The sequence below is a fragment of the Dinoponera quadriceps genome, unplaced genomic scaffold (assembly GCF_001313825.1).
Source record: "Dinoponera quadriceps isolate SergipeBrazil2010 unplaced genomic scaffold, ASM131382v1 scaffold37, whole genome shotgun sequence".
NCBI lineage: Eukaryota > Metazoa > Arthropoda > Insecta > Hymenoptera > Formicidae > Dinoponera > Dinoponera quadriceps.
Genome location: NW_014554446.1, coordinates 1,758,124 through 1,822,169, shown reverse-complemented (window position 1 = coordinate 1,822,169; position 64,046 = coordinate 1,758,124). Strand labels below are relative to the sequence as shown.

General features: G+C 44.6%; 3 protein-coding genes across 5 annotated transcripts in view; 1 reads left to right on the top strand and 2 right to left on the bottom strand.

Annotated features, from left to right (window-relative positions):
• Nucleotides 1–4,365: 4,365 nt before the first annotated feature.
• Nucleotides 4,366–30,025, bottom strand: LOC106749565 (alpha,alpha-trehalose-phosphate synthase [UDP-forming]). Of its 2 annotated transcripts, XM_014629178.1 has the most exons (11): nt 29,769–30,025; nt 24,225–24,959; nt 18,404–18,560; nt 13,142–13,306; nt 12,524–12,752; nt 12,099–12,415; nt 11,413–11,786; nt 10,623–10,814; nt 9,269–9,596; nt 8,253–8,546; nt 4,366–8,151 (listed from the first exon to the last, which is right to left on the bottom strand). In XM_014629178.1, exons 2-11 carry the CDS (start codon nt 24,338–24,340, stop codon nt 7,903–7,905), a joined length of 2,421 nt encoding a protein of 806 aa, XP_014484664.1. In that variant the 5' UTR covers nt 24,341–24,959; nt 29,769–30,025; the 3' UTR covers nt 4,366–7,902. The 2 variants fall into 2 exon arrangements, with proteins under 2 accessions (XP_014484664.1, XP_014484673.1); XM_014629187.1 differs by lacking the exon at nt 29,769–30,025 and having other exon boundaries at nt 24,225–25,042.
• A 2,192-nt stretch (nt 30,026–32,217) lies between these two features.
• Nucleotides 32,218–39,282, top strand: LOC106749730 (phospholipase DDHD1-like). Its single transcript, XM_014629461.1, has 10 exons — nt 32,218–32,981; nt 33,684–34,001; nt 34,991–35,158; nt 35,242–35,370; nt 35,527–35,668; nt 35,724–35,830; nt 35,930–36,240; nt 36,448–36,736; nt 37,280–37,435; nt 37,573–39,282. The coding sequence occupies exons 1-10, from the start codon at nt 32,915–32,917 to the stop codon at nt 37,719–37,721; spliced, it is 1,836 nt and encodes a 611-aa protein (XP_014484947.1). The 5' UTR covers nt 32,218–32,914; the 3' UTR covers nt 37,722–39,282.
• Nucleotides 39,283–44,935: 5,653 nt separating this feature from the next.
• LOC106749721 (neurotactin) overlaps nt 44,936–64,046 on the bottom strand; it is a 30,937-nt gene continuing 11,826 nt past the window's right edge. For both annotated transcript variants that reach the window (XM_014629438.1, XM_014629448.1), the window contains exons 3-7: nt 50,290–50,490; nt 47,937–48,150; nt 46,925–47,417; nt 45,848–46,516; nt 44,936–45,742 (exon numbers count right to left, since the gene is read on the bottom strand). In XM_014629438.1, the coding sequence (XP_014484924.1) occupies nt 45,352–45,742; nt 45,848–46,516; nt 46,925–47,417; nt 47,937–48,150; nt 50,290–50,490 (1,968 nt within the window). In that variant the 3' untranslated portion in view covers nt 44,936–45,351. The remainder of the gene's footprint in view (nt 45,743–45,847; nt 46,517–46,924; nt 47,418–47,936; nt 48,151–50,289; nt 50,491–64,046) is intronic.

Below are 64,046 nucleotides of genomic sequence, written 5' to 3'. Positions count from 1 at the left end.
GGGGGGAGGAGGGGGGAGCAGCAGGCAGCAGGGGGCGTCAAGGGGAAGAGAGATGACTGCCCCGGGCGAGTTTCCACTGGGTTACTGACTTACTTAGTCCGCTCGCTCTCCTGCCGAGCGCGGCGGCAAAAAAATAGGAAAAATGAGAAAGGGCGGATTTCGCGGTTTAACGATCGATCGATCGTTTCGAACGAGAGGAGGAGGAACTGGTTTCGGGGGGGAGGGATTCTTTGAAGCGCCTCGGACACGTTCTTCGATTGATAACCGCTGGTTCCGACAAATTTCCGCGTCGTCAATTCTGTCCCTCTCGAATTCTCATCTCTTCTGTTTATGCGTTGAAACGGGAGATGACGGTAAAAAAATTATTTAGCTACAGTTGAAGAAATGTAGGTTGTATTTTAAATCTTGTGAATTAATAGTATGAGAAAGGTGCGAAAATAAGACAACTATATTTTTTACTACAATTTTTTTATTTTTATTTTTCGCATCTGTTGGAAAAACTGAAATTCACTTTAAACGTTGTATTATTAGGCTCAGATTATATGTGATGTATTTAGTCTCAGATTAAAAAAATATCTTCTTACGGGAAATGAAATAAAACACATGTCTCATTCACATATTCCCATGTTAAAGTAACACGAAATTTTTCGTTATTTACATAAAATTTTTTACCGTACACACTATTAAGATCATTGGAAAATTAATACTAGTAAAATAGCTATGTCTAAGTAATTATTGAGAATTAGTATTCATTGTTTAGATTATTAGCTCTTCAAGCAAGCTCGATGTAAGTGTTTACTCAGAGGGGCTTCCGTTTTTTGAAGATCGAGTTTCTCGGATCGTCCCATGCTCCAGATCCATTCAGATCCGTTAGAGACGAATGTTTGCTCAATTATCGCGCATAATACTTTCTCTTCAATGCCGAACTCGGCCTAAACTGCGACATGCTATATCAGTTTAAAGAGAAGCTCGAAAAGAAATTCCATGGCATTTAATGTACTTCATAGTTTTATATACTTAGATTTATACCGGAATTATCATGTATTTCAACATATCCTCAACCCTCATTATTATATTTACGAATTTCAAAATTTTCACTGCAAAGTTAAAGTTGACGTAACATTACGATTTTTTTTTTTTTATTTATAGCTGACTGATGTAGTACTATATATTTTTATATTTTAAGTTCAAATTAATCAAGATGAATTTTAATAAAGTTGAAATTAGTTTTAACATGAAAATCAAACAAATTTGTTTACATATGGAAATACTGCAGAATTAGATATATTATTTATTGCAAAAATTCCTTTACAAAACAATTGTTTTCAAAATTATCATACAAAAAAAATATTAAATCATATTTTTATGTAAAAAAGTGTATAATATTCATTTTTTTTATGTTCAATAGTGTTTAATTATTTTTATTTTTATGTAAAAAATGTTCAATTAATTTTTTTTCAAAATATAAGTGACAAATTAAAAAAATCCTTGACTCGATATCCAATAGCACTTTTTTTCGTATAAAAATGGGAAAAACATTTTCTCGCACGTTTAAGATTTGGAAGAACAGAATTGTCAAATTATGAACATAGGAAGTGTTCAGAGTAAAGAAAAGGATTTTTTAAATTTGTTACTTATATTTTGGAAAAAAATCAATTGAACATTTTTTACATAAAAATAAAGTTAATTAAACACTATTGAATATACTATAGCGATACACACTATAGCGATTTAACGGCACTTTTTCCCCCGTGTACTCACTTTACACGCATGCAAAGTCCAAATCCGAAATAATCCGAGGGACGCCCGCACGAGCGCGGTTTCCATGTAAGACAGTTCGCGGGGAGCGCTGAGCTCTTCAATCTCGATCAATGAGTTTTCCGAAACCGTCACGACGAGATCGAAAAGGTACGCTCGCTTGTCCGTCCATCGCGCCGAGCGCGCTCTCCGTCCTCTTCTTCAGCGTGTACACGCTCTATCGGCCGTCCAGCCGCGCGCGGATCGGCGAAAACAGAAATGCGAATGGAAAAGAGAGGAATCAGTACTTTTTGGTGGGGCCATCGGTGCGTGGCAGCTGTGATCCTTTTTTCGAATCTCTTTCCTTTCGCGTGTTCCCTCTTTTCTTCGGCAGGGCCGACAGGGCCGGCTTTCCCGTAATCCCTTCGAGGAAGAACGACGGCGGCGACGAGGGTGGGAAAGGGAACGAAATAGAGAACTGAACGGAGAAGAGAAACAGAAAGAAAGAGAGAGAGAGAGAGAGGGGGGGAGGGAGAAGGGGAGGAGGGGAATAAGAGAGAAGGGTCTCGCGCGCAGGGGCGGAAGAAACGAGGACGACGAGGAGAGAAACGGACGACCCCGCGCTGTTTGCCTTTTATTAAACTCTTGTTAAACGCCGCCTTTCTCCGCACACACAATTGAATCGGCAAAACAGCGAAGATAATGCCCCTACCGGCTCGTATACGCCCGGAGGACTGGTACCGAGAGAAAGAGAACGGGAACGAGGTATAAAGAGAGAAAGAGGGAGAGAACGGAGGAAGAAGAGAAGACTTACCGCAAACACCCCAGTTCCTTGTTGCGGCCTGAAATGGACACCGTGTAATCCAGCTCTTTATACAGCGGCAGCAGGATCGCCAGGCAGGATCCTTCGGCGGAGGAAGAGGATATCGCTCGGTAGAGGATACGGCGTGAAAGGTTGAACCGATCGGCCCCGATCGACTCCCTCGAAAAGGGGCCTGTATATACCGCGCACAACGGGCCTCTAATGAAAATATTTGGATGTTTCCAGCAAAATCGACAGCGCCGAAGTCTCGACCAAGTCGTCTCTCTGGGGCGATCGTCGTGTCTCTGGGGGCCTCAAAGGGCTGGAATCGAGGGTCCTTCTTCGATTACGCGCGCCATGGGACCCTCGAGTCGCCTTCCATGTTCCTTCACTTCGCGGGAACACGTGTTAATTCGTGCGCCCGCGTGTGTGTATGTATTTGAAGAGAACCCAGGGGTCAAAAGAGGAAAAAGAAAGAAAAGAGAGGAGAGAGAGATCTCGTTTATCGGAGCTCTCGCGAGACCGCCGACGAGAGCTCGCCGAAGAGAGCCGAAATATTGAAAAAAAAAAAGAGAGAAAAAGAAGGAAAAACGGCGAATTCAAATTACATTTTGTATTCATGGGCTTTTTTTGAGATAAATTACCGCGATATTACGCGCCAGAGGAAAATCAGAAATACAAATAGAGACATTAACACCTCGTTTGCGAGCCACGGTCGTCGATTGACGGGAGAATACAATAAAAAAAAAAACAATAAAAATCAGCCGAGCGCGCGCGTATTTTCCCGGGCTCCCCTACACGTCGATTATTATTATCCGTTGCGCGCTCGTAACGCCCCGTTGCGTCATCGGCGCTCGGGCGCACGCACACATATCAATGACACGCTTATAAAAAAACACTTTTAATCGCCGGCTCTCCGAGATACGCCTCGGCATCAGAGGTTACACTGTGAAAAATAACGGCGATATGCAAACGTGATATCGCGCGCTGCTCAGTCTCCTATCGTTATTTGTTGCCGAGCGAGATGCGAGACTTCTTCGAGGAGAGACAGAAAGAGAGAGAGAGAAAGATGACTTTTTTTCTTTCTCCCTCTCTCTACACGGTAAAAAATATTTTATACCTGTATTAAAATCGGTCTTCCAAATTTATGTTTAAAATTTTTAACACACCTGTTTAATTTATTAATTTATTAATTTATAAATTTATCTCAAAAATTAATTAATTAACCCTATTAATTTAAGGCAATCTGTTCATGTTAACTCAATATTTTGCATTGAGTCGATATTCGAAACATCTGTAAGTATTAAAATAATACATTTTATACTTTAGAGAGTCGATCAATATATTATGGATATATCGATTTTGTGTTAATTTTTTGTATAATATTTGTGTCACTTTTCAACATATTCAGCTTGTGTTAAATTAACGCAAAAACTTGTGCAGACCGTGGGACATGTGAAAAATTTTGTCTTAAATTTAACGCACAATTTTTTACCGCGTAAATGTGAAAAATTTTGTCTTAAATTTAACGCACAATTTTTTGCGCACTCTCTCATGAGAGACGTTCGAGGGTTCTTCTTGGGGTATTCGAACGATCTGACGGAACGACGTCACGACGATCGTCGGTAAACGTTATAATATGTTCTCGACGTTTGTTTACTCGACGATTGCAGAAATAAAACGGAGTTGCATTACTGTATAAATTAATTCTACGTATAAAATCTAATGTTTGACCGCTCTCTCTCTCTCTCTCTTTCTCTCTTTCTCTCTCTTACTCATCCTTCCTCTCTCGCGTAGCGCTCCAAAGGGAGAGAAAAACGCACAGGTAATTTAGAAACGATGTTTATTTCCGCGCTGCGTTTCGTAGTCGGTTTACAGTAACGGGGGCAAACCAGTTTTAGTCGTTTACTCCCGCTATCTCGCGCGTTGCATTTTTTACACACACCTACACGGTAATAATAGTAGTAGTGGTAGTAATAGTAGTAGCAACGTATAACGAGGTAAAAACTAAGTACTCATACAAAACGTAGAATAGCTTCTGTCTGTTTTTTACAATTTTTCCTTTTCTTCCTCTGTCTTTTTTTTGGGGGGGGGGCACTTCTTTTGCGCGGAAGGGGGAAGGGAGATTAGGCTTTAAGGGCACATTGTAGGACTGTGTCTGTGCACGCGCGACGCGCGTACACGTATTTTGCGTATATTTACACATATATATCTCATGTATGTACATGCGCGTACTTTTTTTTCTTCCTTCCTCGTGTACTTTCAACAGATATGACGTTGCGGCGGTGTGTGTCCGATAGCGATAGACTCGGCTTGGTCATAATTTACACTTATTTCGCTCTTGCCGGTTGCTTTTCCCTCTCTCTCTTTCTTTCTTCTTTTTTGCTTTTCATTTCTCTCTCTCTCTCTCTCTCTCTCTCTCTCTCGTACGAGATGCTGTCGGAGGAACGAAGAGAGAATTCTTGGTGAAACTCGATGAATAAAACTCGCCGCGTCATACGTTTGAGAGCCGTTTCCGGAAGCCGAGCGGCGGAGCCAAGACAACGATCGATCGATAAACGTTCTATATACAACGGATTTCCCACTAAACTACAATATACTACAATCTCACTCGTGCGTTTTCAGCTTTTTTCGCTCAAAAAGCGAAATTGCTTTCCTCCGTTTAATAGGATTCACTTGAGCCATCGCAAAAAAAAAAAAAGTGCCGGAAAAATAAAAAAAATCTCCCGAGGCCGGATTTCCCCTCTCGAATTTCTGCGGATTTTTATGATTTAATCGCGAAAATGCGCCGTTCCGCGCGTTAATTGATTACGCCGGTCAACGAAACGGTCGCGTGTCTGACTAGATACCGGAGATTGGAGATCGCGGATTCAAGATCGGTGCTCTTACAACGTTAAATCATTGCGCAACGATGTGTCCAACGATAACGGAATTTTCGTTACAGAAATTATGGAATAAGGGGGGGGGGGGGCAACGAGACTGGGAGACGAATCGACCGATTTCGATCTCGCTTCGTCCCCGCTCAGCCGACTTCCAATCTTCAATCCGCAATCCTCCACCTCCTCCACCTAGTCTGATACGGGCTTAACACGCGAGCTCTTTTCTCCGAGAACTCGTGACGAGAGAGAGGGATACGCGCCGCCAGTTCGCACCAGTTTATACTCGGTATTATCCGGCGGGGCGAAGAAATGTGGCCGGCGAAACGGCGAGCGTACGTTCTCCAATCGTTACGCGGAATAAGCGGATCCGGAATACGTGGCTCCGGTTTTATCTAGCGTCGTTTAATCATCACGCGCGGATGAGAGAGAAAGAGGACGACGACTGACGCAACTCGGTCCCTCCTCTCCTGCGTCGCAGCCTGTCCGTCGTCTCTCGATAATGCGCTGTGCAATGTCTTATTCTACCTTTAGAAAAAGTATAAAATCTAGCTTGAGTCTAGCTCGCATCTACCTTACTTGGACTTCGCTCCGGCCGCACTCGCTCGCACTGAACGATCGTTCCGTTCGATCGCGTTGTTCCGCACACGCTGGACTTCGCATATACGTGCGTGCAACACGTGTACAGCCCAGTCACGGTGAACGCGCGCGCACGTGTATGTGTGTCCACATTCTTAAGTTTCTCTCTCTTATCAGAATATACGCTGAGCGAACGGACGAGGAACGAACGGCGATTGCGAACTTTCGTTGTTGCAATTCGGCAAACGTGTGCAATCGGCGTCACTTATACGATACCACTTTCCACTAGACGGAAAATCACACGATTTTCAGTCTTGTGAATAAACCGTAAGGTTGAAAGTTGCATAAGTAACTCTCCCGTCGGATATTTTTTTACTCAATATACGTTTCCCGATTACTCGGGGCTTGCGGGGCTGCGATTAGCGGCTGATATGACCGGGGAAAAAAAAGCACAGAGGCTCTTCTTCAACATTAAACGTTACGCTTCTGTTCCTACCGCGTACACGCACGGGACATGTTAATCTTCAACGACCAGGATATCCAATCTCTCGATGACCATAATTTCACCGATTACTTTCTCCCACACGGAAGTCGGTTCCGACTGATAAATCCTAAAATTACATCGTCAACGCGCCCGCTTTTCGATGTTCGACGCGACTCGAATGCGAGGAGCGTCCTTTCGGAAGAACAGTACGGCCTGACGAATCGACGCTGAGATCCTTAGCACCTCACACCCATCCAGAGTCTAACAATTAATGTACGTGATACATATGTGATGTAATTGGTCGTCGTCGTTGGGGAAGAGAAGGGGAGAAAAGGAAAGGAGGAACGAACCAGAGGAGAGACTTACTGTTCTACGTGTCTTATCCTCGAGTTAATTCGAGCGTCGTCTTAGAGTGTCTTCCTTTTACTTTCATACATTTTCACTTTGGCAGAAATATATCGTCAACGAAGTTAAACGCGACTAACGAATGTGACTGAAAGCTCTCTCTCTCTCTCTCTCTCTCTCTCTCTCTCTCTCTCTCTCTCTCTCTCTCTCTCTCTCTCTCGTTGAGCGACGCGAACTTAAAAACCTAAACGCTACGAACCGTACACAGTCGTCGAATGCGATATTGCGCGATCCGCACGAGATCTAACAAGATCGATTTTTCAAGGATTGATCCGGCGAGAGGATACTACGCACACCGGAAGAAAATCAGACATTACATTATATATATAAATATATATATATATATATATATTGGAATTATATATATATATATATACACACACACACACACACACATATACACTTTCGCGGTAGAGGAAGAAAAAAGAATAGCTCTTATCGTGTGAAAAACATTGTTCATGTACTTTGTACGGCTCCCAATATTTGTTTTCTTTCCGGTCTGAAGTCGCCTATCTCGCCGATATCTCGAGGCCGATACATCGACAGCAATTAAAAGCTGAAGGAATCGGAGAGATTCTCTCGGTTCTTCGTGCTTGATCGACCACGAGACGGTGGTCGTTTCGCGACAACTACGCTATCTAACGCGCGGTCGATATCGTACGATGGAGATTAGGATAGAAACTATTCTGCCGTTCTTCCCTCGACTTTCCTCGCAGTCTCTTCGGCGTCGTCTATACTCGACGTACGTGCACACAGTTCGGTGACGAGCGGGGGGAGCGGCTTCGTTACAGCCTCGCGTGCTCCTCCTCAACGTCTTTCCCACCGACTCTCTCTCTTTCTCTCTTTCTTACCTGCCTATTCCTGCGGATCGCTCGCGTGTGATCCCGTTTTAATCCTGCTCTCCTCCGTCGCGACTTTTCGTTTTACACGCTACGAGTATACATCATAAACCCTATGACAGATATATATCGCGCCGGGTATACGGTTGATATGCTAACGGATGACGGTTTGAGCATCACCTAGGACTCGAGGGTAGTCCTTGGCGGGGTGTACGACATCTCCATCGTGATGCCGCCGCTGCTGCGCCGAAATCTCGACGGGATGCCCGGTATGTCGATGCTGTTGCGGGGCTTGCGTCTGCTCAGGTGCCTCTCGACCCACTTCAGCATCGTGAGGACCGAATCCGTGCTGGGGAGACGCCTCTCCGCGGAGGTGCGGATTATGTGGGACGACGCAACGCGGAATGTCGCGGCCATACCTTTCAGCGCCTGCGCAAAAACCATGGTGGAAACGTCTCCGTGATTAGAATCGCGACGCAAAACGTCCTCGTCGCTCGACCGGAGAAGGAGGGAAACAACACGTTCCTCACCTTCATCGCGTCCTCATCCGTAACGTCGTCACCGGCGTATATGATTCTGATGCGTTCGCTCCAATCGAGCCCGAACGCCGTGCGCAGAATGTAGATGGAGGCGCGACCTTTGTTCCACTCCACCGGCGGTTTCGCCTCGATCGCGCAATGCGCGGTGCAGGCCTTGAAACCGGCGTTTTCGATCAGTTTCTTCGCCTGGTCCACCATCTTGGGACGACCCTCCATCGGGGTCTCGCGATAATGGAAGGTCAGCAGCGCTCCTTTATTTTCGACCCACGCACCGTCCCTGCATAGCTTCGGCGAGCAACGAACAGACGTTACCAGTTAGTCACGGACAAAATCCGAGACGTCGACTCTCAGTAAACATCAATTAACGGTAACGTTATAACGTAGTGTTACAATTTCCTTCCTCTTCGACAATGCAATTGTTTACATTGTTGAGTGAGAAATTATTATAACCAAATTATCGTAACACTGACGTGACGTTATTGTTAGCTGGTGTTTACCGGCCTGTAAACTCGGCGTAGGCCAAGATGGACGACGAAACGTACAATGGCGTAACCGCAGACGTAATCAATATAACGCCGAGCGTGACTCCGTTGAAAATTTCCAGATCCCTACGGAAATCTAAGGGAACTCATGCGAATCCATATAAGATATCGAGAGTCCACATAGGAATCCACATGGTGTGCGAAAATCCACGCAGGTATCCGCACGAATCGTTACCTAAGATCTAGACTTTTGGCGCAAATCCTCATGAGCAACTATAGAATTCCACGATGGATTTCCCATATGGATTCCCAACTGGCTTTTCTCAACTTGGGGGATACTTGAAGATCACGTAGACAGAGAATCGGAAGGCAATTGCCGTGGCTGTCTCCGACGTCTTCTCTGCGAGAAGTACTCGGACGCGGATAGAGAGAGAAAGAGCCCTCGACCTCTCCCACCTGATCTTCACTGTCGAAGCATCGCTGACACCGGACATGCTCGGTCTTTACTACAATCTATGGACGTACCTGTTCCTGAAGTATCTGCATCAGACTGGCCACCTTGCCCTCCAGCTCGGCGGGCATCGGGTGGACGAACTTGCTGCCGTCCGGGTGTAGGATCTCCAGGCCGTGGTTCCCGGCGTACGTGATACCCTCTATCCCGACCATCGACTTCACGTTGTTCACGTTCCGGCCGGATATAATGGCGATATACACGTCCGACATGTTGGACAGCCTCTGCAGCACGTTCTTCGTCTCGAGCGGCAGGATCGCCAGGTCGGGGTGCGTGGCGATCGGCGCCAGCGTGCCGTCGTAATCCAACAGAAGCGCCAATTTGTGATTATCACCGATGTACCTAGGGGACATGTGTTCATCACTGGATCGTTATCCGGCTTTCGTCATGAGTCAGGTAACATTCGCACGCGCGGGCCCGCCGTCTCTCCGGAAAAGCGTCGATCTTTCGCTCTCTCTCTCTTTCTCTCTCCCTCGCTTGTACGCCCCGTTATCGGCCCACTTGCGGCTCTTTCGAATGCTTAGAGCAGTGTGACACGCTTTGCTTGCTTGCAGTATCGCGGGAGTGTCTGGATAGGATATCAGGACCAATATCCCTTGCATGTGGAGCAAGTCGGCGATCTCTCGCGATCGGCGACGTCATCAAGCACATACCGGCAATCAGACCGTATTATGTCGCCACGCTGCGACGTACCCAAACTCATGCTTGGCTTAAAAGTGTCGGAAGCGTCGAGTGTGTCTTGTGTTGTGCTTAACGTACTATCTTAAACACGAGTGCTGCGGAAGTGACTTCTAATACAGGTGGTTCTCAAACTTCCTCGGAACGTCGTTGGACGTTCCTTCTCGCGTGAACGGGCATTTTTCGAGCCGGGTTCATGCATTGTCAGAGAGCGCGCGTATTATCGTTCACATCGAACCGAATGTATCAATCGTCGCGAGCACAGTTTGAGAATCGCTAGATTAGTGACACGAGACTCCATTAACGCATTAATCCCATTCCTTAGATACATTAACACCGAACATTTCCAACCGGGCGCATCGTTTCCGAATATTTCCGCACCATGACTGCTGGCTTTGGAGCACCGTTACCGTTTTACTGCCGAATAATCAGCAGTCACGATGCACGGATATTCGGACGTGATGCCGCTGATTGGGAATTTTCGATGTCACTGTATATTTAGGGAATAGTAAACACAAACTGTAAGAAGTACAATCCTTTCAATCTTTCTTATGCGCCGGAAGTATCGTCTTTAGATATAAATTCACTTGTATTGCGTACGTATTGCTCCATTCAACTATCTCTCCCGTTCAAAGCGCATGCGCTGGTCGGGCCCAGTCATGCACATCTTTTAACACATCTGACACCTACTTGCTCAAATAGTCGTCGAAGTCGTCCATAGTCACGGGCTGCATCGTGGTAGCGCCTACGGAATCGTGCTCCTCGAGCGAGCCCATCACTTGAAGGAAGGACTTCATCCAATAATTGACGTCGTAGATCCTCTCTCGTCGACGTAAGTGGTTCATTCGCAACGTACGCTCATCCTCCGGCATAGTGAGAGCTCTGTTGAAACATATCGGACTCAACTTGCGTGTCTCTGCCTTATCGTCAGAGTACGACTTGGAACAATGAAAATTATTCACTCAAGAGGAGGTCACGAAGTAGCACCCATCGATTTCGATGATATTGCGCGAGTGGATAAACCTCGGCACGATCCTTCGTTGAGCGAAGGGAGGAAGCGCAACTTTCAGGCGTTTCTGAGAAAATCAAAGTCAAAATCTCGATATGACTTCTGCGGTTTCTTGATTTGAGAGAAATTTACCCGTCGAGGCTCGAACCAAGCGAAAGTGCGGCCTCTCGCCTTACGAATCTCGCGTACGCTGACTTTTGATGAAGCGTTCCGCTAAGCTCACCGGTACACCTCGGGACTTTTAACTTCGATTTTCTGAAAGATGCTTGGGAATTGTGCTTTCTCCCTTTGCTAAACAAAGCTTCATACACCACGGCTCACCGATACAAACGATATTATTGAAATCGGCGGATACCATCTCGTGACCTTCCCTCGTCCGAGTATCGGAAAGAGCCGTTTCTCCACAGGTCTGCCTATCGTCATCGATCGAACTCAGCTCGATCACCACGATAGAAAGGCCAGCCCGCGTACCTATGAATTACTTCGGCGGCCTCGTCGATCTCGTAAGGATTGCAAATCAAGGCCTCGTGCATCATCTCACCGGCCCCGGCGAACGGCGACACTATCAGCACGCCCGGCGGTTTGTTGATTTGACAAGCGACGAACTCCTTGGCGACCAAATTCATGCCGTCCCTGAGGGGCGTGACGAGGGCGACGGCGGCGTCGCGATAGAACGCCGCCAGCTCGTCCTGGCTTACACAGCCGTAGATGTAACGGATCGGCGACCAGTTGGGCGTCGTGAAGCGGCCGTTTATACAGCCGATCAGCTGATCCATCTCGAGCTTCAGATCCTGGTACTCGCGGACGTCGGTGCGCGACGGCACTGCGATCTGAAGCATCGTCACCTGCGGCACGAAGGTCGAACGGATATATCGTCCGGCGATTCCAAGACAGCGAAACGATGTACCGACGTAAACGCGTGTTAGTCTTTTTCGCGCGTTCCTTCGGCAAACTGAAGATAAAGTCCTTCAACTTTCTACTTATTTTCAAACCGCACTCGAGATCACAGAGGAAGTTTTAAAAAAAAAAAAAAAAAAAGGCGACTCGTAGAGTGTTAATTATTTACTTCAACGGCCACCTGAGAACTATTTATATTCTCGTTTCTGATTCTCAAAGGAGTACTTCCCGTAGGGAAAGCAAAGTAAAGGAGTAATTACTTGCTCACGATGTTGGGGATGTTTCTCCAGTAGCATCTCGAAGGCCTTCAGCCTGTGGACGAGGCCCTTCGTGTAGTCAAGCCGGTCGACGCCTAGGACGATCTTCTGATTCGACTGCATGACCTTGTTGGCGGTCTCCGCCAGCGAGACGAACCTGTCGAACGGGATGCCGATCGGCAATGGTCTCACGCGCACCGTCCTGCCGCCGTGCTCGACCAGCAGATTCTTCCGGTCCACCCGGCAGCCGAGGCTCCTCTGGCAGCAGTCGACGAAGTTCAGACAATAATCCTGAATATGAAAACCCACCATGTCGCATCCTAAACGTTACAGGAGCTACGTTAGGATCTGACTCCGCAGCGAACTACCCTGAGAGCAAAGTTCACACAGTGTGTAACCCGAACGGGGATGGTCTCGCCTCTACTCACCGAGCATGCCCTGCAGAATCTCGTCGGCCCACGGGAAGAGCCGGAAGATGTCCCAAGGCGGGAACGGTATGTGCAGGAAGAAGCCCAATTTCAGCCTGAGATTCTTCTCGTCGGCCGCCTGCCTGATCCAATTGGCGGCCAACATCAGATGGTAATCGTGCACCCATACCAGCGGCGTGCCGTTCGACTGGTTCATCTGTTCCTTGTGAATCTGCTCTAATGCGCCGACCTACATCGGCACAGATCCGTCGCTTGTAATACGCGCGCGTGATGTATACGCCAAAAATCTATCTCCGAGCTAATTCATCTAATTCACACAAATCTCATTTTCAACGCTAAAGAGGAACGTATCAGCGTGTCAAAACCTCTCATTTAATTACACGTCGCGAGAGATTCCTTTTGCGCGGCATGATATTCTATCTGTAATTACACGAGATAATTATATTTGCAATTAGTGTAATTATAATTACACCAGACTGACGAGAAGCAGACGCGCGCGCGCGCGAAACGCGAAACTGGAAACTAATAGGATCCGATTAGAAAGCGGAGTCGCGGGAGGAACGTATTTTCAGATCGCAAGGTCGCGATCAATCACGGCACGACAGTATAAACACTGACCGTCTTCTCCGCGAACTGTTCATTGACCGCGGAATACGCGCGCCAATGTTCGGCGATGAAGGTCGCCCGATCCGGCATCGAGTGGAAGAGCGGCCAGAAGGTGCCGTTGCAGCATCCGTTGTAGTACGAATCGAAGATGCCGGGGTCCACGTGCACCGCCACCACCTGGAAAACGAAGGAAGAGAGGGTGTGTGGGTGGGCGCACGCATGGGGAGGCCGAACGGAATTTCTCTCCCATCATGCGCCCGCTATTTCGGGAATCAATTTCAGCGTAGGCGAGCTCGCGAGCTGCGATCGACGCAATCATCGCGCAATTGAACAGCGTCGGAGAGGTGCGAGACGCAACGTATTTGGCAAGGTGTGCGCCGCCGATCGCCTAGCTGGGCGTGTATTTTTAGGCGCTTCGCGCGTCAAACGATTGATTCTTCTAACGTTCCTTCTTTTGAAAATAATTACGAATAGTTACTAATAAGAAGGGAAACATATAATTAAGGATGAATATGAATAAGAGAAAGGAAAAATATGACAGTTATACATAAATCCTTTTTGTAATAAATAAATATAAAAATATAATTAAGTCCTTCATAATTCCCCCCACTTACGTTGTACTTGCTACATTTACATTGAATAATTACTCGAATTCAGACAAATCGATGACAAACCGTGTAAGTATTACAACTCTATTAAGAATCACTTAATCACCGTGTAAATGTGGCGCTTTGAATTAAATCGTCTCGCCTGTCACGTTGCGCCGACACGAGTTTATGAGACAAGGCTGAACAATTGATCACGTTGTCCTGACGGAGGCCTCTACCGAGATTCAGATAAATATTTTTCAAGCTATCATCTGTACCACGCGTGAAGCAGCATTGCGAATCTCGCGGGAAACGCGCGTCGCGCAGGGCAAAAATCGGGGAATTACTTGCGTCGAAATTCAAAAGCGACTCGCCCTCTAAATTTCTCGGGACGAAATAAAATAAAAAAAAAAATCGGCGATAATTAATCATATTTGTCTACTTTTCATAACATATTCCCTGTATTAAGGTAACACGAAAGTTTCAACGGACACGCATTTCTCGGCGCAACATTTTTCACCGTGCATGTTTCGTCGGACGACAACGTATTTTTCCCGGAGCTTACGAGTGAACGGAGGATTATGTGTGAAAATCAGTCGGAGATAATGAGAAATAGGACAAGGGTGAATACCGGTGAATACCGGCGCGGGTCGGAAGTGCACAATAAAGTTCGGTTTCGCGCGTTCGCGATAACGACGTATCGCCGCCGGCGACGTCGTCGTCGGTCGAGGAGTTCGACGGGGACTCCCCCTCGTGCTGCTCGTTAAAGTATCGCCGTCGTGCAATCGTGTTATCCCCGCGACTTGGTTATTTTGCCCGCGACACTGCCTCCTTTATTTCCGAAGCGGAGTGTGAAAACAGGCCGCCCCGAGAGGGATCGCCGCCTGACGCAAGCGAGCAATCGCCGGCGAGCGATAAGGCGGTTTGATACGCTTCTACGATAGACACAACCGCGGCAACCGGGGCAACGGTTGCTTCTTTCACGGATATCGCCATTTACCGAGCACATTAATTAAGAGAGGTCAGGGAAAGCCTCTTTTTTCCTCTCCCCGCTCGCTCACGTATCACATATCGGTGGGAGCTTTTCTGTGTCGTCGACGTCGAAGGTTGCTTCATCGCGGCGCGATAAAGCGTATCAATTTTTCACCCGAAAGAGAGTTTCGTTAATCGAGCGGGAATCGGATGGAAACAGGCGATAACCTCGATCGATTTTAATTTAACGAACGTGCTCGGAATTATCTCGCGAGTTACTCTACACGGTAAATAACAGACGTCGAGGATTCGGCTCGTGATATGCTGTAACATCATCGGCGAGATACACGCTTCGATCGGGCAGGACGTCCCACTGATACCCGGAAATGTTGAGATTTCCGCCCGAGGAACAGAGAATGATAACCGAGCCACTTGAAGCTGAGTGACTTTTTCACAAAGTTCGTACGCAGAGTGAAATCATGACACGAATTTCTATCTTCACATTGGAACACGAATAAGTATCTTCACTTTTCTCAGGTTTAAAGTCCCTCGAACCGTGCGACGAACCGCGCGCTTGAACGCCACAATCGACGTTTCCTATTACGACCCGCGACGTAATACTGCGCGTAGAATAACATCTAGAGAAATCGATCGATTGCCGATCTCGGGTTTAGTATCAGGTTTAGTGTTGAATATATTCGCAGTTTGCGAAGAAAAGCCGAGGCACCGATCTCGATTCCCGAAGATAACGCATAGCGAATGTAAAAAAATATGATATGTGTAATCGACGCAAAGCGATATATTATCAAGTGGTGTTCCTTAGAAAATTCCCGGAAAATTAGTCAATTTCCAAATATTTTTCTCTCAGTATACATGACGCCGACTGTATCCACGTAAGATTACCCTCTATCGTAGGATAAAATTTGAAGTTTACTCATCCAGACAGACAATGAAAACAGATTCTAATGACGCGATGGCATTCCTCGCGCCACTGTTTCGTCCGGCGGTTTATTTAGGAAATAACTCGCGATGAAAACACTTTAATTGCTCCTTATCTCGCGCGCCTCGCGTGTATTTCGCGACGGGAGAGCATGCGACACGATAGCCGACTTCTCCCCTTCGTAACGTTGTTTCTCCGTTTTTTCCTTTTCTTTGTTTTCCGCGCGTCGTATTATGCAAACATATTATTGAACATTCCGACCACGATCGACGCAAAAATAGGCCGGCCGAGCGACGGGAACGAGCTCGCCGCAGCGAAAACGAGACGAAGACGGTTCCACAGCCGGAGAATGTGCGGCACCCATATGTGTCATTTATACATTTACAACTTATCAAGTTAATATTCTCGAAGAGAAGGTAAACAAAATCCAAGAGTGTAAAGGCGAGTGAAAGAAACGAACTCGCCCGTGGACTCGATTTTAAGAAACTCTTCTCTTACGGTGTCCTAATTACGCGCCTCACTTTCCGCTTGTTGAGCAACCGAGCGCAATAAACAGGCGTGAGCCGATGTTTGCCCGATATTTTGCCGTTGCCAGAATATTTCCACGTAACGATCATCGTCGTTGTCGCCTCGCAGCCTGCGGTCGGGTCATCGATTAGCGATTGCGCGCGACTACCGGGGAGTATTATGTCAATTATCGGCTATCTCGGGAGCCTCGTGAGCTTCTCACGCCGATCTTCACCGCGACGTTCATTCGCGGGTGGTACCACGCGAGCCTCCGTATCGCCGACCGGTATCGCCGATTGCCGGAAAACCGACATGGCGATCGTCTATGAACGCCTACGGACGTAAGTCCGCGCGCGTCACGCGACGATAACCCTGAGCGATCGACCCCGCGACACGAATATCCGTGACACCGGATCGCCACTTTGGACCCATTCATGCGAAACCGCGTTCTAAAGAAATGACCTACGTCCGTTTGTTCGTACGATCGAGATCGATCAGATCAACCTATGTTCGATGTATATGCGCGCGCCCTCCTCTTTCGATCTCTTTTTCCCCTTTTATCAAATCGTCTCCCCCACCTCGGGGAAAAAACGAACGTATCGCGCAAATGATGTAACGTATTTACGTGATAAATTGTACATATGAATATTGAAAACTCTCGCGTTTATCATCCCGCGAGCGGGGCCGAGTCGAAGCCGGGACGAAACATTCCGCGAAGCTCTTCTCGACTTTCGAGATTCTGATTTTTCAGGCGATACATTGCCATCGGCCGAATAATAACTGTCGCTCGTCACATAGATGAAAGGTAGGAAGAGAAATAATTAGAACCGTTATCAAGAGCGACGTTACCGGCACGAAAGGCGGCCGATGGTATTTTCGTTCGAGTCACGTTCGGCGACATGGAATATTACAAGCTGACCGAGGAGGGGAGACTACTTGCTGCACGATTACGAGGTATGAGTACGTTATCAATGCCAAGGTTGATATATTTCATCGTTAAATACCGAACGAGGCGAGGAGACGATGAGATATCTGATTTCGAATGTGGCCACCTGAAACGTGGAAAGTTTTCTCCTCCCACGTGCGTAATCGAGTGAAAAGATATATGCGCGAGTGGAAAATTCAATGGAAAAAGCCGCGTGAGCTGCTTAATCCCGACAGGGCTGTATTTGAGCTTCACACGCGACACGTTTTACTTACACAAGTCGCAAACAATGATAAAGAGTGGCGTAAACCGATTTATTAAGATCAAGGCACACAATGTCTTCGAGTCGTAAAATACCGATTCGGCAGGAAAAGTTGGAGGAATTCGACGGACGCGAAGAAACTCCAATTGAAAGATCGATCGCATAAGTCGCATACGATATGCGTTCATCAGGATCGGGTAATAACTAGTTAATCAATTAAAAGTTTAAATTAAAATGTTCACAACTATTAACTTAGTAGATTCTAACTTTAATTTTAAATGAGATAACTTTTAACTTAAACTAGTCACTTAAAATGCATTAAACTCAACTTCAATTTATTAACTTTTTTATATAAGTTAAAATAATTCATCAATATTTAAGTTATTCCAAGGTACTTATAATACAGAATAAGAAAGTCAGAAATAATGTCAGGAGAATTTTTTTTCGTTCTCTCAGCATCAGTGCCTTCTTTTGTACGGCACCTGAGCACAAAACAGTCGATATTTTTCTTATTTTATTAAAGCCACAACAATCTTTTTCTCTTTATACTTGTTCATTATTTCACGTAAATTTCATCTGCGATAAGGAAGTTATTTATGTGAAAAAAAAAATATATATATATAGACACATGGTTTTGCATAATTAACTTTCAACTTCATCAAGTCGATTTAATTTTAACTTAACTTTTAACGAAGCTAGTCTCTATTTAGGTAATTTTAACTTAGTTATAAAAAAATAAAAATTAACTCCACCATGGTATTCCTCCGCTCGTCATAAAACGCAAATACCGAGGGATCGCTGCGGTTGTACTCACGGCGCGGTAAAAACTAGCGTCCCAACGGCGATACTTTGTTACGCGCCCACTTATTTCCCTAATGACTCTCTACGCTCCGAACATTGTGTCCCGCGAAACTTTTTTCGGAGTGGGAGTTAAGCGCCTCTTCCTTTTTCCTTCTCGACGTACGTACAGATGTTGCGCAAGACAGATTATTACATAAGACGCCGATGAGCGCGCGCGGAGGCGTACGAAATATTCGATCGCGGGCGCGCTTATCGCGCTGAACTAAGCGGCTCTCCTTACCTTTCGAGACAACAGACCGGCTGTGGGTGTGCGATCATTGGGGTCGGACTCGGGGATCGGTTCGTTCGGGTTGTCCATGTGCATGCCTGGCCATCCCACCCAGACTCCATTTCCGTTGATGACGACCGGCGCTACCGCAGTGACCAAACCGCCAGCACTGCAACAAGGCGAAAGATTTATGTGAGAGCGAACGAGAGTGAATCGACAGTGGATCGAGAAACTGACGAGAGCTACCAAATATCACAGTCGTGAAAAGGAGGTCAAATAGAAAATGTTAACAAAGACACATAAGAAATGAAAAGTTTTTCAAACTAAAATTTCAATCGTGTAAATTTACTTCATCATAGCATTTTATTATAATATATTAATAATATATTTCCTATATATATATATATGTGTGTGTGTTTAAATTTTTGTGTGCAATGTCAAATCAGAGTCGAGGTTTGCCATCTTTTAGGGGGAAAGAGAAAGAGAGATTGCGACCATCCGGATGTAAAATATTAATTCACCCGCGTAGGTGTTCCCTCTACTTTGCAAAAACTTGAGACCGCCTCGTATACGCACACTGAAGAAAAAAAAAAGTGGCTACGTTCAAGTAAATATTTTATTAGCATTTATTTTTCCTCCGGTGCGCTACCATTCAAGTAATATTTACTTAATCCGAATAAAATAAAGTACTTCAATGCTCCTTAGCGAGTATTCACTTGATCGTAGTAATTTCTTTCTTTCAGTATAATTGTGCCGTTGAAAAACATCGAAATGATATATCGCGATCAATCGTTGATTAATTAACGGCATCCAACCGCGACTTTGAGACGCGGAGTTTTAATTACGTCCGTTATCTTAATCGGATCGTATTAATAAATCGTATTAATAGAACGGTGGATGGACGAGTCGCTAATTACCAAGTTGTTTTCTCGGGTACAATTCGGGCTGCTCGTCGTGCGATCGAAGAAAATATCCGTAAATATATGGAGTAAATATCCGTATAAATAAGCAGTTGAATATGACGAACTCGAGTACGTCAATTAATACATTCCTCCCGCTCGGTAAATTTATATTAATTTGAGATTTGCGTTTTCCATCAAGGTACGGTGGAAAAAACAGACCACAGAGGCAAATTAGCATACAAGAAACGGTCTAAAGTCGGTGTCGTAACGCGCCGCGACTCATAAATGTATATGCAACGAATGTGAACAACACGGCGCCGCTCGTGCGTCGAGACTCTGTCATTTTCAAAACAATTTTATTTTCAACGCGAATATTTTAACGACAGGAACGATAGAAACGAGGGAACTGCGCAGGAATCAACGTCGATGGCGCAGATTAATGTCTCGAGACGCACGCTCGCCGGCTCGCGAACGAAGTGCGCGAAGGAATTCGCGAAAGTATCCAATCTCTTTTTTGCTTGTGTAAATGTAATTTTTAATTAGTCATGAGTGAAAGGTCGCGCCTTCTACGCGTCAATATTCGCAAGTGCAGGTTTTGACGCTTAATTAACGTGTTAAATGACCGTCATCGGCGACCGTTACGATGGCATTACCACGTCTCATTAAGTTACTAATTCTCAGTAAGAGTTAATAATTATAAAATATAATTTTAATTGCATGTGAAGGATGAGGTGATACGGCCGGTTGATGATTATGCTGTCGGTATAATTCAGGTATTTCGGCTAGAGATGAAAATAACCCAATCTGGAAACGGCAGCTTACTCACGTAAACGACGATAAATTACCCAATAATTTTGGGAAATTGGTAAAATGGTAATTTAGAGAAACAGATTACAGAAATAGAAGAAATTTTGATATAAAGTTCGAGAGAAGCGTTTAGCCTTTAAGACGAGTGAAACACTTCATTTAACTTATACTTTCCGTAAAAATCGACAGCACTTATAGGGAACTCATGAAATAAGATACGACCGTCTCGAATCACACACTTATTTACCGTTTCTTCGTAAATCAATTGTCAGTCGAGCTATTGTATAAACAGCAGCAAAAGCCAACGTGGCGGTTAACATGTCAATCGAAATGAAAATTGCGGACATCGCTGAGATTCACAATCGTTCTGATTAATTAATCATATATTTAATAGGCACGTTTGAACGCGGCATTGAATACAATGACAAGCACGTTTATATAATGTATTATTACCGTCCGGTCTCGGCCATGATCAACTAGATTTCTCAAAAGCGTACGTATGTACGTGCATACATCGAGTGCGCACGAATGCGTGACAGCGACGTGAACTTTCCCTAGGATTACGGTTGTTTCTTTTGTCTCTGTTGCGAAATAGCGCGCGTGATATCCTTTTTCTATCATTTGTCAATGCGCGCGTTCCCCGCGACTTTTACGCAACATTAATGCGATTATCGTGACTTGGTTTTTCTCGAAAAGGGAGTCTCGACCGTCGAGCGATCGGAGGAGAACCGGCGGACGAAAGAAAGCGTTTTTACGATATCCGACTGCAACACTCCATGAATCATCATTGATTTTCTCGTAAGTTTCCATAAAGCTTCAAGCATTTGAAGGACTAAAACTTATTCTTTTTCTTAAAATCGTTAGTATCATATCTTGATGTCAAATAATACGATTTATGATATAAATAAACGATGTCAAGCTGTCAAAATGGCAATTTAGCCGAATAATCAACATAAGGAACTCAATATCTTGGGTTAAAATCTCATCCAAAACGAGTGAAAATTTCGAAGCGCAGAGATCGAAATTGCCTGAATATGAAGAGCGCACAAATCTTCGATTTATCGTACACAATTGGTTCAGCGATCCTTTTTTGCAAGAAATTCTCTGGCGATTTTTTCGGCATAGAATCAAGAATTGGCGGAGATCGCGCGCTGATGCACTTTCGAGTCGTGCCGAATTCCCTCGTCGCTCAAGTTGAAAATGAACGGACGCTCGCGATGCGCACAGCGTCGCTCCTTATCATGATCGATGTTTTCTATTTCACAAGTAATCGCGATGGTTGTTCATTAATATGACTGTTTGTAAACACGGTAATTTACAACGTGTCGACGGCTGAAGATGATTGATTTGTGCGCGCCGCTCGCTCGCGCGATCCGATTCGCAAATATTTCTCGGGTCGAGCAGTCGATTTGTCGAGACTCGTCGAACGGGACGGCGATTTATTCGCATTTTGTCGTTATTTTGTCTCGCCTCCGCGACGTCACTCACCGATGATTTCTCCGCACGTATTGCGATTGCTATTTACACAATATTTGCATTTACATGTAAAAATATGTCGCGATTCCCAATGTGTGTGTGCGCGCGATAAAGCGGGGAGCGGGAATGAATAATCAACACTTCTTTCGCGCTCGGATTAATCCAGTTTGGATTGCTTCAGCGAAGAAAAAAAAAGGGGGAAAAGAATAAGGAATAATCAACAATAATCGGGAATAATTCTGCCCCTCCCGGTGTTTTTCCACCGATCTCGCGCGAATTTGTCGCACGGGAGAGCTCGACAGCAATTGGAGATTCAAGACGCGAGATCGGTCGGTGAACGGAGAGGAAAGAGAGAGAGAGAGAGGGAACCAGCACGCGAACGCCAACCGGTAGACACGCGGTAGACACGTGCGCTAATTATGACGACGATGTCGGCGGATGGTTATGTGGGTTCGTTATTGGCGTTTCGAGAAATCCCTCGTTAATTACACTTAAACGGATGACTTAAACGACGCGCGAGGCAACGCACGGCGTTCATTATTCCCCGGCTATCTTACCGCGCCGAGAATATCTCTTATCAAACAAATTTAATTACCTCAAGACCTTTGCAAAATCAAGACTTCGCTTCTGGCGATGATCGTGCGACACTTTTATCGAGCCACGAATTTTCTCGACCTTCGGCTATGCGAATTCGAGCCGGAGTATCGATCGATCGGCGGCTATCGACAGATCGCGCGTTCAGTGACGCGTTTAACCTTCAAGATTCCGTTTTGTCAAATGTATATTATTTGCCGACAGGAAAATCCTAGTGGGTTTATCATTCTCCGCACGAGAGTTTCGAACGAACTTTATTATTCGCAATTATCGCTACTATTACTTCAGCAATCCCGTGTCGCTGTTGTCAACTATATGCGCATGTACATTCTGATATTTACTTTCTGATATGACGCGCGTGTCTTGTTGAACTAATCGTTCCTCTCGTTGTATTGTGTGCGAGGCGTATACGTTCTCTCTCTCTCTCTCTCTCTCTCTCATACACACACACACACACACACTCTCTCTCTCTATTTCCCCGATCAAAATTTGGACACACCGACTCGAAAACACGTTGATACGCTTTATGATTATCCGCATAGCATTCGGATAATCGCGTCGAACACGTCTGACTCGTTAGCAGTTTTAATCGAAAGTAAACAGATTGTAAGTTTGAAATTTTTCGCGGAAATGTCAAAATCATCGATGTTGTGACGTTTTTTTTTTCTAACCGCACTGAAAGGAAAAAGTGCTACATTCAAGTGCTGAATATTTGCTAAGGAACATCGGAGTCATTATTTTATTACTTGGATTATGTGAATATTGCCTGAATTATAAGTATTATTTGAATTGTTCGAATGTGTAGTATTTTCTTCTCTGAATGTGACTATATTCGGGTAATATTTACATAATCCATAAAACAACCAATAAAATAATTACTGCGATAGAGCAAATATTTACTTGAATGCGGAGCAACGTTTTCGGCGTAATTCTACAGGGCTGCGAAGCTGAGGCATTCACATAAAAAAAAGTCTTCGAGCCATTTTCCGACGGTATACCACGGCCGTTTTTCTCGTGAAAAATGAAAACAGGGGGCTGACACTTAGAAGAATTAATATGATCGAGACAAGAGAACGGGATCTCTCGATCGCTGTATATTTCTCTATCGTAAAACTGACGCGATCGCGTATTGTCGGGCGCCACCGTATGATGTGATCCGTGTATGACAGTGTTCTTAATTCCATTAGCGACATTTTAATTATTGAAAAACACGACTGGAGAGATAACGCCAGCGGCGGATTGATGTAACCCCGCCGTATGCACGATACACAATCACATCAGCCCGTGTCGCAGCCCGTTATCTCGACTGTCACATTATGCGAGTGAAGTACGAAACAAAAAAAAAAAAGAAAAGAAAGAGGGGGGAGGGGGGAAATTCGCGAGCAAGACGCGAGTCACATACACGCCCAGAGCGCAGTTTCGCGCGTTAGCACTGACGTTGTCGGCCGTAAACAAGGGAGCGCGGGAGAGTTGGCTGCGGTGGTACAAGCGCGGTGAGATAAAGCACATAAATTTGTATTATCACTGACGCGCCACGCGATGTGAAAGTTTATGCAAAATGCTCTCCATGCCAACTTGCGTCACTTCTCTCGCATTGCTCCGTATTGCTTGAAATTGAAGCGACGATGTGCGCGCGAAAGCGGAAACTTACGATAAATAAATAAGATAGCGAGTACGTAAATAGCGTAAGTTGCGGAATCGAAGTAGCAATTTATACATCCAAGTAGAATATAAGGGGGACCGAGAGAGAGGAAAAAAAAAGAGAGAAGCGGACGAAGCTAGTTTAGCTCGGAAGGAAAAATAATCTATGCGAGAGATCGCCGGCGGGGAAAACATCGCGAGGGGAAAAAACGCAGCGTCGCATGCCGGTTTAAAGCGCGATCGCTCGACGCAAATATCGTAATACGGAACAATAGAGCTGCCCGTCGCCTATTTCCCGTAACGTAATCGCGGCTCTCACCGCGGTGGTAAGGTCAAGGTAGCCGGAACGCGTTCGTTGCGCGCACACCTCGTCGCCGGGGAGAGAAAGAAGGGAAGAAAGTGGTCCCACTAACCTGGCTTTGCGCTCCAGCTGGCCGGTCGTCTCGTTCCTCTTTAGCACGAACGGCAACCTGTTGCTCACGACGATCATGCTGCCGTTGGAGGTGAAGCTACCCGGTTCTGTGGACATGGTCGGTGCCGATAGCTCGTCGGTGAGCTCACGAGACGCGCGAGATTGAGAAGGTCGCCGCGATGTCTGAGCCGTGCACACAGCACGTTGTCTCTCTCTCTCTCTTTCTCGTCCTTGCTCACGCGGTACGTCACACGAGTGTCACGTGTGAGCTACGCGTACGGACCTCGTTTGGAGAAAGATGATTTATTTATTCTCTCTCTCTCTCTCTCTCTCTCTCTGGTCGCACTCTTGCCTCCTTTGCCTGTCTTCCTTTCTATCTATTTAGCTCCCCCTTTCTCTCTCTCTCTCTCTCTCTCTCGATCAGCTGGTGAGCGCGCTGTCCTCGCAGCGGTTTCCCTCGGGCGCGTTTACTGTCGCTCTTGGCTGGGGTCCATGGTACCCCCGCGACTCGCCGGCCGGATAAAATCGTGGAAGGCTCGCGAGAGAAAGAGGAAGAAACGCGAAGAGGCGCGGTGGAGGAGAGAACGAAGAAAGAATGACGTCGTCGGCGTTCCGGTGAGATGCGGTGCGGTGGCGGCGTGTTGTGTCGCGTTGCGTGGCCGAGACGACACTGACGCAACGCCGTCGCGCTTTATCCCTCTTAGTCGGCGCGACGATTTGGTCCAAAGTGCGTTCCCTATAACCGTATCAATGACGGGGCCGCGACCTTTCGACCACCCCCCGCGCGATCGACCGACCGCCACCTCCGCCGTCGTCGACGAGGAGCTGCCTCCGATCGTGGCGCAGCTGCNGATGTAAACACCGGGATCCCCCCCCCCGCCCGCGAGATATCGCGGGTCCGTTCGCGACACCACCCGCGATTCTCCATCTAGCGGACTCGCTAAGCGATATCGCCGTCGTCGGGGAGGATGACGTCTTTTCTTTTCCCCTTTTCGCTCCGCGACGATCGCCACGACGGATCACAACGTCAACGAGGACCACCGAGAGACGCGCTCCCGGTGACCACGACCATGACCACGGACACCGACCAACCGACTGCGGGATACTTCGCGCAGCGGGGTTATGCCGTGGGGTTTTCATATTAATGCCCCCACGGATAATTTACGTGTCGTTTTATACGCGGTGTTTACACACGGATGTTTTTCTCAAGTCAACATGCAAATATTATCATTCAGTTTCGCCCGTGAGCTTTCAATCGGGAACAAAATAACGAGATACGCGAAGGCTCCGGGGTGAAAAAGAAAAGGGTAAGGACGACGGGCGAATAAGAGCTAAACGCCAAATGTTGGCCGCGAAATATACAAGTCTTAGGCAGGAGGCAATGAAAAGCAATGTAAAGGAAATGTCAGATTTGCTGGCGATGCGATTTTGGCGTTGCGCCGACATTTTTCGGGGATGGCGAGAGTAACGCGCCGCCGACGAGAGAGAGGTGACATCGCGAGGCGGTGTCGTCGCAAATACAGTTCCCTCCGGTCTGTCGGTCCGCACATTTTTCTCCTTCTCCGTTTACCCATGCGCGCTCGTCCTGGTACCGGGTCTTAAGGCCGCGAGAGTGGCTGCGGCGCAATCGCGGAAGCGTTGCTTGAAGGAAAAACGTTATCGTCACGTTGCGACCGCGTGTCGGCCGTCACCGGCGAGCTGAGTAAAATTGGCACGCGCCTCGCACACGGTACGCGCGTTCTGCTCCATGCGGAAGCGGAGTTATTTACATCCCGAGTGGACTAATGACACGTGAGGGGAGGGAGAGAGAGAATTATGCGTAAAGAGGTAAAAACGCGGAAACGCCGTTTCCGGAAGCATCCTTACGACGGAAAAGGGTGATCGGTTTGGGCGAATCCCCACTACCAGCGTACGAGTAAACAGGATTCTGAAGGAAGCGAGAAGCGAGTGAAGTGTATAGATACTTCGCACAGACGTCTCGAGAGATAAAGAAGTCAGACGAGGAGACGTGCACGCCGGATTGCCGGTCGACAGGCGAATGTGAATCCCAGTCGCCTTTAATTGCTGATTTTACGCATTATATAGGCGGTATTCATGGTTCGATCTTAGAAAAAAAAAAAAAACACCAAAACCGAATGTGGTTGAAGGTTTGGAGCGATCTTCGAGCGAAAATTGAAACATTTTTTATTCAAGATTAACCTCGGTAAAAAAAAGAACAAAGATATGCGAGAAATAATAAAATTGTGCGAAATGTGTCATTATTAACGAAAATAAACAAGAAAAAGGAAGAGACCGTAAAGTTTAACAATGTTCTTTTTAATGATAACACGCGGAATCTGTAAGATAAAAGGAGAACAAAGATGTTTTCCTTCTATTTCCACGCGTTCCGAGTTACTCATTAAACGATTATCATTAATATATATCTTACTACACTTCCGTGATCTTCTCTGTGATTATCGACGGCGCTCACAAAGGACTCATAAAAAGTAGATAAAACAAGTAATAGCAGCAAATAGATCGTAATAGTACTCGGAAGAATTTAGCCGCTCAAGTGTTTGCTGGTATCGCTCGTTGCGATCTGAAATAACGAACGAACTCGTAAGTCGATAACGATGCGCTATAATTAGCGGCGTATTGATGCGAGGATCAAAGGATTCTCCGATCGGACTAATGTCGGTGCGATTTTTTTTCGGGATACTTTCGCCATTTAATTTTTTTTTACGATAAGGCCAGATTTCGTTCGCGAATTTTAATACCTTTCCGCGTTTTCGGCTCGTTTTTAACTTTAGAACGTCCTCCAAAGGTAATTCTCTGTGCACCGACTCGACCACGAATTCGATACTCCGCTCCGGATACATTTGCGGACCTGCAGGGAAATCTACTTCGCAAACAGGTCCATGTGTTGGAATGCACAATGGAATCGACGTGACTTTTCAACTACGGTGAAACAGCGATGCTCAGAAATCACAGACATACGTTACACATGCGTCATCAAAACGTGAACCTCGCTGATAACCGTTAAAGCACGCGTCTTTATGTTTTTTATTTGTAGCAAAAGAGGTCGAGATATACAGGGTGTCCCAAACCCGTTCCCGTGGTAGAACCGGCGAAACCGAGCAGAAAAGTCACGTGTTTTTTTATAATATTCACAATAGTTAGTGAGGAATTAATTATTCTTGTCTGAGCCAATGAACGCACGGGAAAAGGGAAAAAGGAAGACCGGACACCGTATAGAAAGAAAAAAAAAAGAGAAATATGGCTTACTTCTGAAGAAGTTTCGCTCGATTCGTTTCGCATGGCGGCGCAAATGACACAATCAGGATACACAAATCGAATACGTCGAACCGATATTTTCTTCGAAGAATCAGTTTAATCAGATATTTACACCGACTCTTCTCGAAATCTTCTTTAATTCTTCTTTAAAGGAGTCCTTGTATTCTCCTCTCGGCACCGTTTCATCGCGTTCGTTATTCATAGTTGTTTACGATTACCAGCCGCAATTAGCGATTGTTATATACGCGAGTTCTCGACGCTCACGGTTGATCGCGATCACTGAAGGGAAAACCGTCCATCGAAAGGAACGGAATAGAAGGTGAGAAGCGAAGATATGCCAAGGTGACAGGAACTTGCTTGGCCGACGTACCAATGCGAAGAACAACTTTCGCGTTATATCAGATCCGCGCGCGTGTCTTTCGAGGGCTGTTTTATTTATACGAAACCTTTTCCCTACCGGGAGAGTTCGAGCAGAACAAAAGGTCATATGGAATTCAGGATGATGCCCAAAAATAATCATTAATAGAAAGACAAAGTGATATCATTTAATATAACTTAAACAGAAAGATAATATATAACTCAAACAGAAAGTTACCTAATATGAGTCGTGACTGCATCATGACTTGTCAATAACTTCCTTACTTACGAAACATTGTAGAACGGCCTTCAGTCCTTCACATGCATTTATATTTCTCCTAAGGCTGCGTTTTGATATTTACTGCCAGTACTAAAAATCTAGCATTCACGTTTGCATGAACAATTTTGTATGCAGTTATTAATACATACAACTTACATATTGGACAGTTTAATTGGAAAGAATTAAATCTGCAAATCCCAAAGTGATAATTTCATTCAATTTTCTGCCGTGATAAAAAAAAAATAAAGCTTCGGAAGTGACTTTACTCTGTCGTTATTGTGGCTTTTTATTCCGCTTGGGTAAGCGCGAAACCATCTTCGCGCACAGCTTTCAATCGACTATTACGTCATATCAGAATCCTGCTGAATCGTCTACTGAGCTCACAGTTGCACGACTGACAAAGTCGCAGAATCATCAACAATCAAACGTTTAAGAATCGTACGATCTCGGCGACTTCTTTTTCATCGTCAAAGTAATCTCACGCCGATGCACAAGCGTCGTAAGCGCAATTGTTGGACTTTCTACGAAATATCCTTCTCGACTCATGCACGCTATCTACATGCAAGATAAAAAAGAATCGAATATAAATCTTAATCTAACCTAAAAAATATAAAAAAATATTTAAAAAATCTAACAAGAGACCGAGCGCAGAAAGTGCAATGAAATATCGATAAACGCTCTCTGTCATCTTGAAACTATTCTCACCGGCGACACTTTCGCACCCGTTCCCCGTAATGTTTATCACCCCTGTTCAACCGACGCGCGAATGTGTACGTGGGTTTCATTTTAGACTTAGAAAGGCCCGGCCAAGGAGGGCAGATCTATTATTGACGAGGTGGCCGACGAAGGACAAGGTCGCGTCGTTCGAAGGAATAGAACGGAACACGCGGAAATGTGTAATCTGGCGGATTGAACGTGAATCCACTTCACCATACAGGTTTTTACACGATTGTTGTTTCCTTTTCATTGATAGATGTTCGCCCGTGATACTTCAGGGGAAAAGCTGTCGACACGCTGGACTGAACGACGAAAAACGGTAGTAAACAAACGCATGTCGTGCGATATTTACGTTCTTATGCAACCTTTAAAGACATGACGCTGCGTTTAAAGGCTGGTCGCGTTAACATCTCAAGCCAGCGAGCCGATTAATTCGTGGATGAGCTTTGGTCGAACAAATTTCCCTTCTTCGTTCACACAACGGTCCGAAATCGGTGGGGTTTCGGCTACATCAAACTCTCACGCACGATAAAGGATTGACCTTCGCAGTCGATTGTCGTGATTCCGTTGCGCATCGCGAACGAACGTTGGGGAAGAAAGAGAAAGAGAGAAAGAGAGAGAGAGAATCTAAAAAAAAAAGAGACAGCGAAGAATCGCCGAAAGTTGGCACGTTTCATTCAAACTATCGGCGCGGTCAGGCTTTCGCGACAATCTCTCTTTAATACAATATGCTTTCTAGCGTAATATGAGGTAACGGGAGAGAGAGAGAGAGAAGGAGAGAGTCGCAACTATATGCGAGGGAACGTGAAGTAAATCAGCGTCGCGACAGCCCGACATCGTTTAGCCGCGGATCGAACCAACCAAGTGATCAACGTCAATCGGGGGAGGACAACTGACAGATCGAATTTTGACACCCACCTCGACGCTCGACCGTCGTCCTTTCGTTATTTCGTTTCGCACGCCGTACACGCCGGGACGTGTCTGAGTGTGTGCGTGTATATGTGTGTGAACTGCGTGGTCGCTGTGAGCCTCCGAGTGAATGACAAAAACACCTTCGACTCGCACTGTGCGTGCCCCACACACCGTTCGTACCGGCAATCACGACGACAACGGCGGCAACTGCGGGGCACCGGCTAATGTTTTCAAGAGGAGAGACGCTCTTCCGACGAAGGGCAACACCGCTAACTAGTGCCTCCTTCGCGAACTTTCCAAGCGAGCGACGCGACGACCAAATCGATTGCCCGACGCGTCGTGCCAACCGATGGTGACAAATTTCCCTAGACGCGTGCGCAGGCGATCATTTTGGATTCACGACGGAGCTTCTCTCGTAAATCTGTGAGCGGGCGGGCCGTGTTTGATGTGCTAATCGCGAGGCTCCGAAAATCCGTCGTTGAGAAATATTCTGTCGTTTATTGCCATCGACACAGAACTCGGATATGTTCCTTGTTTTTTCGTCGTTGGTCTGTTCTTTTTAGCTGCACCAGTTCGAGAAATGTGTATACACGTTGAAACGTATGTACGAGATTCTCATGCTTCAGTAAGCGTAAATCTTTTGAATTAATACAGCTAAAAGGAAAAAAACGGATCAACAAGGAAAGGAATAAAGAGCAAGGAATTACATTTCAATATAAGTTAATAAACACCCTGTTTCAATAAACATAATCCACAGTAAAGGAATAGCCTTATAAACGCGTTCTAGAATATTAAAAAAAAATAAAGTAATAATATAGAAAAATATGTATAAATAAGATATACATATATATATGTGTATAATTTTTTTAGTATAAAATATATTTCATTACGTACTTTAAAAAGTTATCCGTGCAGTGACGCTATTTTGGCGGATATCGCTGTCAACGTTAGGAGCGGTAAGTTTCAGAACGAGCACGGAAGGTAACGCGAAAAATACAGGATGTCGTTTTGCAAATCATTTATCCGTAGACCGTCCGTAAATTTTTCCGCGGAATTTTCCACGATAAAATATCGGATGTTGATGTCGATCGTGCGAGTGACTGCAATTAACCTGTTTCGACGAGACCACGTCATGTTATTTATTGCTGAAGGATAAATGAAAAGAATCGCTGTACATGACATGTTTCCTAACGTATTAAGAAGCACAATACAATTATTAATCCACACGTACACTAACATAAGGTCTGTTCATTTTAATTGAACTAATATTGCATTGGGACTTCGCTCCTTTTTCTTTTCCACCGCTAGATTACACACCTGTTTCGCTTTAAAGGCAAAAAATGCAATCTAGTTCGCTTTACGTTCAAAAACAACTGGACACCTGTATTTACATTCTCAAGCAGCACGTTCGAGGAACGTTCGCTTTACGTTCACTTGGTTTGGTTATATACAAATAAAGTAGGAACGTTCGAAGAACATACGTTTTAGACAATACGTTTTAGAAAAGATATTAATATATTAATATCTTTTAGCAATTAATATATTTTTTAAATTAAATTTACCAAACCAGATGAACGTAAAGCGAACGTTCCTCGAACGCTTACGTGCTGCTTGGGTCCTTACCGGCTGGAATTAAAAGTCCTTTTGCATGGAAAAAAGTTGCATGAGAGAAGTTTAGTAATTTAGTAACTTTTCCCGCTTTTCGACTAGTCAACCTTCGTTTACATGAACATGTGTTCCACGAATAAAACGAGAAACGAAAACGTCAAAATGATAAGAAAATGATAACTCACTTTTCAAGTTTCTAGTTAATACGTGATTGAATCTGCGGCACGCGTGGCGNCCTTTGTTTCAAGATAGCCCCCCCCCCCCCCCGGATACCGAGGAGCCATTCAGTCTGCGACGAAGATGCTGAAGAAAAAAGTCCACAACGATCCCACGACAATTCGGACAACGCTCGCGCTATCGAAACACGTGCGACGCGTTGCCGCGGCGTGGCGGCGTGACCAACGAAAATAACCAAATGCGCATCGATTATTTAAGGACGGTCGAATTTCGAAATGCACTGAGAGTGATACGTTCGCCGAAGCACCATGCATCATCAGAGAAAAAATGACGGAAAATACAAAGCAAGTCCTCGCGCGTTAACTTCCACGAGAGAGAGAGAGAGAGAGAGACCGGCCGTGCTCCTTGTTGAGAGAACCTCGCTTATTCAAAAGCGCCATTCAAAACCGTCTCTGATTCATTTCTCCCCCCCGCATCTGTAGCCGTGGGCGATTGTCATTGACGCGTGTGGAGCGCTCGCCCGTGGTGCAGCAACGGACACCAACTTCGCTGCCGCATAGGAAGGGGGGACACGGGTATGCGCGTCGTGTCGCTGCGCGGCAGCAGCGGCACGCAATGCGCGCTTTCATGCATCAGCTGGTTGGCCTGCGAAAAGGCGGCGAACGGCCGAAAATCGCGGTTAGCGTTACGTAAAGCGAGCGATCGAGCCAGCGAATCAACGGTCTCGCGCGCGCTGCTCACGAGTCGCGTACGATGAACGGCGGTTAACAATACGACGGTGTCAACGCGGAGTGAGATAAATAGAGAGAGAGAGAGAGAGACGCGGCGGCGTGGACGTTACATCTCACAGACAGAGCGCAATCGCCGTCAGTCGCCGTCGGTCGGTCGGTCGGTCGCTGTAGGTGGAAGAGGTAGCTCGCGCTCTCGCCGATAGAGCATCTCGTGCAACGCGATCTCCGCCGTTTCAAGGACGACAAGTCGGCCGGAATTGAGCGCGAAAGCTATTATTTACGGAAAGTGGTGGTTTCGTGAGGGCGTAGTGAGACGGACGACGACGGCTTTTCCTCCTCTCTCTCTCTCTCTCTCACACGCGTAGCAGTAGCCCACGCACTGTGCATACACTTGTTCTGTCACACGCGCGTGACTCCACGCGCGAAAGGTGACAGCTTCGCGATAACGGCGGGCAGACACTGGCAGCCTGGTGATTCAGTGCTCTTTCTTTCTTGGCACTGTCGGATTATTCATTCGATCCAGCCGGAACTCGATTTGTCCGCACTGAACTCGGCCGCCGAGGAGGTGAGCTCCGGTTGGCACAAGTATTCGACACTCGAGAGAGTTTCTCTCGTTTCCAGAGGCACTCCGGCGAGATGTCCAACGGCCGGAGCGAGGTCGACCCGTTCAGCGAGACGCCCATGGAGCTTGAGCCCTGCGAAGGTACGAGACTGGAGGAAGGGATCTCTCACGTCGCTCTCTGCATTTGGTGCGGCCTGAGTAAATTTGCGAAGTCGTTATCGCGCGCCGACAAAGAGACGTCGCTCGATGCGGCGTTCGCTACCACAGGTTGTCATCGGGCCCTGTTTCTCGCGACTGCCCGTGGAATGTTTCAAATCATCCTCGAGAGGTGTGATATCGTCGTGATATCCATCGTCAGTCGGCCGAATGCGTGGGNCCCCCCCCCCCTTCTCTCTTGTTGATCAGATTCGGTAGAACTTATATTCTAATCCGTATCTCCTCGTCGCTTTGATCAATTTAAGCACCCGGTTCTTCTCCGTGTAAAGTCACCTCAGGAGAGTCTCCGGTCTCAAATTTCGTCCACGTACGTGGATATTGTGTTCGGTTACGTGTATTAGACTTTCTCGCACACATACGAGATGTATGAGATACGTGGTAGACTTTCCTTGTGAAACTTTCCTCACGCGCTTAAGGGTTTTTATCTTATTATCTGAAATCGCCTTTTTATCGTTGATACCATATTTATTCAGGGTACAAGGTTCAATACGCATGACTAATATCGGAGAACATGTGTGTTAGTGGTTGTTCATTACTATTATAGCTCATTACAACTTACCGTCAGCCGTCATAATTATTAATATAATATAAAGTGCAATGATTTCTCTTCTTTTTGTTCCACGCAAGGCAATGGTCAAGCAATCATAGATGAAAGTCCAAAAAACGGCTTGGAGACTAATGCTGTGGGTGAAGCTGCTTACGCAGAACCGTTGACACCGGAAGAGATACGATGGTTTTACAAAGACGGAGTCGACAAAAGATGGGTGGAGTTTTGCGGATACGATAGCTTGAGGATCGAGAAGATTTATCAGGACCGTCAGGATTTGCTCGGCAGAATTGATGCTGAGACGGACAGTCTGCCGCCCGCTGAGAAAATTGTAGTCAGGGGAGGCATGTACGATGTTGAAATCGATAATATGAAGTGCGTTTCCATATACTGGCCAGGTGAGTCATTGACCTTTTGCAGTTTCTCAATAACGTGTTTTATCGTGTCTTAATTTTCCTTTGGATCCTTGGAACTATTTCATTGTAGCTTCAGTTGTAGCCTGTATTGCTGTACACTTATTGATCGCAAATGTTGCTCAAATCAGTGTTAATGCGGGTCAACAGCTCATATGAATACATCCGAGTGCCTTAATAATGATTCAATTCCTATTTGGATTTCTACATCTTGCCTTGTTGTGTACAGTATATGTCTTTATATCGCAGAGATTATTTTGTCCTTGAGTTTATTATAGCCAATTCTTATTGGTTGTGCCTGTTACGAGGCGCAGCGCGTGTGAAACAAATATGATACGGGCAATAGATTCCATCACTGTAACAAGGAATTCGTGAAGAATGCCTAATAAAAGTTCCTTTGTCATTATTTACGTTTTATTATTTATAGAATATTACAATTTTAGCGTTGTATAATCTAGCGATATAGACAACATTTATATATTTCTGACAGACCTTCTGCAGTTTCTCAATAATATATTTTATAATTAATTGTTTTCCAATAGAAGCAAGAAATCATCAATATAACGTTATTACAGCGATATTTTTATAATATGTAACGTTTTCACATATGTAGTTCTTAATGTTGTTATTAATGTCATTGTTAACAACATTTGACCCAAACATTGAAGATAATCTGCACTGTTTCCAATATTTAGGAATATTATATTATCAAGTGACAATTTAAAGACATTTGTAAAATATTATGTCGAAATGTTTGTAAATCTCCATAAAATCAAAAGATTGACTTAATATCTAAATGAATTTCACTCTTACAAAGTTGTAACCTGGTGAGCAAGAATGCTAAAAACTTTATAAGAGTGGAATTTATTGGACCCCTGATCTTTATAATTAGGTCATCTTTTGTACGTAATTTTGCACATAATTTAATTAATTTGCACGAACTATAATATATTGCGTGAATTCGTTTGTTCAAGGCGAAGAATGGGAAATTATGAGAGCCACATGGTACTACGATGGTAGCTGGATACCGTTAGAATCGGAACATTCCAAAGTAATAGAGGAGGTCCATCTTAACCTATTCCAAAGGGAAAGCAACAATCAAAGTAGTTCTAAGTGCGATACAAATAATCAGTCCTACAAAGGTATTTTCCTCTCACTTCATTTTGTTCTCGGAGTTGCAATGGAATCGTAACAAGTGCTAAAGAGTGCTCTGGTTCTTTCTCAGTTCTACATACCGAACAGTTCTCCGAATTTCACGTTGACTGGCACACGATTAACGATGTTACGTTATATAGTGAATATACACCTACTAAACTGATGCGCAGCGTTACGTCAAAATTGGGCTTCACCAAGAGTGAGTGGAAATTTATATGACCTTCATTCGATATTCGCCAGTTCATAGTTCGCCAGTCTCGCGAAAGACATTTTTGCATACAATACTTTTGCATATAACGTAAAGTTTAAAATACAAAGGCATCACTATTTAACACTTTTTTCATTATAATTACAGCGACGGGTTATCGGTTAAAAAGGGGATATAAAACGCGCGCGAATATGGAAAATAAGCCGCGTGACATTGACCATTTAGTGTTCGTCGTCCACGGGATAGGACAGAAGCGAGACACGGGGAAAATTATACGTAATACCACGTGGTAAGTAGATAACACAGGAGGTACTGTTCAAGGTTAAACACGCACGAAATAACAGTTTCAGGGATTGCGTGGACTGGCTCAAGCAGAAATATTTCCCCAATTCGAAGCACCGGGTGGAATTCTTCGCGGTTGAGTGGCGGTCGTCGTTGAAATTGGACGGAGGTAAAGCGAGGGGGAATCATTCAGCAGCGGCTTAGAAGAGGAGGAAGCGACATGCTACACGGTTAATTGATCTAAAACGTGTGTGACACCCTCTTTCAGATATAGTGGACGCGATCACGCCTTACAGCGTACTGAGTATACGCCACTTGCTGAACGCATCGGCGATGGATATTCTGTATTACACGAGCCCCCTGTACGGCGCCGAGGTCAGAGCCGGTCTGCAGAAGGAGCTGAACAGGCTGTACTTTATGTTCGCGAGCCGGCACCCGGGTTGGCAAGGAAAGGTGTCGATCTTGGCGCACTCTCTGGGATGTGTGATTGTGTACGACATAGTTACAGGCTGGATGGGCCCGGACACGCGACTCCCATCCCCGGCGCAGGAAGTTTTACTCCAAGGATTGCAATTTCCCGTGAGTTCTCCCGCACGATATCCTTTCCTCCCGACATAACTTTCTCGTGAAGTATTTCGGATAAAACATTGAAATAAATTCCGCATGGAGACCGTTAAATACCGTGCAACGGTGAACGGTTTCAATCTAGGGAATAGAAGAGCATACATGACGCCAATCCTGCATCCGTTTGGGCGAGTGAAAAACCCGTCTTCTTCCTGTCCGCAGATCGAGAATTTGTTTTGCCTGGGCTCGCCGCTGTCCGTATTCTTAGCGTTGCGCACACGCACCCCATCCAACAGGCTGGACGTGATGCCGCAGGGCTTGTGCAAGAGATTTTACAACATATTTCATTGGTCCGACCCGGTGGCTTACCGGATGGAACCGCTCTTAGAGAGAGGTTACAGTAAGATCGAGCCGGTCCTCATACCTCCGTACGGCGGTGTCGACGGGCAGCAGTCGATGGAACGGTCCCCCTCGTCCTTCAATAACGGAGATCCAGTTCTACCGCCTACAGGTTATTATTTTTTACCCATGAGTCATGGGTAAAATGACAATGACACGTGACATATACACGACGATACCTCGTAATTTCCTGGTTATCGCTAATAACATATTATTGTTGTCGTACGTATAATAAACCGTGTTTATGGACGGACAAGATAATATCAAACGATTAGTCTAAGTAGAAAGATAACACTGCACGACATCACAATGTTTTTTTCAAAAAAGTGGTTAATTATCTGATAGAAGTAAAATATTTGCGGTTTAATTCTATGAGAATATTTGTACGGGCTGATTATTCGTGTGAAGTGACCGATTTAATTATTAGTGAAATTTGAAGAAATATGAAAAAATAGTTTATACCGACATATTCGGCATAAAAGAGGACACCATATATAGTGGGAACGATTGTTTTATCGTTCGAGACGTTTCAAGGGATAGGGACATTTCAAGGTCAAACTTAATTTTTTTTTAATGGAATCTTTTTTTTTTTTCTAACACAAATCAATTCCTCATATAATATATAACAAGGAAGTATAATTTTGTTTACTGTTAGAAACTGATGATAAGGACGACAGTCCAGTGGGTACGCCGAACCGGAGCGCGGAGAAGGGTTGGAGCCTGTGGGATTTAGTCCGAGGCGGCTGGAACGTGAAAGAAGGCCCGTCTTCGCCGACGCCAGATTCAAACCCACCAATCCGTCCAGAGCAAGGTACCCGCATATCGAATATTATGCAACTATACCGATATCTTGTTTCTTTTTTCACACACACACACACACACACAAAGGGTCACAGAGAGAGAAGTTTCGTAAATAATAAATTATTAATAGTTTTTCATTTCCCGCAGAATTAACGCAGCGACTGGACTACGTGCTGCGCGCTGTCGGTTTAGGAAGGAATTATTTGTACACAGTAACGGCTCACACGGCATACTGGAATAATTACGACGTGGCCTATTTCGTATTAACGAGACTCTTCCCGACGCTAGAAACGTGATGGCGGTTTAAACGTTTTGACGCGAACCGCTGGCGGATTCTGATAAGATGTTCTAGTCCATTGTAGGCCCGCCGGACGTGATATAGCATATATAAATGGGCCTACCACCAAAACAGTCTGTGATAACGGTAAAACGATACAATAATAACGTTGCAAATTCTATATCGGGAAATCGATCATTTTATATATCGCCCGCATAATTTAGTAACGCTAATTCCGGTCGAGTTACATGAGACGAGAGAACTTTATCATCTGCTCGTATTTTGGAAAGTAACTTGTTTGTATTGAAACGATGATCCGACGGTGATCGACGATTTGTAACGTAGCGTAAAACAGAGTTGCGTCTCATCGTAGGGAAAAAGTACGAAAGAACTAAGTTTCGCGCTTTGTGTTAACCTCCCGATGAATATAGTTTATGCGAAATATTTAAGTACAGACGCTCCTTATGATTGCTATACTTGTTATCGACATAACCTAGTTGTTTTTCAGATAGTTTATCGGCAACTAATATATTCCCGTTGATTGCCTTTGTTGTATATTGCCATGTGTAAATAAGCGACATATTTTAAGATCAGTATCTAATATTAAATACGTTTATCGATCCTAGGGTAACGCGCGAGATAAGGTGATGCTTAGAAATTTTTCTTACACGCATTCAAGCCGTTACTCTCGAGTTACTATGAGAATACTTCTCGAGACCGATTTCGTCAGTAATACAGAAACATGAAACACCATATGTCTCTAACTTAGAGTTTTAAATAACATGTAATTCATCATAAGGCACAGTAACGCGCGCTACTTAAAAAGTATAGTATGATTTTATAACTGATTTTATATGATTAATTTTCGATAGCAAATTTCTATTATAATGCAAATAATTATAAATATTGCTCCATACTGCTTTAACTTGCTTAAGTGATCAGAGTATTCTTACTATACGCATTCTATGAACGCGAGTGGAATTAGAAATCTTCGGACGCGACGACACCGATTTTTCCTCTTTTTCTGTAAAGAGATTTTACAGGAATAAAAGTTGGTTACTCCGATGGAGGGTAACTTAAGTTCAGTGATTTCACACGAACGCTGTGCGATAATTATTTAATAAGGAAAATAATTATTAGATATTGAATTTTTGTCTCAGTTTACAATGAGAATTGTCCTGCATATTACAGATTCGGATAGGATAACGTGGACAATTAGCCTAAAAGATTCTCTTTACGTTTGGAAGATAATCTATTTTTACATGTCGTCCACACATTCGGCGAATAACACTACTTTTATTTATGCAATTTATAGCTATATTTCCATTTGTTTAGTCACTTATATTTTATTATTTTATAGAGGGCATAATTTTCGTTGCCTTTGTTATATATATTATGAAATTGTTTGGATGCTGAAGTTTATTAATGCCAAAAAAATGCAGTATTGTTGCTTAACACACACACACACACACACACACACACACACACACACACACACACACACACACACACACACGTCTGAAATTCGTCCGTACAAAAGAATACTAGTTTTTTGAAGTCGGACCGAACGATTTATCAGTGACGCAAAACATTATTTAATAGCACGACAATAACGAAAGAAATTTACTACATGAAATTTTATTATAGAAGATATAGAAAAATATCAAATTTTATATATAACATGACACCCATCAATATTAATAGGTTTATGGGAACACACATCGATGTAAATAATTTTTCTTATCATAGAAAATAATATAGTATTCATGTAATCATCATGTGATCAAAAATCTGTTCTTACGAAATTCAAGAAATGCCTATGATAGTAGCAACACAAAAAAGACTTACGTACGTTATAGAAAACAAGCAATCTGCCATGGAATGCGTAACATTATTGCTTGTTTGAAGGAGAGAGAGAAAGAGAATAAGCTTTGTTGTTATTCTTCTTTTTTCATCCATGATTATTAATCATACAAGATCTCCGAACGTTATCGAGTATTTCTCCTTTAAACGCTAATTCACTCCTAGATTTGTAAAAGAGTACGAGATGTATTTCGTGTGTCTGGAACACCACTTTCTTCGACTAAAGCGCGATGCTTTTCCATGAGAATATTTATTATTTACTAGCGCGAGAAAACAGCACTAAATTATGGCAGAAATTAAAACCGAAGAATTTTACCGCACTTCAGAAAAAAAAAACGGATGATAGGAAAAGTACGAATTATATAACTGCAATAAAATTATAATTATTATCTTTTACGATATTGAGAAAAATTAGTAGTTTTATTATGCGGTTTTATGCAGGCGTAATTTCAGAAGGACTAAATAACTTTTAAGAAACGACAAAGTAACACACAACAGATATCATATCATAGTATACATTTTCGCGTTATTCTGCGCGCGTTTTCATATTTTATCTTCTTCACACTCCGCAGAGAGAGAGAGAGAGAGAGAGAGAGAGAGAGAGAGAGAGAGAGAGAGATTCCAGTCATCTATAAATATATAGAATTGATATATTGTAAAACCGATGGCTTGATATCTCTGGTCGAAGACATGTAGTAGAGAGAGAAAAAAAAAACACGTTTATGACATCGTGTGTGATTGATGAAATTTATATGTTTTATACCACACCGATCACACGACTTCGATACTCTTGGTATCTCGAAGCGACGTCACAGTTCCGCGATAATGATAAATTTTATATGTGTTCTTTGTGCTGCGCATTATGTAATACTGAGACGTTTTTGAAATAAATATGTTACAAAAATGGTTTTTCGAGGAAAAACCTGTCTTTCTCGTTTCTGTTCTGCGTCGATTTTCGCCTGCACAAATTTTATCATGCGCGCATCGTAAAATTGTAACGCAATAAATGTACGATACGCCTTCAAAGAAAAAAAAAAACACTTCCTTACAATGTGATAGATACAGTCAATTTCGACCTGTTGAATTCAATATCGTAAACCTGTAGTTTTGAGTTGATATATATATAAGTATATTTAATTTATAGTATATTAAAAATTTCAATATGGGGAACGGTGCCCGATCATTCCGAATTGTTTCACGCACGACTTCACTGATGGTATTTATTGATTTATTTATGGTATCGTGAGTACAGTATAAAATTGTATTACAGCGTGGTTAATAACGAACGAAAGTTAAATATAATCGGGAAATATCAAATGCACACTGCACCAATACCAAGATATGCAAGTAGCCTCGGCGGCGGTTCTCGACGACAATGCATATGAATTCGAATAAACTTTTCTAAATGCAATGTAATGCGTATTCAAATATCCGTGTCTCGCCGAACATGAATACGCATAAAATTGAAATTCGTTCGAGTTGAAACATTCGCCACATACGCTACATTCGATAATACGAGGCTCTCGGTGGAACGATAAAAGTGAAACTATACGGTCGTTATGGTTGTGTAGACACGAGAATAAAAGTACACTTAAAATTAGTTCACGGTAATGTAAAAATATTGCAGCATTGTAATGCAAGTACGGTGAGAGCCTGCGAGAGGACGACATATATAATTAGCGAGGGGAATCTATTTGCAACTGTTAATTGTATTATTCAATATGCAATGTATTCTTATATGTGATTATAATTCGCGCATACATTTTTATAGATTAGCAGAATTTATATTCCGCCTTCTCGAATAGAGTTCGGTCGATATGCTGCCAAGTTAAGGTCGCCGTTTCTTACTTTAATTAATACAAGTCCATTTTGAAATTACCCTTAATTATCTTACAACGAATAATATATCTTGTTCTCTTAAAGCGGATTTAAGCAATAATAATAATAATGATATAATAATAATAATGAGACATCGCAACGGCATCCCCAAATCTGAGAATAATTTATGCTCGCAAAATTATACGGTGTGAAAAGTGTCGTACCGTAGCCCGTGTGAAGCGTAACAGAGTATAGCACGATGGAATGCAATCGTCTTAGTACTGCTAAACATTCAAGAATACAAGCCAGTTATACATGTGTGTAGCACATAACATCTAGTCCAGGCGGAGTAGTGCGCGGTAATGTCATGGTATAAGAATACGTAATATAGTTTCCGACAGTATATTTTTCGCGTGTTTCGCTTGGTCGAGAAGATGTACACGTGCGTATGTACGCGTGTGTAACACGTACGTACATCGTGTTCTAACGTCGTCTCGTAATCTTCGCGTATGAAGTCGCGATCACGTAACTAGAAGCGCTTTAAATATCCAAAATATCCATAAAACTATACAGATCATATATATATATATATATATATATATATATATATATATCCTGTGTGTGAAGTGTCTTTCTTTCATATATATATAAAATACGATGTGTATACTATATCGACTCTTTCTTGATATAATTACGTTCGTCACTATGTGGTTTCGTTGCCGAGATAATCTTAGGAGATTCAAATGTCTTCCACATACGGGTTAAAGATAGTATATCTTAGCTACACTCGAAACTCTGTAATAGTACTCTTAACTACTACTACTACTTGTGATCAGTCAGATTATTACGGATATTTGTCACTGCTCGATGCCATTGTCCTGTTGTTCGCGCATGTATACGTTCAGGTTTGATAGAGAAGATTACTTAATTACATGAAAAATGACCTAGCTAATATATATATAATAAAACAACATACAAGTTTTTTCTTGTAAAAGTACTACTTATCACATATTAATGAAAATAAATTAAATTACGTAATAATACACACACACACACACACGCACGCACGCACGCACATACATACATACATATATGTAGTAGACGTAAAACAGTCGCGATGGAAAAGTATGAGTGATAAATAAAAGAATCAAGATTATTATCGTCTCTGGGACACGAATCGCGTTTACGGAAGATAGAGGCGCGCGAAGGACTATTGATCGTACGCGAAGTCTGAATATCAACGTGATAGTCAGACCTTCACTATTTAAGTAGATAACGCTCGGTATAAAAATACCAAATTTGGCAGCTTCTCAGTCTGATTAAGTTTCAAAATCTTTTCCAAGATTTTTCTCTTCATTGGATAGGTAAAATATTGCTCGTATATGTCCGTTCAGTCTGCAGTTCTCTCGCGTAGAAAGAAGAAGACCGTCTTATTAATTAAATTATATACGTATATAAAAAAAATATCGATAAAATGTTCCATACAAAAAAATCAGTTGTAAAAAAAGTTATATTAAGAGAAAGGAGGGAAAGAGAGAGAAGGGAGGAGTTTGCTTCCACAAACGCGATGCAACGCATACGTCCCATTTTTCCCAGACTATAGTTGGGTAAATCTTATTATCGAGCAACACTCGAAAATGTATCTGCGAATAACGAATAATTTCTTTATTCGGGAAAAAAAAATTAATCCTTATTCACGAATAACATTTTCTTTTATTCGTCAAGTTGAATTTGTTCGAGTAGAAATTCTCATTCGAGGACAAATGTACTCGAATTATTTTAATAAAATCGGATAATACCCAACTCCGTCCGAGATATATCTTTCCGATTTAATTAGTGTTTTCCGCAGCGTGCAAAGGAGCATGGTCCATTGTATCCATTGTTAAAACGGCTATTCCATTCTTGTTCGGCTAACACGCTGACAGTCTACTACTAACGATGTATATTCTGAGTTATACGTTATTTTACGACCTTACGTCTATGAGCTGGATACGAAGAGGCCTGCGGAGAACGAGGCATTTGAGTATCTTACAACTACCCTGGTGAAGAAATGTCTCAAATCTTCTCAGAAATCTTCTAAGAATTTCTCATACTCTAAATTTATGAAAAATTCTGAAAAAAAAGAAAAGTTTCTCAGATAATTTCAGAAATAATTACATGAGTATTTTCAGAATATTTCAGTATCTGTATGGCGAAAATTCCTGTATGGGAAAAATGAGATATTTTAACAACATATTATAATTGATTAATTTCAAATATTATGTAAACATTTTAGATTTAATAAGAAATTTTGAACCGGAAGTGTTCGGAGGAAATATCAAGAAAATACTCGAAAATATCCAGAATTTTTCTATTTTTTGTTTTTCTGAAAAAAAAGAAAGAAAAAACGTCCCAATTCGTATAAAAAATCTGAAACATTCATGAGAAAGTCTTAAGATTTTCATAGAAATTTTGAGAAATAACATGAAAAATTCCAAGACATTTTTTCACCGGGGCGCGTAAAACGCGCGTTAAAAACCAAATTTTTCTTGTTTTATCGAGATAAACGTGGGATTCTCCGATTGAAAGATCTTCGGCCGTGAGACACGCGATCGATCTCGAAATCCCAGAAGGCCGATGTCGTTCTATTCCTTTTACCCTGTCCGCACCCATTGCTCATATATATATATACGTATCTTACAATAATATATGTATATATGTATATATTATACAATTATATGTATAATTGCATAATGTGTACGCTGTCATCAACTGTCGATCCTCCTTCCTCCCTAAGCTACGCTTCGTTTCCGTATCTCCCCATGCGTGTCACCGCTTCCGCTCTCTTATGCAATATATTACAATTTGATTCGCACTTTATACACACATACATAATAATCCACGTGCCTTGTGGTCGGACGCGTGTTTATCGCGGTTCGCGGATATACAAAGTATAATGTTCGCTTCTTCTCGCTTGCTAGAACACTCGGTAAAATATCCTTCAGCAGTTGAGGACAAATCCATATGTATCGGCGTGCATCACACACACACACACACTCACATGCGCACAACACGTGCGTGTGTGCGTCGCGCGCCTACATCTTTCTATATAAATTCCTCTCTTTCCTTTAGTCCCGCTACTTTATATTTTGGCTTTAATCGTTAATTAATTGTCATGATTCGACAGGTACTACTACATACGTCGCACCACAAAGGCATGATCATTTATTCGCCGCAAGCCGTGTGCAATATCCTGTTGAAAAGAACTAGTAGGCTTCCCGTGGGAACCCATGGGAATCCATGTAGGAATTTAAATATCCATACACATACCGAAAAACTCCTTTAGTCGACTTAAACTAAATTCTTATTTGGATATAAGCAAATGAATGCTTTGCTTGTGAGAGCCAAGAAGGGAAATTTGAAGAGTCTTAGAAATTGTTATTTTCTTTCATTCGTCAAAACAATTTCATCATACAATTATTTCATCTTGATGTTAAAACGATATTTATTTTATTAATTAAATTAACATTTTTGAATGTAATTTCATTCCGTGTGCCCCTCTCTCTCTCTCTCTCTCTCGCTCATTAGCTAATTAAAAAAAAATATTGAGAATTTTGGAGAGGGCTACAAAATATTTATTTGAAACCATATCCAAACGAGAATTTAGTTTAAGTCAACCGAATGAGCTTCTCAGTGTAGGAATTCACAGGATTCCTTCCACATATGGATTTTTTACATGGATTCCCACCTGCCCTTTTCTCAACAGGGTGTATATCTCGTAGAGAACACTCGTCGATTATCGATTCTACTTAAGTAGTCGAAGTACATACCTGTGCCGTGGAAATTCCCGTACCACGGAGATTCAAACGGGCAACGGACCGCGTTACAGCCCGGAGCGTGGTGTCTTCTCCGGGATTGTGTCTCGGATCGAGCCTGAACGCGGAATCCTACCAGCAACGAGAGCACAGCAACGAGACGTGGGGTCGCTCTTAGTCGACCCGACCATACATAGGTACGATGTCCGACTTTATCCAGAAGTCGCAGTGTGAATAATTGCTCGCCGGCAGAGTGTCCTGGCCGACCACCAGGACTCGATTCGCGCCCGACCGATCGGCCTGCGGCACTTCGTTATGCCATACGTAATAATTAAACAATTGTTGCATAGCCGACACGTGTCTCTTCTCCTCGGGCGTAATGGCTGCGTAAGTGCCCAAAATGGCAGCGGCGTCGCTATCGGCGTCGGCCAGGTGTCTGTTGCGCGGCTGAGTGGCCACGTAAAACGGTATGTTGGTCTTCATCCTGGCGATGGTGAACAGCGGGCACACCACGCGGATGTCCGAGATCATAGTGACCAGTCCCTTCAGCGTGGTGTCGTAAAGTCTGAAAAATAACGGCACTGTGAGGCCGATGTTCGTTGTCTCGCGTGGAGTATAACATTCGCCAAAAATTGCTTATGAAAAACTTAACAAATATCATCTCACTCACTTGAGGGCTTCGGCGGCCACGCCGCTGGTGCCGAGCAGGGATTCCCGTATGATTTTCTCGACCTGCGACGCGCCGAGAGTAACGTTGGGCTGCATGTATTGCTGGGGCGCGCCCGCGTGCGCGGTGGTCCCTATCACCATCTTTACCAGATTGTTTTCCCTCGCCCAGATCTGGCCGACGTGTTCCTGGAGAATTATGCCGTCCAGGATGAGCCATTCGTGACGGTTTACTCTCTCGCTGACCTCCTTCGTGCCCGGCAGACCGACGGTATTCGTGTACCACGTCTCCGGCACGGCGTCCATCACCTCCTCGGCCGTCTTGCTTCTCATGCAAGTGGCGTCTGCGCATCGGAGCGCGCTCAGGAACGGTTTAGTGATGTTCTCGGACCTCTCCAGCTCCTTGCCCGGGAAGATCGCGCTGCCGCTGGAGATCCACGCCCTCGAGAAGAGACCCTTGGAGCGACGAGCGCCGACCAGCGTCGTCACGAGGGTGCCGCCCGCTCTGTGGCCCCACAGCGTCACCGCCGACTTGTTGCCGCCGAAGTTCTCGATGTTCAACTGCACCCACTGAAGGGCCGCTATGATGTCCGACAGTCCGTAGTTACCCGAGGTCGGCGGGTAAGACGCTCTGGAGAGAGGCCCGGCCGCCAAAAATCCGAAGATTCCCATCCTAACGAAGACACAACACAAGTTTCGGTGAATCTCCTCCTCCGTTGAGAGACAAATATTCTTGCAACTGTAATGCCGCTTAATTATAAACCGCAGTGAAAGAATTATTACAATCAGGAGAAGCATTTTGTTTTTTTAACAAATGCTATTATACTGTCAGTGAGAAACCTTACGTACATATTGCTGTCACTATTCTTGCAGTTGACACAGCATGAAAAGAGTATAAAGTTAAAATCGCAGATAAAAATTGCCCCGTCCGATGCTGGCAGAGTCTCTCCCGGGGTGGTGCCCTCCGGCGATTCTCCAGGGCAAATCCTGTATGAATCCGCGTCCACTGCGCGCGTCTCGTTCAAAAAGAGATCCGAACGGGACAGATCAAAGCGTGTGAAAGGCAAGAGAGCGAACGTACCGGAAGTTCGGCCGCACGAACACGATGTCACGCACGCGCGACAGCTTCGCCGAGGGCTGCATTATTCCGGGCGAGCCGCCGCTCAGGGTCTCCGCACCGATCATGACCACCACAGGCAACGGGGAGTCGTAACGGACCGCCGGTGTGTACACGTCGAGGTAGAGACAGTCCTCGGTGCCGGTTACCAGGCCGGAGGACTGGCGTTGCCAACACACCTCGGAGGGCTCGTGTGCCAAGCGAGTGCCGTTCCAGCAGTGCTCGAGCCGGCGCACCGGCTCGGCCAGCTGCCACCGGCGGTTGTTGATCGGCGGCAACGCGTACGGGATCCCGCGGAACGCGAAGCCACCGTCCTCCAGGACACCCTGCACCGGTCCGCACCACGTCACCGCGTCGATGTACTTGCCGTTCGTCAGCGGTTGCTGAGGACGAGCCTCCTTCGGCAGGACGCAGACGATGCAGGTGATGACGATGAGCAGGATTATGATCCCCGCAACTTTGGCCAAAGCAAACGTCGTCGCGTTAACACGTGGCAGATCGTGCCTCGTATCGCGTGAGTTTAAATTGCCAGATAAACTCTGTTCTAACACCGAAACGCGCCGGACAATGGCGAGCCGAGGCCGCCGGTGGAAGAAAAATCGCGATGGACGGCGCCGGAAGAAAATACCAGACGAAACTAATCGAGTCTCGGCGTAAATTTTGCTGCGCAAACTGCGATCGAGTCGTGTTGAATAAAACTCGATTTATTCCCAGCGATCTTTTCTCATAACGCGTCGTCCGGTCTCCAATAGCCGATAACAAGTCTGCAGAAAAATCGGGTCGCAATATTTGGAAAAGAGACTGAGATATCGCGAGTGGCTTTCTCTCTCGGGTCCGAATTCGTAACTGGAGAACCGCAACGAGCGGCGCTCACGCGTTCCAGTTGGGACAGAGTTCTCCGCGTACCGAATAAACGCCATGAGGGAATAAACGTATATATACATTGAATATCACGATCATGCCTGCACGCTCGTACCTAAGTAAGGTCGGTTTCGCTTGACCGCGGACACGAAGGCAACCAAAGGATGCTGGGGGGGAGGTTCGGCGCCATCGGCACCTTCTATGTCGAGTCGCACCGTTTCCATGCCGTCGTCGCAGGCTATGGGATTTCTCTCATTGGCGGCATCGTCGAGCGTCTCGACACTCGCTAATCCAGCGGCGCCGGTCTGCCCCAACTCGGAATCGGCTTCCTGAAAGAGGAGAGTCAGTTATAACGGCACGGATTAAAGGAACCGGGGCCGATTATTAATCTCGGTTCAATCACGACTCCATCGTGAAACCGTTCTCGTTTATTTCACATAAGTGTAATCTCTAGATTAAGGGATCGCTGCAGCGAGAAGTGATTTGTATTTACGCGGAAAATTTTTGTCGAATAACGCAAGGCGAATCACCACTAAAAGGGGGATACTTTGAAGTGTCGAAAATAGGTGTTTTTATGCGAACAAATATTCTTGTTGTAAAGGTATCGAAAATAGATTGATTTTCGCGTTGCTCTCCGAGATTCTCCATATCGTCTTGAAATTGTTTCAACGTTATGCGATAAGCATATCCTAGCCGGGCAAGATTACTGCGGTAATTTTACGGTTAAGGAACATTTAGATCTTCGAGAAAAATCTTCTGCATGTATCGGAAAGAACGGTCGGTGTAACGATATATTCCGTGAGAGATTAAGGAGCAATTAAAATTAAAGCCGGTATATATAAATATATATATATATATATATATATACGCGTAGAAGAGACGATGGGCGCGGAACGAGAAGCCGGGGAAAAACGAGCAAGCTCGCACAGGTATAATTTACATCCGGATAGTGGATGTGAGAGGTACCGTACGGAGTAAGCATGCCATCGGCTGCGTTCTGCACGTGGATATCGTACTACGTGCCCTTCGACGGAATGCGATCATTCCGCGAGATTTCATCTACGATCAGGCCTCCGATAATCGCGCAATTGCGAGTATTACGGATTATCTCTTCTACGTCGCAATCAAGAGACGAGATCTCGTGGAAATACTTCATTCCAGCTTTTTCGTCGCGTTTTCTCCTACCACGAGGAAAAAGTGTTCGTTAGATTATAATTGCACAGCGAAATAATTGTAGTCAGGAAACCTACCCCCCCCCCCCCCCCCCCCNNNNCCCCCCCCTACCCTTCTTTCTCTCCCGTAGTAAGTGCCGTAGCGTTATCGATAACAACTTTACACGCATATTGCTATTATTACTTTATTGTTAGAATGACAAGAAAAATACAGTCGGCGTTACACATGGCTATAACTTGTAGTGAGAATAACGATTTAATTTGTTACTCTCTCATCGCCGCGCGACATCCCGCGAAAAGAAGCTTTACCGGCGAGACGTTCGGCGCGATAATGGACCGATTCATAGGAAACGATAGAACGGAGGTTCCTTTATAAAAAAAGTCACGGCTCCTCTTTCGCTTTTTATAGCTTGGCCCCGCGCTATCTCGACGAGAGCCTCGTGTGCGTTCCGTAACGCACAGAGGAGAACACACAGGCCTGGGCGAACGTGTAATATCTCACAACAGGACTGGAACAGAAGGGAAGATATGAAGAGATAAAAAAAAAGGGAAGGAAGAAGAGGACGATACATGTGATGACGACGGACTGCGGACGGAGCAAGCTCCCGATGGCTCGAAATTTGAAGAGAATTACGCCGACTTCCGTCTCGAACGCGAGACGATTCAACACGAATCACTTCACGTATCGCAGATGTATCCTCAATATTCGATTCTGAGAGAGAGAGAGAGAGAGAGAGAGATCTTCTGTCGCGTGTCGCGGACGATCTAAAAATATATACGTCTTCCTTCACGTCGTCGTTATTCCGGCCGCTCGAGGCACCGCAAAAACGGTGAAATCGCCGAGACGGCTTATATCCTCGCAGTTTAGATAAATTAAAGCCAAGTGCGAGAGTGAATTTCTCCCGGAATGGGGGACTACGGTCGATCATTTTTACTCGGCGCAATTTTACCGTTTTTTAAACCGCAACTAAAACGCTCGGCTCGCCGCGGCTCGATTCCGAATATCATTAAGGAGAGTTCGCCCGACGCTTTCGAACGTTTCGATAAGAACGAATTATCATTGCTCCCGGAAGATTTCTAATGTCATTTTGCGTGTGAAGCGAGAAACGCTTGTGGCATGATACTTTCCACGAGTCTAAGTTCTTCTCTAAGAAGAGCAGTAAGCTGATTAATTGGAAAAAAATGATACTTTTTTCTGTGCGCAAGCTGTCCAAATAAGCGCAAACTATCTTTAAAAACATCCGAGCGGCATCAAAATTTCCACTCGGGTCCGACGGGAACGTTTCCGACAGTTACCTTCCTCTTCTTAGAGAACACGGACGACACCAAGGGTATACGTATAGCGTTGAAGATGCCCTTTCGCCCCTCCTTCTCTTTAGATTCCTTCGCGGGTGTGGTGAGCTTCTCCGCGGACGGAGCGTTATCCTGCTCCTTCTCCTTCGTCACCACCGGAGCTGATTCCGCGTCGGTGGCCTCCGTCGGCTTCGTCTCGTCGTCCTGGAAAAACGATCAAATTAACGCTACACGCTGCCGTACGAGGGAAAACAAGCACGCTTGAATTAATGAGACATGCTCAATTAAATACTGTTTTCGCGAAACAAAACAGAATTTCTCCGGTTATTACAATCAAATATTCTGGTACGCAACCGGAACATTTATGCGTAATACCAGTCAGAATTTTATTACCGCGTGTGCAGCGATAAAATCCCAATGTCGGATATATTATGGGACGCGACTTTATTAACAGACATTAATAGTAAAGAATGGATTAAGAAAATGACAGCCGTTCCGGGATATATCTTACGCGCACGAATCTCGAGCATTCGACTCGGCACAATGATTACGTCATATATATAGTATAATATATAACATATCCATCAGTTACAAAGTGACGTAGAACCATAAAGTAGATAACTGGAGTAGCGCTGGATACAGTCTGGATGCGCGCCTATTTCGGGCTTCGACACGCCGATATTATTATTATCAAGTTGAAGATCCTTTCCCCAATCAGCGCCTGATTTTACGACGCTTTCCGCCCAAGACCAAAGTCAGAAGGGGGGAGGAAATCGATGTAGAAAGCTGAGAGGATTGGACCGATCGTTCCGACGACAATTGCGTCGCTCCTCTCACCAACACGCTCTTTGTACACGTCCTGCACTTGGAGTGAAACAAGCGTAACAAGCTGAATCCTCAAACAAGCACGGGGATTTTCAACTCGGAGAAGCGCGCGTTCACCTCGCGCGGGAGAGCTTCAAAGTCAGGGTTTCTGCGCGCGCGAGTCAAGGTGCGCGACGACGAGGAGCGCACACGGTGAAATCAAGGTCGAGCTCGGGACAAAGAGACGACAGGGACCGGATGACGACGCGTGTCGTCGTTGCCAGACGTGCGCCCGTATGTCTGTACGTAAGTTCGCCTCCAGACCTCTTCTCGCTCGCTGCAGCCCGGACTTTCTCTCTCAGACGACAGATTATTATTTTTAGAGTAGCGCCACTCCTGCGCGTCTCGAAACCTTGGACTTGAACGCGACTCGAGGGCGATCACTCGCGCCGTTGGGCTCTTCGGCCCCGCCAGCTGTGCTCGGGAAAGTCATCGCGCCGTCGTCGTCGCCCGGAATCCACCGTCGTGGAGACCACGCGGATGAGAAACTACGTCCACATGTCCGCGAGGGTAGCCTGCAGCACCATGTGTGGATAAGATGCGCTCCGCTTTATGAAAAGAGAACAACTTCGAGACAACTCGAGCTGAAGCTCAGCTTTCAGAGTTGAATGTATAGGCGGGACATTTTTGTTGAACAATATGTCAATGGTGTAATTTCTAGACTCGTGTCGTGCGGATATATTACCGAAGCCGATATTTATAAATGGCAGCGGTAAACGAACAGTTTGATCAGATATCTTTTTTAACTGGATAGTATACGAACCCAGTGAGGGATCTTCGAGAACAATTCCCTGCATATATGGCACTCTTTCTTTCGACGTAACTTGACGTTTAATGATGTTCAAAATTGAGTTCAATGGGACAATCATAACGCTGATCCGAGTAGCATTATTAGACGTATGTATCGTCCGATTTTACGTAAGCTCCCGAAGTGTAGAATTACTCGCATAATTAGTTCAACCTTTTGTTAATTGAGAGAACATCTGTATTGTACATACAACTACGTTTCAGTTTTAATAACTTTTCTTATTGTCGACCAAATTTGCCAATTCAAGTTTCCACATGAAATTGTCGATTTCTACAACAACCTGACTCGTAGTTTGCGCAACGAAATTTGCGTAACTCTGAGACCCTCGGCTCTTTTTATCAGATTTGTTTCACGATGTGAGAAAAGGCGGTTTTACTCCGAGAGATGAACAAGCGTGAGAATCAGCTGGGAAATCCGTGGTCCTGCGAAAGATCGTTCTCGAGGAAAGAACAATTTGTTGTTGTCTGCCACTTCCGAGGGTAGATGTTGAGATCCACGAGAAAAATAAAACCACATCACAATTATTTCGTGTACTTTTTTTCGCGATATTTCCTTCGCCGGGGCAATTTCCCGTTACCGATATCGCATATTTCCCTCTTTTCCATGAATTACTCATGAGAGGGTAATACATGTCGGTAGACGGCATCGAAAAGAGAAACATCTCTACGTCCTCCTTTACATAGTTTGCGTAATTGATGGTTAAAGTCGCAGTCGCCAAGTCGGAGGGACAATACGCAACACAAGGGGAAGACGCGAATTACATAGTTCGTAATTTTGCAGCAGAGGCATACACGAGTTTGAAAACGGAGCATCGCGTGCGTGGATCTCACTCGGGGCGGTTTGGAGATACTCGAAAGTGTACTCTCCTATTAATTTCGACGGGTTCCACGAATATCGGAGATACAAGTTAATAGCTTTGTGATTGCCAGTACCATTAGTACCTAAGCTCTTGTACCGGCTGGTACAAGCCAGACGTTGCTCTTGTATAGTCTTATCTTATAGCAGCAATTGACGCGAGGCGTATAACCAGCGGCGATTAATTTCAACACTCCGCAACCCTCCGTACCTCATTGCTCAATTAATCAACTTCGTACCGTTACAGCCGACCGATCGGCAGTTCTGTTAGCTTGATTAATATTGCGTCGATTTATTTTGAAAGAATCCCGCGATGTCAAGTAATGTTTATAAATTTTTAAATCTGTGTAACATGGAAGAAATGATCTCGTTTATTAGAACTAGGATGAAGTAAACGAAATTATCTGTTTTTAGCTTCTTAAATAAAATAATACTTTTACCAATTTTTAATATATATATTATACGTAATTTTTGCAGTTCGAGAATACTCGTCTACCATATTTTGCGATTATTCCAAATCATTTGACACGCTCTGGAAACAACTACGGGACAACTCTTGAAGAATTCTCCCGTAATAATTCCTGACGCCTCGCGATATTGATACGCATGATTTTACAGGCAATTAAGCGAAATGGACTTGCATCTTCGCTCCTGCCTCTCTTCCTGATCCCCTAATTCTGCCGATTATCCGAGGCATCAATCTCGCGCTCTCGTTGTACAGGCTTGTCGTGATGTGCATGTGGTGCGTTTCATGCGTGTGCGTATGTTGAATGTATGCGTGTATACGTACGTTGCTATATTTGGAACTCGAATACTCTCTCTCTCTCTCAAGTGGAGTCGCGTGGCGCGGCCGTTCGTTGCTGCACGAGTATTCAAGCACTCGAGTACGCAAGCACGCATGCACGTACGCACGCACGCACGTGTGATACGAGTATGCGTACGACGCCGGTGGCCCTTCGAGCTGTCGCTCCAAACACAGTGTTATTAATAAACGTTATATCTGCCGTGATAATCCCATTAGTGACCGTTAGGCAGGCTGCAAACGATTTATCTATCGCATTTCTAATTTCTAATCTCTGTCACGTGTCTGATATCTTCACAATTTATTGAATATTCTACTTGTCTTAAAATCTTCCCGTTAAATTTTTAATACAACCGTGTGTTAATTTAATATATTGTATTAATAATATTTCAATATTTTGTGTTGAATCAATTATCGTGTGTAAAATAACATATCTTATATTTCAGCGTCAATTAACATATTATGGATGTTAACTTTACTGAATATTATTCATGGCATATTTTGTATGTTAAAATTTACAGACAATTTATATTAATTATTTACGATAACGGTCGTTACCGAAGGTTAAAGGGATGGGGATAAACGAGCTTGTGAAGTATTCCTTAAAGAATTTTATTCCGGAGAGGTGATATCGCGCAGAAACGCTGTTAGGTAATTGAAGATTAGGTCGAAGACGGAACTGGCGTTTCCCCCTTTTATGGGAGGATGTTCGGCAACGCTCGATCGCTTCCAGATTCAAGTACGCGTGTTTCCCCCGATTGTCATCTGGGGTGGGGTTAGTTCCGCACCCAAATTTCTATAAATAAATTTCACGCAACGGGTATCGCGCGTGGTAGCCCCCCGTATCTCCAGATCGCAGGATGCGTTTAACAAGCGGCCGTTGCAGCCGAGTGCGCGTTATCCTGTCGAGTCAAGAATTATTTTATATATTAATATCTATTACCACCCCTCTTCTGCCAGATGCCACTGAATAACTTGCGCATTGTAGTTGTTACATATCGGAATCGTAGAAAACAAATCAACGCTGAAATTCGAGGCACGAAGAAGCGAGAAGAAAGTCGCACGACAAGTGGGGCTCTGAGATACGATAAATCGCGATCCTTCGAAAAGGCAAAATCGATCGAGTGATTTAAATCCAGCGATTTGAGTCCCACTCGAGCGTGCAGGGCGGGTAGCAAATAACATCGGCGCAAGAAGTAGCTTTCGTGATGGAGTGGAGAGTAGCAGTGCACACGAGTGTTTCAAGAATACAAAACTTATTTCTGGCAAATGAGGCACGTTGTCCGAAGCATGCGGTCAATGCATCAGTAGACCTCCTTGACTGAAACAAACACACTCACGATATTTATTTACGCGATACAGAAACTATTTCGAGAATACTAGCTGGTATGCAGAAAGAGAGAGAGAGAGAGAGAGACGGGGGTTCCGTTTGAGATTCCACTTCGCCGGCTTAATCGCTTCATCTTGAAGTTTTGCAGCTTCGCTGTGTTGCAACAATCTCGTTAGGCGTGCGGAATGCGTGCCGTCGCCGCGAGTCTCCGCACTCCAACGGTTCGCACTCGATAGTTCAAAGAATGTTCTGGATCGGTTTGGAATCCCGGAGCGAATCCTGCCAGTCTCGCAACGACAAAGGAATAATTATTACTTACAGCTTTCAATAGTGTGGACTATACACGCGTCATTACCAAGGTTCTTCGATAGACTGTCGCGCCCGCGAATGTAGCCTTCACCACCACCGCCGCGCACATAACGGATAGTCGCCCCATTGTGGCGCCGCACGAAGACCGTCCACCTGTACAGACCTCAGGTCTGCGCGAAGGAAGAATAATTCGCCGCGAGTTCTCGGAAATTGCATTTGCTCGAAACAACCAGTCGATATAAATTATTTCTACACGAGCGGACGCATCGTCTCGCACACGCTATCCTCCCTCCTTCTTCTTCTGCGGTCGCCATGAGAGCCCCATTCGCGTCTCTGACGATAAATAAAAAGGAAATATATATATATATATATTCATTCGAGTCGCTAGTCGAAAGAATAATGGACGGGAAGTAACTTTGTTGTACAGCAGAGACGCGTTCGACGCGACTAAACATACTTCGAGGCTCAAGTCAACGTTCGTCGGACTGATTTGAGTCGTTAAGCGTAATGAAATTGATTAGCAGCGCCGAATACGCAGCTATTTTTGTAAAATCGCATTACGTTATCGCGACTGTCGGATAAATAGAAAAATTCAGATCCATCGGTCGCGTTTTAACGGCTGCTGCAGTTAACGGCTCTAATTAGCGGCCGCGAGCTCCAGGGGGTAATCGAACGCTTCCGAGTGCGCCCAGCGGGAAAAAACGCGCCGTCAGCGTTCCGTCATTTTTTTTCCTTCTTTATCCCGGCAATGACTCTTTTCTCCTTTTTTTTGTATGTCACAGGTGGTATGCCGGAAACGAGGGTGGCCACGGAGGAAAAGCCCAATTTTCCGGTCTGTCGAATTCACGTACGATTCACAAATGAGGCCGCGAGGTCGACTTACGAACCGATAACGGGATTCCGAAATATACTATGCGGTAAGCGAGTAAAGCACTCGTACAAGAGAACACAAGTCGCCATCTGCACAGACTTCGCCGGATGCTCGCCGGATTTCTTGGCGGCTTCAGAGCGACCTCGTGCATCAGCGTAGACTCGACCGATTTAATACGGTCATTACGACGTTCTGTTACAACGTAGCATAGCGTCGAGCATATTGGAAAAGCAAGGAGTAAGTAATATAATTTCGCAGGGATGGGCAAATTTTTCTTTGTGCAAACTGCACTGATAGAACAATATTTGATATTTGTAACTGCTATATATTAGGTTATTGAGTATGAAATGTCCGACTTTCTTAAGTACAAAGTCTGAGAGTCGACGTCTCTGACAGTTCTTGATTTCTCTTTTATTGTGAAGGTACACCATCGCTCTTTCAAGCGGATATTTTGATTTGCTATCACCTTTCGAAAAAGATTCGGTGACAATTACCATTACATTTAGTTAAGTAGTTTCCACTCGAGTTGCGATCTTCTTTTATACTGTTTATAGTGTGTACGTGAGATGCAAATCTCAGCAGCGTGATGTAAAACGGACGAGCCGTGAGATAACTGACCGATTTCTTCGCAAGAGTGACCGTGTACCAGGCTCTCTCGTCGAGCTCGCATCGCGAAACGGCTAATCGTTAACCCCGCATTTACCATTTCACACCTCGCGGGAGATCCCCGATGCGAGACGTCGTTATCGTGCGGTTTCTCCCGACCGTCGTATGTAATCTTGCCGCAACGTGGAGGCGTTCCACTAACCGGCCGGCTATCGCATCCGGTTGTTATATTATTTCTAATTTTATCTCTATATCCGCGTTGGCTTATAAAGCACCCGCGTTCATCATAACATACGTGATAAAGGACTATTTTTATCACGTCTGCATGCTTCATGTGCGGTCACTGTCCGTCGAACTTTTTGAGGATACAAACGAGAAAGCACCGTGAAGCACCGTGGTCATTAATCGTTCGAATAATTCATATGCCGCCAGTTGCAAAAGGATCGTGAAGAGTAAGGAGAACCAAGCCTCAGACTTACGCAAAGTTCCTTGCGCAAACTACAATCGAGTTAAATTGCATAAAAACCGGATGAACGATCAGACGTCAGAAAATTGAACTACGAAATTTGGCCAACGGTTAGCAATTGATAAAATTGAAACACAGTCGTACGTATGATATGGATGCTCTTTTTTAACCACTTGAAAGCTTGAAATAAATTACCGTGTTGTACGGATAATTTTATCTCTGCTGGAAGGTAGAAAAACGGCGGTGTTTCAGTAAAACGAACGATAAGCACGGCCAATTTAGCTGAATTAAATTTGGAGCTTGCTTCGCGCAGACAAGAGATTAACCCTGGAGTGGTTGCGTACCTAAATGCAACACGAGTGGTCGCGCGGATGACCAATGTCCTCCATTTTAAATTAACATTTTTAATATGAAAAAAATCACTTAAAAAGTATATATTTATTTGTATGGAAATAATAATCATAAAGGATCTTATTTAAAACGAATGGAGCAGTCTCTAATTGAGAAATACACGGAGACGCAAGACGCGTATGCTTGTTGGTATCTTTCGGAAAATGCATTTTATCGCGCATAAACGACACCTGCCATCCGCACGACCGCCGTACAGAACGCTGAAATTGTTGCTGAAGAAGTTCAGACGGTTCGTCATGCACAACTCTAAGATTGAGTTCGAGAACTGGAGTTGTTGTTTCGTCGGATCCTTTTTCATAATTTAAGAAACGATATTTTTGTAGTTATATAAATATACTGCGGTTAATAAATAATTTTATGTATTATAATGAATATAAAATAGATACGAAATATATCATAATAAATATAAATAAGAGAGTTCACGTCGGACATTCGTTATGCGACATTCGTGTACGGCAACAGGCGACAATCTCAGCGGAACCTCAGAAAAAAAGAGAGATAGGTGAAAAGAAGAGTAGGAGAGGGAGGGGGGGAGAGAGAGAGAGAGAGAGAGAGAGAGAGAAGAACTATCATTAGACAACAGCATGAGAGAATTTCGGGCAAAAATGAGCAGCGCCAGTTAAATTAAATGACAGCACGTGATTCTGAAGAGACAACGAGGAGCCGTGTTTCCGAACAATGCGCCTGATTTCCCATCCGCGAGTTTTCGCTACGTCGCAGCCTCTCGAGAGGCTCATTGTCCTCTCTTCGATACTATGCAGTCATCCTCTCGACGAGAACCTCTCTTTCTCTCTTCCCTTCAGTTTCTTGATCCCCCCGCCACATCCACGTACTTTTCTTCATGCACTTCACCGCTCACGCTAGCATCTCTACAAGGTACATTATGTACGTCTAGAGACGTCGGACGAAGGTACATGCGGTGACTTATGTGACTTAGCCGGCTGGAGGTGATGGCAGATGCCGGGACACAACTGCGTGACCGTAAGGCCTCGATTCGGCGGCGCAGCACTATGCATTGATGCATCTAATAGCGCCCCGGGCTTTTCCATTGTGGTGGCTGCACCGGCATGTGGAGCGCGCGATGCGCAACGTTCGCGGATTTCTCGTATCTCGGCGAGGCAGTCGGCGAGGGAACGCGCGTCGCAGATACATCATAGCCGCTCTTCGTCTTCCTCGGGAGGGAATGCCAGGAAACGTTCTGTGCTATGTACACTCGCACTGGGGGTAAGAGAGATTCTGCGAACTACCGTGGCTATATTTGAACCGTCGCCCCTCGCTCGGATCGAATAATCGATTTGAGTGGCGAACGGCACGGGATGCGGCTGATGCGGAAATATGGTTTCGGCGTACGTTAATCGACGGAATAGCCGTCACACAGTGACGGATTATTGAGTACACATAGTGGTCCTGTGCTTCTTTAATTCTGAGGTGGTTACATGTAACTGTAACCTTCTGAGGTGTTTCAATGTAACAGACGTGGTCGCTCGTATAACGAGTGGCCTCCATTTAAAATTGATTTGAATTTTCCACAAAAAGATCGTTTTAGGAAATAATAATATTTATTTACTCAGGAAATATAATTGCGTTACCGTTAAAAAAAATACCAAAAAAAAAAAAAGAAACTGTTATCACGTCGTTATCGAAAGAAAATATCGTGTGACAATAAACAGAGTTACAAGGAATGTTATTTTCTGTAACAAATCAATAATATGTACAGTTAGAATATTCTAAACGTCTAGTTGCATTGCGTATTAAAACTATTTCGTCGTTCATGCAGTTAATGCATGTCATTTTTCGTGCGCGAGCGATAAAAAAATATATAAATTACGATGCGAAACATATATTTTATAATAAATCGTTCGCTTTTAATACCGACGAACAAAAGCTTTCGACCAGTTCGACAGCTTCGAAGGGCAGTGACAAAATGTGACCTTTATTGATCTGGACCGTACACTCGTAACATATACCCCTCCACACCCACACACACAAGAAAAACGCGTTAAAAATAAATAACATCAAATGCAAAAATAAATGCAATACTATCGTTGTGTCAAGCTTCGTCATCGCGAATACGAGGAGAATAAATCTCACGCGGGGACAGTAGAGACGCCGCCGCGCGTGCATAACGTTAAATTCAATTCGTCGTAATCGTCGACGTGCCCATAATTCTCGGCGAACTTCGCTTCAACGGTAAATTCAAGTTGCGGGGTTCGCTCGTGTTTGCATACACACTAATAACCGTCTGTCGCCGTGTTTTGCTTGAATTTATTTCGTCCCTTCTGTTTCGTCAGCAGCGGCGATGCGGCCAGCGCGGTTTTCCCCGACTCGTCATACGCATTCATTAATGCCGCTTCGATCCGGGCCCCCCTCATAGAGACGAATCCGCGAAGCCACAATACAAATATCCATTAATCCGTACCAGGCGTATCTTTCGCCTGTTATTCATAATGCGACACCGGTGAAACTAGGTTTCATATTATCCCACAGTGTCCTTCATCCCCCGCTGTCGCATATGTCCGTTTCGACCATTCGGGGATTAGTACGCAGAATATATGAACTCGCCTGCATACGAGCGGGACTCTGTACAAATTACACGAGCGCAATGCCTGTCCCAGCGGAAGCGCAAGCTGTCGAACAAGAGCGTGCGAAATATGGGAGAAATATTCGATTCGCGTTGTCGACACGCGTTTGTCACACAGGGAAACCCGGAAAGAGAGTGAATTACGCAGGACGCGCGTTCCGCATTGCGGGGTATTTTAATATGCGCGCAGTGCTGAAGAAGAAGCCCCATTTACGAGTCACGCATATACTCATGCGTGCTCGCATGCACACGCTGGTAGAAATTGAACCACCTCGTGGGTGTCCAGTAACGAGGTAGTGAATTTATGCCGCTATTAATGACATTTCAGTAACGTAACGTTCACTTCTGGCGATTAGATGATGATTAGATGGATGTCAGTCGATGGTCAAACGAAAGAAATTACAGTTACGAGATGAAAATCCATAGACTGAGAAGAAGAAACGGAAATTTCGCGAAGTAAACGTTTCTCTCGTGACATTTCCTCCGATGTTTATTGACTAGAGAGAAACGTTCAACTGTGATGACGGGAATATATATTTTTGTGAAATAGGAATTCGCTGGGAATAAAATCTTATCGCGCCGTAAATGTAAACGAACGTTGATTTCTGTGAAACAAATCTTATATTTCGCGAATAAATTCTCGAGTCTTTTTTTCTCAGCGTAACTAGTTGCCAGGCAATAATGCAACGCTCACTTTCTCGCTTTCTTAAGACGGCAAACTTACTATCTCGTGACTAGACACCCACGAGGTGCAATTTCTACTAGGATGGTTGCCGCCGGGGAACCAATTATCTTATTGGATCAGGCTGATAATATCAGTAGTTATATGGATCCAACTTTTTTTCCGAATAACAGAGGAATCAAAGTGAAGTATAGCGTTTCGCACAAAATGTGGGAGAGGTGGTCAGCAAAAGCAAAAGGAAACGCGCGTATAGGTCTCGTAGGCCTAACGTGTTACCGTCCGGGTTACGTGCTGAGTTTCCCTTACCGATCCCGACCGGAATTTCTATGGTATTATTTCACAAATACGTTTGCTCATCATGCTCGTTACTTGTCATTCATTCGAGGCGTGCGCGCTCGCGTGCAAGCTCATGACTCTTGGGACCGCTTGTTTACACACGTGATCCTCTCTCGCGTGTATAATGCCTTATCTTTCCAGGGCGCGCGACGGGGAAACGTTATTCGCGAGCGGATAAATCATCGTGTTCCGCCGCGATTGCATCGTCAATCGCGTCGTCTCGAGCTGCGCCCCCCGTCCGGTTTTAATCGCCTCATGAGGCGCGGAATGTTATTTATAATCCTGATATCTGAGAGGTTGAGGGCGGGCATTCGATAAACATTTAAATTATGTCCGATATTTATGCGGTCCTTATCGGATAACGTGCGCGATGAACGAATAAAAGGTTAGAAAGAGGGTTGGAAAGAGGGGGATAAAAAAGGCGTGTCTACTGGTGCGATTTTCTTTTCCGTTTCTCGCTCTTCCTCTCTTCCTCTTTAGGCCTTATCGGATGTCTGCTTGCAAGTTGTGAAAATACATTTCAGAGGCTAAGAGATCAGACGCATTTTTCGCGTCAAATGTCATGTGTCATCACATATAAATCTTCGCATGCACAAATTATGTACTCTTCAAAAATAATATCTCATATACCACTAGACGCATGGAAAAGTTATGAATTTCGAAATAAATCACAAAGTTATAACATCCGCGCGAAAGATATTATATCTATCTCCGTGACAGAAAATTCGACGACCTTTAATCCTCAATGATAATAACGTATCGGGCCTCTACTCCTTTCGGTAACGCCGTTCGCGCACATTCGCGGCGTCGCTCGTCGAATTTCCGAGCGAATTTCGCAGTCGAGCTGATTTCGACTCACAGCTAATTCAGATTAGATTTGCCGTGCAAAGAGATAAGGCGACGGGATTCGGTCAAATTGAATTTCGCGAGCGTGGAAACGCGCCGCGACGCGTCGGTGGGATTCGCGTCACGAAGAGAACCCGACTCTATCGGTGGCGGGTTCTGCTGGGCGGAAATCGATATCAGACTTTCGTCCCCTCGAACCGCCACTCGCCCCTGTCCACAGCCGCCGTGTTGGAAGCCACCCTCGAGCACGTTCTATAAATACGCACTTGCGTGTTGCCGCGAAAGGGCGAACCCTCTTTTTTAGTAGCCCTTTCTCTCTTTCTCCCTTTACTTTTGTCGAATTCAGAATTTCACTTCGCCGACTCTACCGGTCTTCTCGCGAAAGCAACCACCTGATAAACTCGGACAACCATCGCCACCATGCACGCTAATTCGAGATTTCCGGTGGGATAACGAAGAAATTTCCATAAATATTTGTGTCACCGACGTGAGCGATCGCGTATCTGATCGTAAGAGCCGTCATCGAGTCCAGACGAATCGTACATTTAATATCGTAAGAATAAAAAAAAAGATAAGAAGAAGAATTACCGATGTAATATTCAAAACATTCGCGTGACAGAAGACTGTCACAAATCTGCAAAAACGTAACCATTCAAACTAATTGCACGGTTGTTACTCCCGCGATCATCGTTTGTCGTCACGCGATTATCATTCCTTTCCATCGTTTCGAGGAGGGAAAGGAGAGGGGGGGGGGGGCACGACATCGTTTTAATCATTCCTTGCCTTTTTTTCCTTTTTATCGCAGTTACCTTCGCCGTCGCCGGCCGATCGGTATCGCTACGCGCGATCTGTCACAGCTGTAAGAGCGAGTCAAAGTGCACTCGCGCGATCGACCGCTTGTACGTGTGATTTATGCAAAAGACCATAGTCCGGATCGTCGTTGTTTGCACAGCGAACACGAGCGAGAGACGAGTAGGAGACGTTGAGAAAAAGGAAAGTCGGAGAGGAGAATTCGACGGAGAGGGTTAGTGAAGGTGGGAAGGAACGACTGTTTATTGTTAGCCACGAGAAGGTGGAGAAAAAGAGAGAGAGAGAGAGAGAGAGAGAGAAACTACGCTGTTGTTTGCATAAACGGAGAGATCCGTGGACGAATGTGTATCTTTGCGTGTATGTCTCTGCGCGCACGCGATGCATTCGTTGCGATTGCGACTTACAGAGCGACGTGGAAATGAGAATTGCGTCGCATCGTGGCCGATTAACAGCAGCTGCTCGCATCTGCCCGTGATGACCGTAATCCTTAACGAATCGCCCGCATAACTGACACACTGGGAGACAATCCCAGGGATTCACTGTGACAGAAATGCACGGCATCTTGTCTATTTCAGTGTGCCTCCATTTTCGCGTGATTATTCTGTGATCTTATCCGAGACATTGTATACGTAATGTTCGTGATTCGCTTTTAATACGGCTTATTTTCGGCTTAAGCTTCGTTTATTTTATACTGAGAGAATAGTTATTTTCGGCCCCAACTATATACCCCTTTTATGGCTTTAACCAAATTTTTTCTTTCAATGTAGGTTAATTCGGAGTCTCTCGTCCTTCTCAAGTGAATTTTACGGAGCTCAGGTGTTCCTGATTCGTAGGTTAAAAAGATTACCGACACTGTCGTTCTCGCGTTCGAAGATATAGCTGGAAAAATATAATTGGGGATTGTTATAAATCGCGGCGTCCACATTACCGTAATCGCAGCGTTCTCACCTCACTCCTCTGTTCTCTGCGTCAAGTGCGTCTTCCGTCATTCTTTGCGACTTTCGCGAAATCATTCATTTACGAGGCTTCGTAACGTCGCACGATGGTGTACGATGTACACAGTGCGAATGCGAAATATACATGAATCGATATAATGCGAGCCTGCGTGTCGTAACCAACCATGTGTTGAGGCCCTGGTAGTGGGGATTCCGGTTATTCTGGTTCGAGTTTCGACCCCCCAAAA

Bases quoted from the DNA above. Each gene is read 5' to 3' on its own strand.
- LOC106749565 (XM_014629178.1), bottom strand. From the start codon at position 24,340: ATGTCCACAGAACCGGGTAGCTTCACCTCCAACGGCAGCATGATCGTC. The intron at 12,753-13,141 runs GTCAGTGTTTAT...GTGCCGATGTAG, and splicing joins AACAGTTCGCGGAGAAGACG to GTCGGCGCATTAGAGCAGAT. The intron at 11,787-12,098 runs GTAATTACTCCT...TTCGTGCCGCAG, and splicing joins ATCCCCAACATCGTGAGCAA to GTGACGATGCTTCAGATCGC.
- LOC106749730 (XM_014629461.1), top strand. From the start codon at position 32,915: ATGTCCAACGGCCGGAGCGAGGTCGACCCGTTCAGCGAGACGCCCATG. The intron at 34,002-34,990 runs GTGAGTCATTGA...CGTTTGTTCAAG, and splicing joins CGTTTCCATATACTGGCCAG to GCGAAGAATGGGAAATTATG. The intron at 36,737-37,279 runs GTTATTATTTTT...GTTTACTGTTAG, and splicing joins TCCAGTTCTACCGCCTACAG to AAACTGATGATAAGGACGAC.